The sequence below is a fragment of the Carassius auratus genome, unplaced genomic scaffold (genome assembly GCF_003368295.1).
Source record: "Carassius auratus strain Wakin unplaced genomic scaffold, ASM336829v1 scaf_tig00043813, whole genome shotgun sequence".
Lineage (NCBI taxonomy): Eukaryota > Metazoa > Chordata > Actinopteri > Cypriniformes > Cyprinidae > Carassius > Carassius auratus.
This window is the reverse complement of record NW_020526790.1, coordinates 1-70,952: the sequence shown is the minus strand read 5'-3', so window position 1 is coordinate 70,952 and position 70,952 is coordinate 1. Positions and strand designations below refer to the sequence as shown.

The 70,952-nt window shown below is 36.6% G+C and overlaps 1 protein-coding gene across 2 annotated transcripts; it reads left to right on the top strand.

Moving 5' to 3' along the window:
* Positions 1 to 27,928: 27,928 nt before the first annotated feature.
* LOC113086679 (FYVE, RhoGEF and PH domain-containing protein 5-like) lies at positions 27,929 to 64,828 on the top strand. Of its 2 annotated transcripts, none has more exons than XM_026255478.1 (21): positions 27,929 to 28,728; positions 30,301 to 32,999; positions 38,501 to 38,618; positions 40,000 to 40,058; positions 40,524 to 40,554; positions 45,217 to 45,365; positions 45,737 to 45,893; positions 52,614 to 52,704; positions 53,956 to 54,006; positions 54,109 to 54,167; positions 54,456 to 54,527; positions 54,699 to 54,767; positions 59,012 to 59,095; positions 59,238 to 59,317; positions 59,397 to 59,490; positions 59,647 to 59,784; positions 61,439 to 61,541; positions 61,779 to 61,915; positions 61,997 to 62,098; positions 62,895 to 63,049; positions 63,147 to 64,828. In XM_026255478.1, exons 2-21 carry the CDS (start codon positions 30,373 to 30,375, stop codon positions 63,181 to 63,183), a joined length of 4,413 nt encoding a protein of 1,470 aa, XP_026111263.1. In that variant the 5' UTR covers positions 27,929 to 28,728; positions 30,301 to 30,372; the 3' UTR covers positions 63,184 to 64,828. The 2 variants fall into 2 exon arrangements, with proteins under 2 accessions (XP_026111263.1, XP_026111262.1); XM_026255477.1 differs by having other exon boundaries at positions 61,997 to 62,125.
* The last annotated feature ends 6,124 nt before the right edge of the window (positions 64,829 to 70,952 follow it).

Sequence of the window (70,952 nt, the reverse complement as noted above, 5' to 3'; positions counted from 1 at the left end):
AACATACAACTGAACTTAATTCTTTTGTGATTTTTAATTTGTGTTCTAAAATTGACAACAACATGGTGCACTAAAGATTATTGTGCAATTTAGAGATATGTGAGGTGGTCATGAGTACAGACAAAACACGTATCAACAATGTTGCCACAACTGCATCTGACATCACAATTGGTAACTGAATAAGAGTAAATTAATTAACACTGAGTGTGTAAATTAATAATTGTCTAATGTAACAGTTAAGCAAATAGTGTTCTAACAGGATTCTGTCTAGTCTTTACATTACATCTTAGAAAAGGTTCATGAAAGAACCTTAAAATGCTAGGTTCTATATGAACCTTTTACCACAGCAAAGGTTCTTAAAATAACTGCCAAATAACCAGTGGATCATTATTAGAACCTGTAAGTTCAACTTTGACCCTTTTGGATTTAGCCTAAATTTAACAAATTATGATATTAATAATAATGTATAGGAAATTATTAATTGATAAGAAAAAGCTGCTTATCTCATTCTAAAACTGCCTAATTTATCTTTCTGAAGTGAAAAAGAAATTTCAAATGAATAAAATTTCAAAGTGAATATATATAGTTTCAAGTGAATATATATAGTATATATGATAATATATAGTAATGAATAAATTATTTTAATCGAGATAAAAAAACATAGGACACTTATAATATTTATTTAGTTTTTTAGTGTATGTATTTATTTTCAAAGGTCATACTAGATTTCATATACTTTACGCTGCAAATAATGAATGATAGACCCTTCTATGTCATTGCAATAGCTCATCAGTAGGTGGTGGTAGATGCTCAGAGAGAAAACCGTGGCAAAGAATGAAACCTATCCATTCCAGTGGGAAAATTAAGGTAATGCTGTATGTTTTCATAATTTTATGAAAATAGATGGATGCACCTGAATTATCAGTTTGAAAAAAATTAATCTTTAATGTCTGATGTAACAAAAATAAATGCAAGAATAAAATTCTGTTATTATTTAATAATGTTTTGACAATGTCACCCTATGTATTTTAATAAATAACTGTAAATCCTTGTTCACAGGACATTTTGGCCTGGTAGCACAAATATATGGTTTGTGATATCTATCAGTCCTGCCTTTTTAAGGACATTCAGAATGATACCCTCAAAGTCATTTCAGTTCAGGTCAGGTGTCTTTATCATTCATCACAGCCAGACTGTGAAAAGCGCAAGCAAAAGGCCCATAGAATCCAAAATAAAATGTTCTTTTTACTGAACCTCTCCATCATTCTGTTGAGCTGTAAGCTTTTTTGGTTTGTCTCACATAGAAACCTACACACACTAACTGTCTGATATTTTATCCGTGTGCATGTGATGTTAATTGTACTAGAAACCCAGCAAAATATATCAGACACAACTGAAGTGTGCTGTGACATGGAAATAGACAGTGACATCCATCACAACATTGTGTTCATCGTCATTTAAGGTTAATGTGGGTTATCCTGTGACCTTATACGGTGTTTGGGGGACAACAAACAGAATGGGCATTAGGTGATGCTTCCTACTTTCGTTCCATAGGAGTGTTTTGCACTATGTTTATGAAGTGACTGTGGGTTTTTTGTTATGGTTATGTGTCAAGTACGCATTGTTGTTGAGTATTGTAGCAGGCCCCTCATTAAACAAAGATGTCTGAATGGGCTTTTGGATAAAGGTTCCAGGCAGGAGTCTCACTACCCAGCACACCATGGCTTGACCCCTAAAGTTGCAGCTGAAAATAAGTTTTTGTATGAGTTCTGGGCTCCTTATGATTTTTCTTGCCTAGTCTTGCTCTTAGCACCCGTGTTGAGAATAAAGATGATATTCAGCTGCAGAAAAAAAAAGGGTGCAGGTTTTCTGGCCTGCCTTTGCAGGATCTCCCTTTGGCCATTTTCTCCCATGCAAACTAGTGAATCAAATTTAGATTCAGTTAGATTATTTTACTGAATGCAAAAATGTTTTGATTTCACTTCTGTTTGTGAGTTCAAAGTTAAATTGTTGATTTGTGACATCAGGCCCCTATTGAATAGGCACATGGAAGTATGTGCAATACAACAAATAATAATAATAATAATAATAGCACATTTGAATTGATCTGACACATTTATTACATGAACACTGCAGAGATGCTGCTTAGGACAGGGAGATGGGAGGGGGGGTGGGTTGCACTGAATGATTGATTATTCTCTTATACCGTTGTGGTTTGATTAAAGCGTCCATGATTTATCTGCACCACTCACAACATCATTACACCATGTACAGTATGTGTGTGTGACATTGTGAGTGTGTGTGTAATCTCAAGGTATATTGAATCGCATGCTAAAAATATCACAAACAATGGCCTGCCAAGGTGTTTGCATAAAAGTCTGTTGTCTCAAATATTTTCTCGTCTACTGACGCTTAATATTAAAATGGGAATCATCCTGCCATGCATCCTGCACATATTAGGTTATTTAATACTTGATGGATGTGTTTACTTTAAGCAGATGTTGCCTAGAGTCTAATCATTTAGCAACCATCAGTTGTGTGTTTGGTCCACTTGCTTAGGCTTTTCCTTCAGCTCAGTTTCATAATTTCTGTAGTCTGCATAAATTTGTGTTGTTTTGAATAACAGCGTTAACTAGATAAGGGGTTTCAAACTGGGGTCCACAGAAAATTAAATAAAAATGGGATCCATTATAAAATAATTGTATAATAATAATTATTATTATAGGCTCTAATATTATGTAAGCATGCTAGATATTTATACATGCTTTCTAAATGGTTGTACAATAAATCTGTCATTGTATGTTGTATGTATTATATTATATATATATATATATATATATAATATATATATATATATATATATATATATATAATATATATATATATATATATATATATTCCAAAATGTATAATAAATCAGCAATGATTTCTGAAGAAGACAGGAATAAATTACATTTTGAACATATTAAATAAAAAAAATAAATTATTTTTTATTGTAATAAAATAAATCCATAAATGCAGCCTTAATGAGCAAAAGAGATGTCTTTAAAACATATCAGCTTACTGATCCCAAACTTTTTAATAATAGTGTGTGTGTGTGTGTGGTGTGTGTGTGTGTGTCGTGATAAACCATCCAGATAATATTTGTATTAAACACAATTCATTTGTATTTTAATTATATAATATATATATATATATATATATATACTATGAGATAAATTAATTTACGGTAAAATTGTTTCAGTGTATATAATGTAATGCACCTTTGTTTTAGTATAATGACAGTATCAAATCAAATTAATTCATATTTTTTCTCTATAGAATAAATGGGTCTTTGTATGTCAAAGTTTATTTATACCTTTATATTTTAGCAGGTGGATCACTTTTGAAGGGAAGTCGTGGCCTAGTGGTTAGGGAGTTTGACTCCTAACCCTAGGTTTGTTCATTGTGAAAGTAAGAGATTCATGAAGACATAAAGCATGAAATAATCTTTTTATTTTCCAAAATTTGTATTCACTTCAAGCAATATTGGCCAAATAGGCCTATTCAGTATAAGATGTCTGGCTCATGTGAAGGTCTTATGCTAAAGGTCCTGTACTCGGTAATGCGAGCAAGGTTGAAATTTCTGTATACTCCCTGGTTGAGGGTGGGTTGTGGATGCTGGTTTGCACTTTGTGCTTCCTGTCTCTGATGGGCCAGGCCCTTCAGCACTTCTGCTTAGAGGGGTGGAGGGCGTACTGTGACCTTGCCTCATGTTTTTCCCGCTGGGTTGTCCCATTAAGCCATTCTAAGATGGGGACACTGCAGAACTCTGGCTAGTGGGGAAGGAACCATAAGTAATAGAGGAACAGAAGATGTTAACTGAGGTCTGATTGGGTTTTATGGTATGGACTGTGCTTTTATATATACATACTTACAGTATATAAGTTTTAGAGTTCCATGATTTGGGGGAAAATTGTGATTATATACCAATATGACTATAAAATAATAAATTATTACATATTTAAATGTAAAAAAAAATGCATTATTATGAATAATAATAATAATAATTCTTATTATTGCCCTATTCTTATTATTTATTTAAAATATTTAATAAATAAGAATATTATGGCCCCTATTTCAATGTAAGATAATAAAAAAATTCAGGTCTACTGTAAAATTACAGTGCTAATATTAATGGCTCAATGAGTCTTCATTTTTCAAATGTTAAACCATCAAGTTTTTTATTTGGCAGAAAAAGCAAAGCTTATTAAGCTTATTTTTTGTTGACAGACAGCAGTTTTATTTTGATGATTCGTGCAGGAATGCTACATAAAACCGCTCTCTGGATCTAGATTTAAGGATAGAGTTGTTGTCATTCTTGTAGTAGGCCTTGCACTGAAAGAGGGAAATTACCCCCTTCTCTATTTCTGCTCTCATTTATTCCTGCCCTCTGCTTCCTGTTTCCTTCTCCCTCAGTCTACTTCCTGTCCCGCCCCACCTGTGGTGCAAACCCAGAAGATGTTTAGGGTGAGCCACACATGAATAAGAAAGAAAAAAATGAATCAACATGTCTTCTAAGCATTATTATTTTCAGTTGTGCTGAATTAGTCTCTATAACTAACGTTTTTAAAGGAATAGTTAACTTAAAAATGTACTCACCCTTAGGCCATCCAAGATGTAGATGAGTTTGCGTCTTCATCCGAACAGATTTGGAGAAGTTCAAACATCAGATAATCATAATAATCCACAAATAATACGCACTCCAGTCCATCAATGAACTCAATCTTGTGAAGTGAAAAGTTGCGTGTTTGTAAAGCAACAATATCCATATATTTATTTAGAACTTTTTTGGTTCTTGATCTGTCATATTTCTCTCCTGATTCTGACGAGACTGATTTTTCACTGTAGAAAGCAATATTATGGATAAAGGAAGCAAAGATTTGAAGTTAAAGTATCATGATGAGTTAGTTTATTACAAACCCAGAGCTTTTCACTTCACAAGACATTAGCTGATGGACTGGAGTCGTGTGGATTACTTGTGGAGGTTTTAATCAGATGTTTGGACTCTTATTCTGACGGCACCCATTCACTACAGAGGATCCATTTCTCCAAATCTGTTCCAGTGAAGAAACAAACATATGGATGGGCCTGAGGGTGGGGACATTTTCAGCAATTTTTCATTTTGAGGTGAACTTTTTCTTTAATTTGGCTGTAGACTTAACTGCATCATTTTAAAGCAACTAAGAAGGTTTTTCATGAACCATTAATGAAAGCATAAATAATCATATTGATCGGACTTGACAAAGCACACAACACAATACCAGGAGATGTGTTCCAGCACACAGAGCTCACAAAGGAATGCGGTGTGCTTCCAGAGATCCAGCACACTGCCTGTTGTGAGGGATCCCACCCACAGGTTAATTCCTCTGGGAGTCTTTAAGCCAAAATGTAATTCTCTCCTCTTCTTTCCCCGTGTGCGATGCACATGCTAGGGTGTGGAGCTCAGGGAAGTAGGGTATATCCTTCCTCCCAGTTGAGGACATGTTGAATGGGGGAGGGTGGTTGTGGGTTCTCAAACACTGATTGGAATGGGGATATTGAGCACTTTCTATTTTACACACCAAAATGTTTTATTTAGATACAAGCATTATGGGTAGATTTAATATTCTGGGGTTTGTTCAAGGGTTTACATTTCATTATATCTATGCTTCTTTTGTAATGTGTTATCACTTGAAGTTCATGGAGATGTATAACAATATATTATTATAACAATATGTAAGTAGGATTACAATTATTTGTCATGACATTAATATAAATCTGTATGTATTTTTGTTTCTCAGGTTAAACACTGACGTGTGTGCTCTCCTTCACGTCCGCGTTCTGGATAATACATCCTTAAAAGTTTTGGAGTTATTGTTTATAATCACGCTGGTCTTTGAATGTCACTGAGAGATAAATATGTATCTGTGAAACAAGCTCTTTGTGAATGCTGTGTGATAAATTCTGTGTATATATATATATATATATATATAATTTTTTTTATCTTCTGATACGAGCCAAGCCAATGCATTTGACTTGCAATGGTTTGATGACATACGTTTATACACGGGGGAAACCTATTCTATCTATGATTAGTACAGTAAAGAGAGATCATTAGTTCGGCCCCTAGAGAGCTCAAAGCAGACAGCGTGCAGGATTTCCTCAGTGGTTTGCTACATATTTATTATAGCACAGTTGTGAGGACCTTTGATTAAAATCAATCCTATCCATGGCACACACTTCATTTGAACCATTTTTCCCAAGCATAGGTGTTTCTCAACACTAATCAATGAAGTGATGGATGGCAGCTGGTGTACTTAGGGAAAATAATGCATGCGCACACATGCACGCACGCACGCATGAGAGCGAGCGTTCTCATGACTGAACCATGTCGCCGTGTGTCACTGTCATGCTGCATTGCCCAAAGTGATTGCCGACTCTGACATGCGTATGCTTGCAGCAATAACAGCCCTAAATGCCCAGGAAATTAAATGCTCCACAGAGATAATAAGGAGAGTAAATCCAAGGGCTCTGCGCTACTGAGTGGGTGGGTTGAGAAAGTGATATTTCATATTACCTCAGACAAAAAAGAAAGCACTTATGCAGATGTGTATTATTGAGTCAGTGGTTTGTGCAGTATTTAACACTGTGATGTAGGCTGTTGTAATCTGAATTTGTGCACATGGATAATGTTTGTTCTAATAAACAAACATTAAAGTCATGGCCTAATGGTTAGAGAGTCGGACTCCCATTCGAAAGGTTGTGAGTTCGAGTCCCGGGCCAGCAGGAATTGTGGGTGGGGGAGTGCATGTACAGTTCTCTCTCCACCTTCAATACCATGACTTAGGTGCCCTTTAGGTGCCATAAATGGCTGCCCACTGCTCTGGGTGTGTGTGTGTGTTCACTGCTCTGTGTGTGTGCACTTTGGATGGGTTAAATGCAGAGCACAAATTCTGAGTATGGGTCACCATACTTGGCTGAATGTCACGTCACTTAATAAATTAAATTTGAATATGGGATTGACTTATAATTGGCATTTTCAGAAGTGATTGTTATTTTTTGAGTCAACATGAAATCAAATTGGATAAATTAATGCATGTTTGTGGTCCTGATCATTGGTTAATGGTTAAAAAAAAAAAGGTTTTGTAATTTGTAATCAAATTGCAATAACTGTTGAATAATGTTAACAAAAAGCTATTTAGACATTAAACTAATTTGTTCCAGTTATAATGCCAAAAGCCACTTGATAAGCCATTTAATCATTCAGTTCCCGATAAATCAATTTCTGGCATTTTTTTCTTTTTTGATAAATACATTTTCACTTGAATGTGTCACATTACAAAAGTAAAATGGGTTTAAACTGCGTTTAACTTTGACTTTAACAATTACCCGTACTATGAGAGACACATCTTTGATAGCGTTTCATGATTTTAGTGTCTTTAATGTTGTCAAAAGGAATATCACTCTTGGGTTATATGTTACTATATTTCGGACAACTTTAGACAATTTTAAACTGTTTTAAATTATTTTAGACTAAAAGCCAGAATGACTACTCAAATGTTGGGATGTCGTGGGATAGTGGTTTGAGAGCTTGACTCCTAACCTATTGTTGTGGGTTTGAATCCCTGCAATACACAACTGAGGTGTCCTTGAGCAAGGCACCGAACCCCCAACTGCTCCCCGGGCACCGCAGCATAAATGGCTGCCCACTGCTCTGTGTGTGTGTGTTCACTGCTCTGTGTGTGTGCACTTTGGATGGGTTGAATGCAGAGCATAAATTCTGAGTATGGGTCACCATACTTGGCTGAATGTCACGTCACTTTCCCTTTTTTTTTTATAACAAATGCACATCTGTTCCGACTCCATTCAGGTATATTTCTCTGTATTGTTCTGTGATCCAATCAATTCCTGAAGCTTAAAATCAAAGCCCGCTGTATATTTTTCTTGATAAATTTCTTGAGATTCCAGTTTCACTTGGAAATGTCCCATTACAGAAGTAAAATGCTTCTGCAATTACTGTTGACTTTAAATTCAATTGTTAGACAAATGTCTTTGTCAGCGTTTCATAAATATATGACTACTGTACTATACACTATGAAATGATGATTATCTTTAATGATGTCATTTAAGAAAAATCATTTTTGGGTCAGTCACAAATAATCAACACTAAATCCCAAATGCAAGCTTCAATATATATATATATATTTTTTTTTCATTTTTTTTTTTTTTTATAACATCTCTTTGGGTTTATTGTTAGTAAGGGTTTGCATGATTAAAACACACACACACACACAGGCCCTAGAAGAAACAGTGTGAAATTTGGTTAATGTTTCCAGTGTTTTGATGCATTTGACAGAAATGCTTTAGAAAGAGCATCACGTGTCTTATCGCAGAACAGTTTCCTGTCATGAAATGATGCTACCAAAAAGAAGCCTTCACACTCCATTTGCAGGGATCATAACTGAACACCACAGTTATCTTTTGTCTGTCTCTCCTCAGTTCAGTGTCATGACTGTTGACGTTCAACTCTGATGAAGACCAAAGGCCTTTGGCTTTCTCTGTGATCACCACGACCCACTAAATCATCACAGCCGTGGATGTGGAGGCTCATATGAGTCTGGGATAGTGTAGGTGTTGAGTGCCAAGTTGTGAATACTACATTTGTTGCTGTCAGTTTTATGATCACTGTATGAAACTATAAAAACCCCAATTGCTAGTGTTAGAAGCTATTGTAAAATAATGCTGTAAAGTAGAGTTGATCTCTGTAATATTTAGAAATATTACACTTTGGACTATAATCATAGATCACTGTCAGAGGTGGCAATTATTGTAAATCTATAACTGCTTGCTAGATTGGACCCTCATGAGGTTATGTTTTTTTCTTTCAGAAAATGCACAGGGAAAGGAAAGAAAACCTTGTTCATCCACCACTACATATTATATGTGCCAGTTTATTTTATTTTTATGCATACATTTTTTGAAAGGTTTGTATTTAACTAAATGCTTCTATTGTGTATTCATTTATTTATTCATTCATTTATTTTATTTTATTACTATTATTATTGTTTTTGCCATAGGGCACACGTCTGCACCCAGTTTAAACTCTGATCATTCTAATAATTTCCTTTTCTACAAAATTCTACCAATAAACAACAAAATTATCATCAAGTTAAAAAAATGCATTAAAAATATTTTTAATTAAGAATACAATCATTAATGTACATACAAATTAGATATATTAAAACTGTAAATAACAAATAATTCCATCTTTTATTATTAACAAATAATACTAAATATTTCTTGGTCACACATCCTTATGCTAGTTCGGCAAACTTGACCTGTGGGCCATTTTATTTGATTTAATTAACCTCTGCAGGAAAGAGCATCTTTTTAGTAAAGAAACATTATTTTCTCTGTTATAGTTATGTATGCTTTGACATTTAAACAGTTCAGACAGACACAAATCATGTATTTGCGGTAAGCTTTCCATTGATGTATGGAAGTATTTGAAAATCTGTAATCTGAGGGTGCAACATTTTATATATATATAAGAAAATCACCTTTAAAGTTGTCCAAATTAAGTTCTTAGTGATGCAGATTACTAATCAAAAAATAAGTTTTGATATATTTACAGTAGGAAATTTATGAAATATTTCAATGGAACATCATCTTTACTTAATATCATAATAATTTTTGTCATAAAAAAAAAATCTAAAATTTTGACCTATACAATGTATTTTTGGCTATTGCTACAAATATACGCCAGCAACTTAAGACTGGTTTTGTGCTCCAGGGACATATTTACCCTTCAGTAAACTGCTGGTGTCACAACGGATTGCCATTTCAAACACAAATTAATAAATTATGAAAACAGAGTTAAAGAGTCCAGATTATTTTGTGCAACAGAGGAAAATTTGCCATCTAGTTATGAGCAGATGCACACAGAAACTATCAAAATGCAGCATTTATGAGAATACTTAAAAAGTCATATTATGGTATATGGATTTTAATGTACACAGTGGCTGCAAGGGTAATGCAATATTCAGCAAAAACATCTTAAAGACACTTAAAATGGGTAATATCATAAGCTGGATGGCCAGATATGGTCATTAATCACTTTAATCATTATATCATTATTCCCACCAGACACCCTCTCAGTATTTAGCACGGAACTGAAAATGCTGAATTTTGAGCTTGCGTGTGGTGATGGCTTAAAACACAGTCAGGACATTTTAATCGTATTTTAGTTGTTTATTTTATTTTTTTTTTCACGTCGAGGTGAAATACAGGTCAGTGTTTGAATCAGAGCAAATCCTTCTGTGCAAATCCCAATTTTGTCTAATCATTTCTTCGAATATATAAATATATTTTTTAACTTTTCCTCAAATGTGTGTCACTGTGTGGAATAGCAGTCATGCAACCATAATCCTGTAATTCTCTGCTGAACAGTGCTTTTCAATAACGCACCAAGAACAACATCCACAGATCTGCTAAACATACAACTTTAAGGGTCTGGTGACAATGATATGTGTGTAAATCAGTGTAGCTGTAGTACACTACAGCTTTTAATACTAGATTGAGGGTCTATTTGACATATCAGTGGCAGTTATAGTGGGGAAATTTATCAAAACGTGTTGCTATTAAGAAAAGCTTTTAAGCAAGGTCTTCTGATCATTGCAGGTCCAGAAAGCATGTTTACGGTTATAAAAGAATCGAGTAAAGGTTCACAGTGTGCTTATATCAAGATAAAGTTTGTTTACAGCAGATCAAGCTGAAGGAGCCATATATTAACTCCAGCAAAGTTTTTAGTTTCTAGTGATATAATTATATATTTTACAAAACATAATTATGTTTATTATATTATAGATTTTTTTGTATTATATTTGTATTTTAGTATATTTAGTATTAGAAGTTTTTTTATTTTTAATGTAGAAAAACATGGTAAATGCCAAAGTGACTATTATGCACACATTATAATATATTATTATAAAATATATGCACATAAATATAATGCGTAATATATTATAATGATTTACATATTAGATTAAATAGTTTTTTTTTATTTTACAATTTTTTTAAAATAAAGTTAATGGTATTTTGTATATATTTTATTATTATTATTATCATTATTATTATTATTATTATTATTATTTTTATTATATATATATATATATATATATATATATATATATATATATATATATATATATATATATATATACATACATACATACATACATACATACATACATATATATATACACATTTTGGAAGATGGCAAGACAGCTATATTTGCTTTGGTATTTATATTATTTAATATTTTTCTAACTTCACTTTGGTGATTATATGGTCTCTGCAGCTTAATATATTTAAGTGTACCTCACAGCATCCTAACACACTTTGGCTCATAGTCGATTGATCTCAGCAGAGAGGGAAGCTGAGACAAACACTCTCCAGCCCACGGCAGTCGCTTCATTCAGCAGGTAATTAAAACCACGCTATCTGTCTGAGACATCTCCACGTACTGCCACACAGCAAGAAAGCCATTCATTTCCCTTTTGTGCACTCCATGGTGTTATGACATTGTTGATACATTAAAGGGAAAAAAAGCCTTTTCCCATATGTACTTGTGATGCTGGAGTGGGTGTTCTGAAGATCTGTCTTCATTTCCCCAGTCTTGACCCCAAACCCAACCCCAACATCATGAAGCGGCATAATGAAAGATGCATTTGGGTGCTAATGTACTGCCGTGGTATTCCTTTCCATCACCAAAGGGGAAGATGTTGCCAAATGTGAAAAAAAACAAACATTTGAAATACAATGTTTTATGTGGCAGCATAAACACAAGCTGCAAGTGAGAATGGAGGTTCAGTATCAGCTCAATGGACAGCATGCCCTGAGGATGGTTTGTGTGCTTTTATGGGTTCTTCTCCCCTTCAGCATTAGAAAGAAAACATTATGAGACTCATAAAATCATGCTGTTGTTATATATTGTTAGAACCCCTACAGTGTTTTAACCAGCCTGAACTGGCTTGCAAGCTGTTCTAAGAATTGGAAATAAAACATGATGAGTTCGTCAAGTAAAGGCCCTCATAATATAATAAGTGTGTATTTATTTTAGTTTGGCAAGTTGCATAGTTTTAAGATTGACTTTCTTTTGAACATAGAAGGTTGTTTATCTATGGTTGTTCTTTTTATTGCTATAGGTATTTAATGATAATTCATATTTTCTATATTTTGATCATTGCTTCAATTTTTGCCTGAATTGTATTATTTTATTTTGTCTTTTAATTGTCATTTGATTTGTACTACGTTGTAATTGTACTGGTTGCTCATTTTCAAACAGCTGTTTATTTCTGCGACTCAAGGTTTTATGAACTGAATCAACTTATCAACTTAGGTTAATACTTTAACAACACTCCACTCTGCTCGACTAGGGAAGTTGTGGCCTAATGGTTAGAGAGTCAGACTTGCAATCGGAGGGTTGTGAGTTCGAGTCTCGGGCCGGCAGGAATTGTAGGTGGGGGGAGTGAATGTACAGTGCTTTCTCCACCTTCAATACCATGACTTAGGTGTCCTTGAGCAAGGCACTGAACCCCCAACAGCTCCCTGGGTGCTGCAGCATAAAAAATGGCTGCCCACTGCTCTGGGTGTGTGTTCACAGTGTGTGTGTGTGTGTGCACCTTGGATGGGTTAAAAGCAGAGCATGAATTCTGAGTATGGGTCACCATACTTGGTCATATGTCACTTCACTTCACTTCTTTTTGGGGCTCAGTGAATACCAAGATTTTCTTTTTGCTATTGTTCACAGTTATGATATGACTAAAGATATTATGACATGTCATATGGACTGCTTTTATGGTGTTTTTGCACTTGAAAGTTTAATTCACCATTTACTTTAATCAGTATTATTTAATAATATTACTAGTAATATTATAGTTTATATACTATTACTAATATTTTAAATTAGCTTAAATTTTATATTTTTAGTTTTCTTTAATTTTCTTTAATTATTATTATGTATTTTTGTCATTACTATTATTATTATTAATTACTATTTAGGATTCATTCTTTTTTTTTCAGTCTAAGTTTAAATTCACTGTTGGTTTTCATTTATTTACAGTTAGTAATTTTATTATTTCATCTCAAACTTTTCTTAGGAATCAAAGTGATTGTGTGCAGATTGTCATGATCCTGCCCTTGTGTCCTTGATTTTTCCTAGTCTTGAGGCAGGATCATGACAGACCCATGTTTTGTGTACAAGCGCATGGCCTTGTCTTTGGGCCATGTGCTTGTGTTGTCTCGTTCCCTTGCCCCGCCCCCTTGTTATCCTAGTCGTGTCGTGATTGTCCTATCTGTAACACCTGTCGTGTCTTGATTAGTACCCCTATTTAGATCTCCTAGTGTGCTCTGTCTTGCGTCGGTTCATTGTCATTGAGATTTGTACCTGTGATTGTGATTGTTCCACTCTGTGATTGTTCCTTAAGAAGTGTTTGTATTACCGTGAGTGTTTGTTTATAGTTAGTATTTAGAGTCCTTGTTTATCTTGTTAGTCCAGTCCTGTTTTAGTTATTTAGTCTTTACCTTGCTCCGTGTTTTCCCCCTCGTGGGTTTTGTTTTCCCCTTTTTTGTAATAAACCCTTTGTTTGAGAATCCCTGTCTGCACCTGAGTTCCTCCCTTACCAATACCTGACAGAATGAACCGACCCGAATGGAACTCAGCGGACAGGAGGCAATGCTGGATGCCCGTGCCAGCAGCGTCGAGAGCTGGCGTGCCCGTGCCAGCAGCGTCGAGAGCTGGCGTGCCCGTGCCAGCAGCGTCGAGAGCTGGCGTGCCCGTGCCAGCAGCGTCGAGAGCTGGCGTGCCCGTGCCAGCAGCGTCGAGAGCTGGCGTGCCCGTGCCAGCAGCGTCGAGAGCTGGCGTGCCCGTGCCAGCAGCGTCGAGAGCTGGCGTGCCCGTGCCAGCAGCGTCGAGAGCTGGCGTGCCCGTGCCAGCAGCGTCGAGAGCTGGCGTGCCCGAGCCAGCAGCGGTGGGCGTGCCCGAGCCAGCAGCGGTGAGCGTGCCCGAGCCAGCAGCGGTGAGCGTGCCCGAGCCAGCAGCGGTGAGCGTGCCCGAGCCAGCAGCGGTGGGCGTGCCCGAGCCAGCAGCGGTGAGCCTGCCCGAGCCAGCAGCGGTGAGCCTGCCCGAGCCAGCAGCGGTGAGCCTGCCCGAGCCAGCAGCGGTGAGCCTGCCCGAGCCAGCAGCGGTGGGCGTGCCCGAGCCAGCAGCGGTGGGCGTGCCCGAGCCAGCAGCGGTGGGCGTGCCCGAGCCAGCAGCGGTGAGCGTGCCCGAGCCAGCAGCGGTGAGCGTGCCCGAGCCAGCAGCGAGGAGCGCTGGCGTGCCCGAGCCGGCAAAGAAGAGAGCCGTATTCAAGTCTGCAGTCGTGAGAGCGGAGGAGAGAGCCGCGGCCGACTCTGCAGCAAAGACTCTTGTACAGTCTGTCTCATCTCGTAAGGAGATGCCAATTGTCCTGGCTGCTAAAGCCTTTTCTGATTATTTGTCCCGTCTTGTCCAAATCCTAGAAGTCCCCGTCAGTCCTGTTTTGTCCCCTGACCCTGTCCCCAGAAGTCCTAAGTGTCCAGCCGTTGTCTCCCCGTGTCCTGTTGATGTGGCCCCGTGTCCTGTTGATGTGGCCCCGTGTCCTGTTGATGTGGCCCCGTGTCCTGTTGATGTAGTCATGTGTCCCGTAGATGTCGTCTCCCCGTGTCCCGTAGATGTCGTCTCCCCGTGTCCCGTGAGTGTTGCCCCGTGTCTTGCTGATGTAGTCATGTGTCCTGTTGATGTGGCCCCGTGTCCCGTAGATGTCGTCTCCCCGTGTCCCGTGAGTGTAGCCCCGTGTCCTGCTGAGGTAGTCATGTGTCCTGTGGATGTGGCCCCGTGTCCCGTTAATGTTGCCCCGTGTCCAGTAGATGTTGCCCCGCGTCCCTTGTCTGCTCCTGTCATGTCCCCTGTCAGTTGTCCCGAGACCCCTCCCCGCCCCTCACCACCCAGACCTGCCCGTACCCCCCGCCGTCAGCCTTCGTCCTGTCCTCCTAGGATTCCTACCCCACCCACCCGCCCTGGTCTGTCCCCCATGAACTTTGTGGTCCCGCCCCCTCCCCCAACCCTGCCGTTGTGTACTCATGTTTGCCTTTGTTGTTATTTGTCATGTCCTGTTGGTTTGTGTCTGTGTCCCAGTCTGTCATGTCAGTCGTGTCCCGTGTTTGATGTTCCCTTGAGGAGCGTCTGGAAGCCGCTCCTTAAGGGAGGGGTTCTGTCATGATCCTGCCCTTGTGTCCTTGATTTTTCCTAGTCTTGAGGCAGGATCATGACAGACCCATGTTTTGTGTACAAGCGCATGGCCTTGTCTTTGGGCCATGTGCTTGTGTTGTCTCGTTCCCTTGCCCCGCCCCCTTGTTATCCTAGTCGTGTCGTGATTGTCCTATCTGTAACACCTGTCGTGTCTTGATTAGTACCCCTATTTAGATCTCCTAGTGTGCTCTGTCTTGCGTCGGTTCATTGTCATTGAGATTTGATGAGATGCATAGCAGATTGTCATCACTCAATGGCTGGATGTCTAAGTGGTGCCCACAGAATAACATAGGTTATATAGACAATTGGACGAGCTTTTGGGGCAGACCTGACCTGTTTAAAAGAGATGGTCTTCATCCGTCCTGGGGTGGCGCCACTCTTCTGTCTAGAAATATGGCAAATAGTCTTAGTGTTTATACTTGACTAACTGGGGCCCAGGTCAGGAAGCAGACAGACTGGCTAAACCGACCGTCTGCTAGCTGCCTCCCGTCACAGAGGTCAGTTAATTCTCAGCACATAGAGACTCTTTCACCTAGATATCACACTATAGAGACTGTGTCTGTTCCACGAACTAGAAAATACAAAAAACGTCCAAACCAAGTTAAGGTTAACAATTTAATTGAGGTTCAACAAATAAAAAACAAATGCAATATGGATAAACAAATGATAAAGATTGGCTTATTGAATATCAGATCCATTTTTACGAAAACACTTTTTGTAAATAATATTATAACTGATCATAATATAGATGTGCTCTGCTTGACAGAAACCTGGCTAAAACCTGATGATTACATTATTTTAAATGAGTCCACCCCCGAAGATTATTGTTATAAACACGAGCCGCGTCTAAAAGGCAAAGGGGGAGGTGTTGCTTCAATTTATAATAACGTTTTCAGGATTTCTCAGAGGGCAGGCTTCAAGTATAACTCGTTTGAAGTAATGGTGCTTCATATAACATTATCCAGAGAAACCAATGTTAATGATAAATCCCCTGTTATGTTTGTACTGGCTACTGTATACAGGCCACCAGGGCACCATACAGACTTTATTAAAGAGTTTGGTGATTTTACATCCGAGTTAGTTCTGGCTGCAGATAAAGTCTTAATAGTTGGTGATTTTAATATCCATGTCGATAATGAAAAAGATGTATTGGGATCAGCATTTATAGACATTCTGAACTCTATTGGTGTTAGACAACACGTTTCAGGACCTACTCATTGTCGAAATCATACTCTAGATTTAATACTGTCACATGGAATTGATGTTGATAGTGTTGAAATTATTCAGCCAAGTGATGATATCTCAGATCATTATTTAGTTCTGTGTAAACTTCATATAGCCAAAATTGTAAATTCTACTTCTTGTTACAACTATCGAAGAACCATCACTTCTACCACAAAAGACAGCTTTTTAAGTTATCTTCCTGATGTATCCGAATTCCTTAGCATATCCAAAACCTCAGAACAACTTGATGATGTAACAGAAACTATGGACTCTCTCTTTTCTAGCACTTTAAATACAGTTGCTCCTTTACGCTTAAGAAAGGTTAAGGAAAACAGTTTGACACCATGGTATAATGAGCATACTCGCACCCTAAAGAGAGCAGCCCGAAAAATGGAGCGCAGCTGGAGGAAAACAAAACTAGAGGTATTTCGTATTGCTTGGCGGGAAAGTAGCATATCCTACCGAAAAGCATTAAAAACTGCTAGATCTGATTACTTTTCTTCTCTTTTAGAAGAAAACAAACATAACCCCAGGTATTTATTCAATACAGTGGCTAAATTAACGAAAAATAAAGCCTCAACAAGTGTTGACATTTCCCAACACCACAGCAGTAATGACTTTATGAACTACTTTACTTCTAAAATCGATACTATTAGAGATAAAATTGCAACCATTCAGCCGTCAGCTACAGTTTCGCATCAGACAGTGCACTATAGACCCCCTGAGGAACAGTTCCACTCATTCTCTACTATAGGAGAGGAAGAATTGTATAAACTTGTTAAATCATCTAAACTTACAACATGTATGTTAGACCCTATACCATCTAAGCTCTTAAAAGAGGTGCTTCCAGAAGTCATAGGTCCTCTTCTGACTATTATTAATTCCTCATTGTTATTAGGACATGTCCCCAAAACCTTCAAACTGGCTGTTATTAAGCCTCTCATAAAAAAGCCACAACTTGACCCCAGAGAACTAGTTAATTATAGACCAATCTCGAATCTCCCTTTTCTGTCCAAGATACTAGAAAAGGTGGTATCCTCACAATTATATTCCTTCTTAGAGAAAAATGGTATATGTGAGGATTTCCAGTCAGGATTTAGACCGTATCATAGTACTGAAACTGCTCTCCTTAGAGTTACAAATGATCTGCTCTTATCATCTGATCGTGGGTGTATCTCTCTATTAGTTTTATTGGATCTTAGTGCTGCGTTTGACACAATTGACCACAACATTCTTTTGCATAGACTTGAACACTTTGTTGGCATCAGTGGAAGTGCATTAGCATGGTTTAAATCGTACTTATATGACCGCCATCAGTTCGTAGCAGTGAATGAAGATGTATCATATCGATCACAAGTGCAGTATGGAGTACCTCAAGGCTCAGTTCTAGGGCCGCTACTCTTCACGCTTTATATGTTACCCTTGGGAGATATCATCAGGAAACATGGTGTTAGCTTTCACTGTTATGCTGATGATACGCAGCTCTATATTTCCTCGCAGCCCGGTGAAACACACCAATTTGAAAAACTAATGGAATGCATAGTCGATATAAAAAATTGGATGACGAGTAATTTCTTACTGCTAAATTCAGAAAAAACAGAGGTGTTAATCATAGGGCCTAAAAACTCTACTTGTAATAACCTAGAACACTGTCTAAGACTTGATGGTTGCTCTGTCAATTCTTCGTCATCAGTTAGGAACCTAGGTGTGCTACTTGATCGCAATCTTTCCTTAGAAAGCCACGTTTCTAGCATTTGTAAAACTGCATTTTTCCATCTCAAAAATATATCTAAATTACGGCCTATGCTCTCAATGTCAAATGCAGTTAATCCATGCATTTATGACTTCAAGGTTAGACTACTGTAATGCTTTATTGGGTGGTTGTTCTGCACGCTTGGTAAACAAACTACAGCTAGTCCAAAATGCAGCAGCAAGAGTTCTTACTAGAACCAGGAAGTATGACCATATTAGCCCGGTCCTGTCCACACTGCACTGGCTCCCTATCAAACATCGTATAGATTTTAAAATATTGCTTATTACTTATAAAGCCCTGAATGGTTTAGCACCTCAGTATTTGAATGAGCTCCTTTTACATTATACTCCTCTACGTCCGCTACGTTCTCAAAACTCAGGCAATTTGATAATACCTAGAATATCAAAATCAACTGCGGGCGGCAGATCCTTTTCCTATTTGGCGCCTAAACTCTGGAATAACCTACCTAACATTGTTCGGGAGGCAGACACACTCTTGCAGTTTAAATCTAGATTAAAGACCCATCTCTTTAACCTGGCATACACATAACATACTAATATGCTTTTAATATCCAAATCCGTTAAAGGATTTTTAGGCTGCATTAATTAGGTAAACTGGAACCGGAACACTTCACATAACACCGTACTTTCTACATCATTAGAAGAATGGCATCTACGCTAATATTTGTCTGTTTCTCTCTTGTTCCGAGGTCACCGTGGCCACCAGATCCAGTCTGTGTCCAGATCAGAGGGTCACTGCAGTCACCCGGATCCAGTACGTATCCAGACCAGATGGTGGATCAGCACCTAGAAAGGACCTCTACTGCCCTGAAAGACCGCGGAGACCAGGACAACTAGAGCCCCAGATACAGATCCCCTGTAAAGACCTTGTCTCAGAGGAGCACCAGGACAAGACCACAGGAAACAGATGATTCTTCTGCACAATCTGACTTTGCTGCAGCCTGGAATTGAACTACTGGTTTCGTCTGGTCAGAGGAGAACTGGCCCCCCAACTGAGCCTGGTTTCTCCCAAGGTTTTTTTCTCCATTCTGTCACCGATGGAGTTTCGGTTCCTTGCCGCTGTCGCCTCTGGCTTGCTTAGTTGGGGTCACTTCATCTACAGCGATATCGTTGACTTGATTGCAAATTAAAACAGACACTATTTCAACTGAACAGAGATGACATCAATGAATTCAATGATGAACTGCCTTTAACTATCATTTTGCATTATTGAGACACTGTTTTCCAAATGAATGTTGTTCAGTGCTTTGGCGCAATGTATTTTGTTTAAAGCACTATATAAATAAAGGTGATTGATTGATTGATTGATTTGTACCTGTGATTGTGATTGTTCCACTCTGTGATTGTTCCTTAAGAAGTGTTTGTATTACCGTGAGTGTTTGTTTATAGTTAGTATTTAGAGTCCTTGTTTATCTTGTTAGTCCAGTCCTGTTTTAGTTATTTAGTCTTTACCTTGCTCCGTGTTTTCCCCCTCGTGGGTTTTGTTTTCCCCTTTTTTGTAATAAACCCTTTGTTTGAGAATCCCTGTCTGCACCTGAGTTCCTCCCTTACCAATACCTGACACAGATAGCCTACACAATTAGCCATTTCCAAAATATGAACTGATAATATCATTGTGTAATAAAATGATTCCATATTTCCTAAACTGGATAAACTATATAATCTGTCTAGAACCGGTCCATAGCATAAGCACACACATAAACACATGCGCACACATACAAGCTCGTGAGATTAGTCCATGTGTGAGGTTACTGTGAGTGTAAGCTGTGTAAAAGCTGCCACATAAATCAAATCAGACATATCTTAGGTTGGAAAAAATGGGGTTCAGGATGTTTCAGTAACCCAGTATAACGTGGGAAATGAGCTCCTAGTGCTGGCTCAGCATTTCCCCCGTGGTTTGTGCAATAAACTGCAGGTAAATAATAGTCTTTCATGTACTATATTTATATAAATAGCTCTGAGAGACATTAGTGGTCATACGACGGTGCCTATGAAAATCTATAGTATGTGATTGCTCTCATGAGCATATATTAATGCTTGACTGTAATGTAATCAGTGAATAAAATGTATTATTACATTTTTGGAGTCGTGGCCTTGATATTACACAGATTTAAAGTTATTCATGATAAACAGAATCATTATTGAGGTATATATTTTTGTGTATGCTCATTAGCATCATCCAAACTTTATAACAGATGGATATTTACAGCTCATTACAGATATTATTATAGACATTATTATAGTTCACAGGCTATGGATGCTTGGCTGATAAAAGATTTCGATTTCCTGTCAGTGAACCGTTTATTGTTAAGCAAGCATATAAGACAAAATGAAGCAGAAATTAATTCAGTGTTACTATATTATATTGTTATTCTATTCAACGGGATTATATCTTTCTTTCTTTCTTACCTAATTAGTATATAATTATATATATATTGACCTGTGGTGGTAACACAGCACTTTGGATGGTTAAAAAAAAAGTATATTATTTACCATGTGTAAAAGTTAATATATGACTGTATTTATTATATTGTTTCTTTGAGGTCCTCTAGGTCAGTTCGGGTAAACGCAGCAAGAGTTGATGGCAGGTGGAAAAAGTCCACATAGAGCGACCCTCACAGAGACAGTCATGGTCAGATGGCTTTATGGAGGCAGTTCATGAGCCCATGGTCATTTGTTTAGACCATCCTCATCTAATCATCATCGCGTGATCAAATTTGTGAAGCTGCCTCTTGCAGAGTTCCCCTCACTTTTTGATAATGTCTAAATGTATTCACAGAGCACCCATGGGCCTAAATGTATTAGCAGTAGAGAGGTTATAAATGAAGTAATAAATGAAGAGAGTAAAGGGGAACACAGTCATCCGCTCCTGTAGTGATCCCAGCTGGCACTAGCATACAAACATCCAGTATAAAAGCTTGTGCGCCTGAGCACACACATAAACACAAACATACAAAATTAAAACAGCGCAGAATCTCTTTGGAGCTTGATGTGTGCACACAAACTCTGTATAAACTGTCATATAAACTCCCACAGCAACCACTGTTCCCACCAAAAGCTCACAGCACATATATGCTTTAATGGGCGGCAAAGGAGACATGGACTAGTTTTTAATCTTACCTTTATTGTATGGGGTCCTAGGTGTGGTGTATCTTTTGACAAGATGAACAACATAATAAAGGGGAGTTTTCTTTTTATGCCATCTTTATGCCTTTAGGTCTCTGTCAGTTTTTCTTTGTCTTTGTAGCTGATTGACCGATTGGTCCTAGTCTCAGCTTTGTAAACGAATAAACAGTCGCATCACAGAGGTGACGTGTAAAGGCCGAGTACAATACAGACTGATTTTTGACTTGTGTTGCCATCACAGCAGAGCATCAGTGCGACACATCCATCATGTGACTGAGTGCCGATCATATTGGTATGTAGGTTAAGAAGCTCATTATAAAATGAAGAAGAGGATGATGAAATCACACTTAAGCAGTTTGGATGGCAAGTCTTTTTTGTTGTTAAAGGGGAAGTTCACCAAAAATATAAAATAATTTACTTACTTTCAATTGGTCTGTTTTTGTTTTGGCCCCCCATGACACTTTTGTGTGTAAAGTTAAGGCATATTCAAATCTAGGATGGTAATTATAATGATATCTATAAAGTTTTAATAATCGCTCTGACTCTAAGAGAATAGTGGAGTCTGCACCGTAACTGTAAAAATAGCAAAACAGAGGAACAATATTGTTGTAAATCTTTTTTAGAAGTCATAAAAAAAATTAAAATAAAAAATAATTTAAAGTGGCAGACCAGCAGTTTTTTGGTGTAAACAGCTTTTTATACAAGTTTAGAATTACATGAGGGTGATTAAATGATGGCAGAGTTTTCATTTTTCGACAAACTTTTCCTTCTTACTATGTTTGCTCATAGAAAATGCTGTTATGTTTTCATCAGAGTGAATCTGTCTGAATTTGCACTACAATGCAGATAAGATAAACTAAGCTAATCATATCAGTACAACACTGGCATGTAATACAGTTATGTTCTTAGCAAATACCAGAGACGTTTTAATGCATAACCATTTAGTAATCAGTGTCTTGAAATTTAGTGGTTCTGGCTAATGCCCAGATGTATTCACCATAATACAGATTTACTCTACATGAAACATGAATACACCTTATTTGGTGCAATATTTGGTGACCGTTGACATCCCATAATATTGATGTGAAATATACTTTAACATGTTGTAAAAGTATTGTAAAAACTGTAACAGAGTGAAATCACAATCTGTACCAGTCCGGCATCACTACATTATTAAGGGCTCTGAAAAAGACATAGACATGAATAAGAATTCTGCGAAACTTGCTGATGTGGTGCAAGTTTTCACATAAAGGATGATCTGTCATTGCCTGTTCATCCTTGACTGTATGTCCAGGCTGGAAAATAATGTCTATGTGTGTTTTAATGTGTATAAAACAGGCAAAGATGACCTCAGCAAATCTCATTGAATAGACTCCTGAGGGAACCAAGCAGGGCACTGGTGAGGGTCACCTTACTTTACCTTAGACTTAATCAGGTTCCAATAATCTCATCTCAGACATATAATCTAGGTTTCAATATCATGGGCAAACTGAGGTTTGCAGAAAGGAATTGTACAGATTATTGCATTGATTTAGCAAAAGTACATAAAAAGTGGCAGGTGTGAAAGTGGTTGGATTGTGGCACTAATTGCAGCCCATTGTTGTGGAATCATTGATTATTGGCTCATCAATAAATCAGTTTGGTATTTATCTTCTGTCTCTTTAAAAGTCATATCTTCTTCTCAAAATGCATTGATGATAATGCCTTTCTGACACTGTTTGCTCTTGTCTTGTCCCAAAATAATTTGAATTCCAAAGGATTTACTGAGTCAAAAAAAAAAAAAAAATAATAATAATAATAAACCGAGCCTATGACAATCACCCATCTGTTTCTTAACAATCTGCAAACCATCATTATAGTGTATCAGAGCTTGTTTTTTTTACTTTTTATTTTATTTTATTTTAAAATTTTATTTTTTAATGGGAGCTGGGTAAAACATTCCTATCTGTCTAATCTGCGAAAGTCAAAACTTTGGGTTTTTTCTCATACTTTTTTTTTTTCATAAGTGGAATGCTATTGCTACTTTATTTTATTCCCATTTCACATTAAGTTCAATAAATTCACATCAAGAATTTATTGAGAAACATAATTTGCAAGCCATCATGAATGTGCTCTAATTTATCACCTTCCTTGTTTAAGATGTTTAGATACATGGGAGCGGCTGACAGCCAAGGCCAAAAGAGGTTAGAAAACACAGATATTTTTAAACTTAGTATCTGTATCCGTTCAGTCTCATTTGGCTGAAAGATGTGAAAACAGTCACAGGAAAAAGTAAATCCAGACTAGGGGACTTTTTCACAGTGGTATTGTTCCCCTTAGGACCTGCAGAACGAAAGATCAGCAACTTGGTCTCACTAATCAGCTTGGAAATTATTCTTTTGCACAGACCTGTGTTTGTTTTAGTAATGGCTGAGATAGGGCATCGAGCTCTTGGATCAGAAGAAATATCATTGCAACCTAATGAGAGTCTCTGTCACGCTGCACTGTGCGGAGCTGTAAGGCGAATGTGTTTGTGTTTGCATTAATATAGCAAAACAGAATGTGAGAAGAATGTGATGCAAAAGGGCAGCCAGGCACTCTGCATAATTTTTCAAAAGAAATCAAGCTTTCCAGGGTCCATAAATCTATTGTGCTAAAGGCTACAGGCTAGTGTTTGACTGGCCCATTGTGCAGCACTTTTAAAGGCCAAGCCACATGTCTTTTTATGAGGATTCTTGAGACTTTTATTCATGACCGGTAAATCGATGTTATTACAGTGCAGCTCTGAGGACTGTTTCTTTCTGAGAGGGGTATGGAGGCAAAACAAGATACTTGTTATCAAGACCTGCCCTCCTGCTTAGCATATCACACCTGTTTACCATCTCACTAATCAATCTATCTCTCCCTGAGCAGTTACTTAAGTTAATTTTCCTGCTCTCAGCATCTGAAAATAACCGTAAACCTCCTTGACAATAAGACCTGAAATGAGTAATAATGAGTAAAATAGTGAGTGCTCACTAGCAGTTACGTAATTGCATCACCTGCAGTCTTGATTTTTTGAAAACAAGCAAATGCAACTTATGAAAGGATATGTTTTATAATAAGTTCTTTCAATTTGCATTTATGTTGGTTTTATATGGTTTTAAAACTAATAATCAAATTTGTAAATTAAATTACTCTAAAAATGTCACATGGTGCAGCCAAGTAAAAAGTAGTACATCAATATATCTTCATTATTTTCAAAAAATATTTTTATATTTTAATGTTTCTTTTTTTCATATACATTCTTTAATTTCTTTTTCCTTTTTTTTGCAGCATGTTGGTTGCACCACAATTATTTTATTGATTGCACCACATGGCTTTGACTTTGAGGGGGACTTTTTATTTTTATTTTTTTATTTTTAATATTGTTATGTGTTAATAAATCGTATCAATATTAATCCTTAATATGGATAATATAAATACTTTCCGAGAAATAATAATGGAAAATTCCATTTGTACAGATATTTGTGCTTTATGCTTAAAAAAAAAAAAATAGAAAAAAAAGAATATGTCCAGACAACAAGTTATTGACTCTAATTATTCATATGAACACAAGGTTAAAAAATACTGCATAACAGACTGTTACAGACTGCTCTATAATCTTTAACTACATATATGCATTCTTCTGTAACCCTGCATGGCCAGCAGTGTGGTATTGATTTGGCTTGAGAGGTCCTGGACTCCACAGGGAGTGTAGTCTTTGTTTGCTATTTTTGATGAAGTGCTGACTCCTGGCTTCACCTGTTTTTCTCTGGAAGTGTGGCATTGGTCGAGGGACGGGGGGAAGGTGAGAGTGTTGTTTCTGTAGCTGTGCTTTCGAGTTGCCTAAGAGTGCTGATGACATTTTTCTTCCATGTTCTCTTCTAGGGGAATATGACTGTCTGTCACCTGGAGAGTCCAGATTGAAGTGGAGATTTAGCGCTAAAAAGTCATTTCTAAAAGGCTTTACGTCTCTTACGTTTCTTAATTATACTTGCTTAAGATAAACTTGGAATGTGGCAATAATTTTTGATGCATATAAGTGAGACTTCATTCTGTGAATACATCAATCAATATAGATTATTATTGTTTTTAAAAATCGCCGATTTCTGTAAATTGCAATTATGCATTGAGACTTTCTTCTGTGAAAACAGGTTTCACCGTCCGAATGTACCTTTTCAGTTCAATAATAATCCGCTTTTTTCCCCAGCTTGTCAAAATTTAGAAACATTCAGCGTGTTCTTTTAAAGGCAAGTGTTATGTAAAGGGTGATGAGAGACTCATATGAGCTCTGGGAAAAAGTCATTGACCCTCTTTCCCAATCAGTTTCCTGTTTGGGTCAGTTCTGTGAATACATATGTGTGTTTATGAGTAAAAAAAAAAGGTTTCTGACATGTTTTTCCTCTTATTCTAAGCATGTAGCATAATGCAGCCATCCAGGTGGAGGGGCGCAGATCAGCTCGGTCAGAAATATTTGTTCACAGAATCTAGAAAACATGTTTTTATCCTGTACATATAGACCACATCTGCAGGGTATTTATCTCAGAGCTATTCTTTCAGTCACCCCTTCAATTACAATGCCTGTAAACACTCTCTGCTTTGCACCCGTCCCCAAAGACGAAAACACATTTGTCTGATAAAACGCAAAAAAGGTCAAATTTGGTGCCATAGTATACTTTCCAGTAAGGGACACAATTAGCACAGCAAAATGCCAGCCATATGCTATCTTTGGCTTTGGTTTGCCATTAAAAGAACAAAAGAAGAGGCACAGTAGCTAGGAACGAACCACTAGTACTTTTCAGTCTAAAGCTTGAAAAAATGTATGCATGTTGAAGATTTATCAGGTTATTTATGAAACCTTTTGAGAACACTGTTTTTAAGAAAGCAGATTTCTGTTAAATGTTGTCATTTAAGCTGTCCGACAGTTTACAGGAATAACAATGTTTCCTGTGAGAGCTCATGTGATGCTGTAGCTGTTGTAAATATTGGTCTTGAGAGGGGTCAAGGCCACAAAAACAATTATTTTATGGTGTTTACTCTTGTCTAGCTCATAATGAAAGCGGTTTACGGCAGTTTGATGTCCATTTGTGAAGTCAACATGGTCTATAGAACAAATTGTTAATTAATAGTCACTGCTGGCAGTTATGAAGCATTCTGAACATATGTTTTATTCCCCTATGCTACACTCCTGCATCTCAGCACTGCTATCCTACCACTCATGGTGTTCATCTGACCTTCAGTTTGCAGACATATAGAGAGAGCGAAAGAGATGGAGATATGAAGAAATGACTCCTGTGGAATTATTAATATATATTATACTTCCTATGGAATTTGCCACCTAATGTTTGAGGGTTTGGCTTGTGATATAAGCTGTCAACATGAAGCCCCGGGTGGCTGACAGTTTTCTCTCCTGAGTTTCAGGACTGTTGTCTGCCCTTGAACATCACGGCAGCTACTCAGCTGGGGGTTATCTTGTCTTACAATTCTGTGTTCATTAGGCTTCAACAAAGGGTCTGTCAAACAATATCTGATTTGTTGGATAGCCTATATGCCAAAGATCTGTCTGCGTGGATGTCTTGGTGTAAAAGAGAAGGTATGAAAATAGAATTAACAGAATTATATTTACAATATATGTTTAGAATTATGATTAGACTACAGTTGACTTCCAGGTGTTTTACTTCTACAGAATGTAATCTGATTTCATTGTATTGTTTGCACTGATTTTGAGTCAGAAGTGTCAGGCCCACATCATTAATTTTGAATGCAACATCCATATACAAGTCCACACAGAATTGTTGATTTTTAATCATTAATTTGTATGATTATAAGGTAAAAAGGGTTTGTGCAAAAATTTGTGTAGTAAAATTAAGTAATTACTTTTTGCAGAAAGTTTGCTTTAATAACAATGTATGATGATCATTGGCTGTCAAGGTCAGTTGAAATTTGGTTGGTGTATTAAAATTATTATAAAAAACAGAATTATTATATGTTAAATAAGGATTTAATCCCAGTAACCTTGCATGCCAGATGAAAAGTCTAGAATATATATATATATAAATTTTTTTTTTTTTTTTTTTTTTTTTTTTTATTAATGTATTATCTTTGATGGGGCACCAACTGAGTCAGGACTATCACTTGTGGGACCTCAAATAGCCTATTTGGTGCTACCTCTGGGTGTTCCCTGTTTGGATTATTTATAAGAACTCTTTTTGTCTAAAAATACTCATTGAACTAGTGGTCTCCTATCAGTCTGTACAGTAGGTCCATTAGGAAAAATATAGTCTAATTCTTGAATGCAGTAATTCCCCAGTAGAGTTAACAGCAGCACCTTTGTTCATTTGTTGCTAAGGAAGCATTGCCTGTTGTGCAGGAAAGAGGGATAGCAGTTTCCTGTTATGAAAAGAGGGTTTTAAAGAGCTGCTTTCCTCCAATCAGGCAACAGATGAGCAAAAAAGGAAGCCTGGCCAAAAGCATTTAGAGTAAACTGTTTTAGAACCTGTTTTAAGGAACATTTGTTTGCCCAAATCTTTGATAGGCTACCAACAAAATTACTGCATTTTTATGTTTTTACGTAGTATTTTTATAGCTACAATAAAGCAGGGCACAGTTAACGTAATGTTAAATATTCTGATTCAAGCCACCTTTATATGCTGTAAATCTAAATCAAATGACAATGTGGTGATCCAAACCCACCTTGATTAGAAATTTCGAGTAATTTTTTTTATTATACTGTATTGTATTTTTTTCTGTGAGAGCAAGACATTGTTTAAAATAGCCTATCCTCTATTAGGGACACTGAAACATACCGTCTCGTGACAGCAAAAGAGCAGCTGTTTGTGAAAGTGCTGTACGCCACTGATGGTTATTGGCTTTAGATGTTTTTCTCTGAGGTTTCGGTCATCGATCCTTGTATTCCCGTGAGGGAGACTCGCTGTACCTCCTCAGGAAGCGCGCGGAAAACACCTTCAGTCTCCACGCTCAGACCGGAGCGCGAGCGCATCTCTCTCATTCCTTCAGGCGGGAAGCGCGCGGTCCAGAAAAGACCTGCTGCAACATTTGATATTTTTTGGAAGCACTCCGTCGAATAAGTGATGAAGTGTTCACTGTTTACCTCTCATGCTTTATGACAAATGCCACTGGAATAAGTTCACCTCTGGATATTACTGGTCATACTGTTGCTTTGGCGGAATATCAAGGAATAATGTGGAAATATTTCAGATGCCATGGTGGATGACATCCGACAATGAACGCCGGTATGAAAAAAAAATAGTCCTGTGTAAACTTTTCAGTATAGTTAAATTATGTGACTTTTTAGAATGTGAAACTTAAGGATAGTCAGCAGCAAGATCTGTCCACAGTTTTGCGGGGTATTTTATAAATGCATACATTATACGTTACTGTAAAAAAGTATATGGAATTAAGAAGTAACTGACATAAGAATATATATATATATATATATATATATATATATATATATATATATATATATATATATATATATATATATATATATATATTCAGATGCAAAGGCTCTAATGAGATTTTTTTTAGGCTCGTATGTTTAGGTTCAGTAATTTTACTCTAATGGCAATGTAGAGGTCATTTTCTATGCAATTAAAGTGAAATATCTGAACAAAAATATAGGAGTCTGATGAAAATGCTCATTTTAGAAGAAAAATTCAAACAGCACTTATAGGCTTTTGCATCTAAACTCTTTATATATGTGTGTGTATATATATATATATATATATATATATATATATATATATATATATATATATATATATATATATATATATATATATATATAGCTAGGCTCTTCATTTATGTTCATTTCATTTGTCCTGTTTGCTTTCAGCTGGTAGGACTAAATTAGCAAAGCACTTTACAGCCCGTATCTGAGATTATGTAGCTACTGATGGCTTTGCACAGTGAAGTTTGTTTCTGCCTTTATTCCTCCCATTGTGTTTAGCCACTTGTTTTAAGTGAATTCTTGTTGCATAATTCATATCCTGTTATTTTGCCAAGGGGACCTTAGTTGGGATGTTGATGTTTCTCTTTTTATTGTTCTTTAAACGCACTGAAACGACCTTTTCAGCAAAAGAAAAAAAAAATTAGCCTCCAGTCTGGGGGGTTTTGTCTGGGTGGGATTTATCACTGGAGAGTGAATCATAGGAAGTCTGAAGAGAAGGAAGTGTATTTGTGTTGTGCAAAACTGCGCTCTTGTAGAAAAAACGGGGAGGGGGTTCATGGAGAAGACATGGTGCACTGTTAATATCCTTCCCCTTTGCAATTCCTGTCCGCAGTCCTTCCAGGAGAGTCTGCTGGAATAGTTAATAAGTCATGTCAGCAAACATCTTAGCAGGGTGAGCACCAAGTGCATGGTGAGTTTAATAGGACGTGCGTCAAGGCAGGTAGCAAATAACAGGAAAAGACAAGGGGTAAATGAGTTTTGTTAAGAAAAAGGGTGTGTTTCACCAAAAACGACCTTCAGGTTAACCCTTTTTGAGAAGATGCACTTGGAAATCAATGGATGGGATCTAATTGGTTGTTATTATTTATTTTCATTGTTTATATATATATATAAATGTGGAAATCTGTTTGGTGTGAATGGAGTGGGCATATAATCACTTAATTATGTTATAAGTTCAGAGGTTGCAGTTCATCAGTTAAATGATCAATGTAGACCAATCAGTATGCTACTTTAAAGGATCAGCTGATTTTATAATGGCATACTGTTAGTCACTTATTTCACTTATTTCTATTGCAAGGTCAAGGATATCCAGTTCAATAACTGTACTTTTTGTCTCTCTTTCTGTTTGCAGATTTTTAGAAGCAATTCCAAACTTATCAATCAAAGACAAAACCATTTGACTATAACTGAGTGTTCCACCCTGATGTCAAAGCCTTGTCCCTCCACCCGAGGTCCTAAACCTCCTGTGGCACCCAAACCAAGGCAAGCCTCTGAGGTGAGCCAGAGCATTGTGGGCAATGGGTACTTGACATCCTCTGATAGACTGGAGCTGAACCAAGATAATGAATCAGAAGTCATACAGGATGAAGCAGATGCATCCAGAGAAAACTGTACGGATGATGACGTGGACTTATCTGACAAAGAGTTTACTGTAAATTATGATACTAACCATGACACAAGTTGCTATAAGGAAATAGAGGAAGGATTACAAATGGCAGAGGATAAAACAGTGGGAGAGGATGATGGTAAAGTTCATCAAGCCACTGAAATAATGCATTCAGCCTCTTCAGATCTATTGGAAGTGGTTGATGAAAGTCTTGATTCAGCAAATGAGGACCACAGCAAAAACACTCATGATACCAAACCAGCTGAGAATGGAGAAGAAGCTTATAATGTACTTGAAGACACCTGTGCATTTTCTGAGCATGAGACACTCATTAAAGATCAGCCTGCAGTAGAATCTCAAAGTCTGTATGAGGAGATTGATGACCCATCATCAGACGGTTTTTATTGTGCCAATGATCAACATGAAGAGGACAATAAAACAGGTGCAAAATGTGTTCATGAGGCACCACAACAAGATGAGACTGGACTTTCTTCAAAATCTACAAACTGCAGTCAACCCTCACTATGTGAGGAATACCCTTATGATGTCATTGGAACACTGGATGACAACAGTACTTGGCAGGCTGAACGTGCTACCAAAGACCCATCTGGACGTTTCAGGTTTGCAGAGACAGAGGATGCATTTGAGCCCTACTCTGTCATAGAGGTTGTGCCAAGTGATTTGACGTGTACCTCTGATCCAGAAGCAAGATGCACTGATGATGAGTCCAGCAATGAGAAACCAGTAGACTCTGAGATTGCAACAGAGGGAACGTCAAACCAAGAGCCTTACTATGTATCATCGGACGATGTGGCAGAGTTAGAGGAGGAACAGGAGAAATTAGAAAACTGTGATTCTCAACCTGCTTCTGAGGGTCAAGAGATGGAAAAAAATGAAGAAGTGGATGACTATGCTGACATCAAAGACAATGATGGTGACGATCAGCAGGTGGAGTGTGTGTCGTCTGAAGATTACGTCGAGATAGGGGATGAAGATGAGCCAGTAAACATGGAGAGAAAAACCAAGTGCAAAAGTATAAGAGAACGATCGGCCAGAAGGGCACAAGCTGATTTGAGTCAGAGGAACAGCTGCCAGCCACGTCTCAGACTTTGCAACATTACTGTTCCTGCTGACTTGGATGTAGGCAGAACTCCAGAACTTACAAACCGTGTGGTTTTTGCCCACACCACAGAAGCATTTGAAGAGGACATCGAAGAGCTGGACTGTCATATTGTGCCTTTCTATGAGGACTCGGACACAGAAAGTGATGAACACATTTACGAGGAGGCTGGCTTCGACTCGGAGGGCGAGAATTTTATCTCACTGGACAGGAAGAGCGTTGTGACGAGATCTCGCTCGCTCTCTGGGAAAGTACCTGGATATGTTCCTGAGACTGTGCCTGAGGAGACGGGCACTGAGTACCAGTCTCACGACTACTACACTGTGGCCTTGGACCAGAATGGAGTTCCACATCCCAAGCTTTCAGATGAAACAGAGGCAAACTGTGTAATTCCCTCATTGAAGCCAAGGCGCTTTCTTCTTTCTCCTCGTTCGCTTTCTGTTGAGGGCAGAGATTTGCCGTTTTCAGGGCACTTTGAGGGTGAGAAATCTCCAAGAGAGGAATGCAGATTGCAAAAAAAAGATGACACACTTTCTTTGCCCTGTGTGATTACTTCCTCTGGAAGCTTCTCTCAAAGAAGTCACCAGTCCTCCAGTGGTGTGTCAACACCTACATCTCTAGTTGATATCCCACCACCCTTTGAGTTAGCTTACATAACTAAGAGGCCTGTAACCAAAAGCTCCCCATCACTTCTAATCCAACACGAATCTCCTGACAACCCCCAAAAGAAGAAGTCTTCATTTAAACGTTTCTTGGCTTTAAAATTTAAGAAAAAATCAGAAAGCAAAGCACGTGGAGATGGCAGTGTCCGCTCCTCCAGGTCATCATCTGAATCTAGCCACCATGGGCCGATTCGAGTGCTCGAGCTTGATCGAAGGAGTACAAGTGGCTCCCCGCAGCTTCAGTCTCATGTGGGAAAGCCACAACGTAATTCAGAAATACCTACCACTTTTCTGCTTTACAAAGAGAGGCAAAGAAGGCAAGGTGCACCCAAGAGTTATAGCAACAGGGGTATAGCCAGAGTGGAGTCTTTTGAGGACCGCTCTCGGCCCCCCTTCATGCCCCTTCCCCTCACTAAACCACGCTCCATCTCCTTCCCAAGTGCAGATACTTCTGATTATGAAAATATTCCTGCAATGAACTCAGACTATGAGAATATACAGATTCCACATGGACGACCCACTCGGGCAGTCACTATTACAGAGTTCTTCGATGACCACAATCGGACATCAGCACCTGCCAATGAGAACGATGGCTATGTGGACATGAATAGCTTTGCAGGAATAGAAAACAAGCCCACCACTCAAGAGCAAGACCCTGAAAGGTATTTTATACAACTATGTACTTAAAATGAACTTTTTTCACATTGGTAATCGTAAAAAGGATAAAAAAGGGATCTGAAACAAACTTTATTAGGAAGACGTATTTCTGCGTAAGTCGTTGAACTCTAGCATAAGATTGTCTAGAGAGTTATATTTTGAATGCTGAAAATCCTTCCTCTCAACACAATGGCAATACCATCACACAAGTCTGGAGGAAGTGCTGGCCAAAACAATGTTAACAGGAAGTTAGGCAAGTGTTTGGTCACTCTGATAGCTCAGCTTGTGACTCTCTCTATCTCAGAATACTTTCTGTAATCTTCCTGGCTGAGTAAACAAGACTTCAAGTATTTCAGATATTCTAGAATATATCATGAAATATTGGAGAGCTATAGATACAGTATACAGGCTACAACAAGATTTTGTCCACCATGATTGTGAAAGTGATGTTGCTTAATAACAACAACAATAATAATAATAATAAACAACTTAACATTTTAGACACATTATGGCCCAGTTGTTTTTCCAATCAAAAATTGTAGCAAACAAAGCTAATGCAAGATCAACATGGCTGGAAAGCTACTAGCTGTTGTCTGAAGTAGTGTATAATTATGCAAGCTGACTTAACACTTCGGTGCCTTGTTGCACATGTAGTAGTGGAGCAGCCTGTGGCGTCGAGATTTATGGGTTGGAAAGATGGACTATGCTTGCAGGGTAGCTTATCTGATATTCTCATTTGCAGGATTTGATGGTACATTTGTTGGAGTACCCTATCTGTGTGAGAAAGGATACGATGCAATTGTTCAATGATACAAATAGTATGGTAAGAAAGTGGATTAAATGTTAGGGCTATTTTTCTCCTTTATTGCAATGCTCTCACAGCCTGATGCAGGTGAGTGGAGGGGAATAGATGAGAAAACCAGGGAAAGCTTTCTGTCCTCTGGGTGAGCATTTTGGTAGCATGTAGTGTTATTAAACCAAATTCCCCATGTGTGTTTCTTTTATTGGGCTTTTGGGAGATTTACAGAGGTTTAAAGACAGATGACTTTCTGACCTTCTTTTGACTGTATGACCCTCTCTACTCTCAATTTGCCACCCTATAGTAACCATTAGAAACCTCTGCTCGATTACCTCCAGTGTAGTCAAAGACCCTGACTTTTTCAAGTGGCCTCTGGGTAGCTTTTAATCCGATTTTCAGACAAACACAAGGGAAATTTCCACAGTTTATTGCTCATTATGCATAAAAAGCTATTTTTCAAAATTTTGTTCCGAATGGGAAAAAAAACGATTTTTTTATTGACACTGTAAAAAAAACAAAAATCCAAATACATGTAACTTGACATTAAATATTCACTTTCTTTAGATTTAAATTGTATAGATTATGCATATATTAAGCATTATAAATGTAAATTCGTAAAGCTCATCTGATAGTACAGATATCATGCTTTAATGCTAAGTTAATGTTTAGTTTAATGTTAAGTTAAATAAAGTAATAGCTTGATATAGGTTCATGTGATTTTTTCCCCATGGAAACATTTGGAAGTTACCCTGGGCCATAGTCTTTAAACTTTAAAACTTTAAACATTCTCCATTATTCAGAGGATGATACTGGAGCCAGAGACCTTTTTCTGGTGACATTATTGACTCATTGTGTTGCTGTGCAATCTAACAGCATTGCATGTTTGCAAATGGGTCTATGTGTCTGCACCATTAGCCGCTCTGTGTCCCAAGAGAATCCTCCGTCACTGCTTGATGTTCTGTCTGTTTTTGTCATATTTTGAATGCTTGCAGAGAAAAATTGACATTGCCTCTTTGGTGGATGGAGACACAATGACAGTAAACTCTTGGTGATTGATTGCAGATGCATAAAAAATAATATTTTTTCATGCCTAAGCCAATCAGAAGAATGTCTTCTACTCATTGTTGATCCTAAAAGACATTGGGTAGTGTGAGAGAATGATTGAGGAAAGATGTAAAAGTCCTTCAGCACAATAGTGTTGTAGTTATAAATATCACTAGTGTGTTTAATATTGACTATGAAACCCCCTTTATTATGAAATATTTGTCTATTTAGATTCTGAATAATCATTATTTTAAAAATCATTTATGGGTCAAAGACAAAAAGTACAATAAGTGTAATGAAGCTTTTTTATATTATATTATTTTATATTATTACTTTGGCTCTTCGTTTTCATGGCACTTATAATATTAATATTATGCAATAGTTATAGAAAAGGAAAATTACATCAAACATACAACAGATATAGCAGCAGCCACTGAATTGTTGTTCAATAAATTAAAACTGTCCTGTTTAAGTAAATAGTTTTTCTGCACAAAATTATATGTTTTTACAACGATTTACAATGTAAATGTAATTAAGTGTCTTGTCAGGCATATGTTCCACAACAATCAGTTTATATTATATTAAAAAACTAATTAGTTTAACCCAAATACTACTAACTACTTAACCTATTACTCAAACTTTGCTACTATACCATTTTGGCCATTTGGCAGCAAGATTTTAAATTTTGTATGGTAAATTATTTTATTTATATTTCAATATTCACAGGTCTGAATAAATATGTTGTTTACATTTTTACATAAATGACAGTGGAACATTATTTCACTCACAGTTGAATTTTTTTCTATTTTTATTCTAAATTATTTTTATTAATTTGAAACTTGCATTTAATGTGCTTTCTATGTATGTAAAATAACTTTTGTAAAATTTCTGTACATGCGGATTAAAATGTCTTTGGCCCTCATATAGAATTAAATAATCAGAATTTTCTATTCTATTCTATTCTATTCTAATATAATATAATATAATATAATATAATATTATATTATATTATATTATATATTACTTTGGCTCTTCATTTTCATGGCACTTATAATATTATTATTATGCAATATTTATAGAATAGGAAAATTACAGCAAACATAGAATCAAACATAAAAAAGAGGAAAAGAGGAAAAGAGTTTGAGATATACTTCCAGATAACTTTGAAAATAAGAATATATTTTCATATACATTCATAGTGCCTTCTGCATTTTGATGCTCACAAAGCAGGGTGTGGATCTGGCCTGGTCTGGTCTGGTCCCAATTGGGCCTGGTGCCCAGGGCTTTCAGGTCATTGCCAGGTTATCCCAAGAGGGGACGCACCCAGCCAATGAGCCTCCATGCCGCTGTTTACAGGAAATGCAGGACAAGGGCGAGGGGACAGGGTCAGTGGGATGGGGTGGAGACAGGCAATACCGATCTCCCAGACTCCCCTGCGACCCAAACAACAAGGCGAGGTGTGGCAGTCAGGAAAGCAAGGCTACCACAAAGATGTTGTTGTCATCGTTCCCAGCTTTCTCCATCTCTTTTCTAATATTACAGTAAAAGCAGGGGCCAGTGTTTGACTAAAATAATATTTACAATGTAATTTACAATGTAAATATGTACACATTTGTCAGAAGGCTGATCGTCTGAACTAAATATAACCATTTTTAAAGCAATATCTGGCATTAAAGATAACTTAAATGATTCTGAAATAATAACTAGATAAACAAAAAACCCATTTAGAAATGAAATTAGACCCTTTTTGATCTGTTCGGAATCTTAGCCCCAGCAAACTAAAACCAAATAAGAATATGCATCTCTCGGTTCACACATGCTCTTCTTCACTCTCTCCTCATCTGCATTCAAATACGTTTTGTTAAATGAAGTCTGGTAATGGAGTCATCTCAGCGATGCTTATCTTCTATAATAGCACTATTACACAGATTCAGACAGAGAAAGGCTGGGGTTTCTAATGTATATTTTATTATCAAGAGTTTAAATCAATTGAATTACATATAACAAGCCTCGGGGAAGCTTCAGGCAGTAGGACATATAGGTCTGTTATAGGAAATCATTGCACTCTCTCAGTAATTTTCTGTAGTAAATTTAGCTCATGGGTACCTTAAAGCAAACAGCTTAGAGAAGTACTTTGCTCCATAATTGCTTCTCATAAATGGTAATGTTGAAGTGTCAGGAGCATTGTGTAAATTGTCACTTTTGGCAGATGGAGAGATTATGTACAGTAGGATTGATTTTCTGAAATTTCCTTTTTTGTTTGTTAAATTAGTATTTTATTACATACTCATGTATATATTCATATTGATTCATTTGTTTTACTGGACTATTTTTATTTATTAGATTATTTTGTTGTATTATTTTATTGTTGTGTTGTGACACTCCAGATGTGTTCATAAAAAATAGCACATCTTTGTTTGATCCTGGGGAGTTACATATGGGTAGTTTCAGTTTGAATTTATTTGAAAGTTGTTTCAGATGAAAGAAGAAACTTGTTTCGTCTTATGCTAACCATCATTCCAATTTCACTGAAAATGGAGTCCTCAGCTGGTGAAATCGCTGAAGATTGTAGTGACGTCCTGCCAGAAGGCTCCTACATGCTTCACCTGGGGCCTCTAAACGAACTGTCACCTTTGCTCGCCCAGTTCAGCTGGCTATGAGCAATGATGAGCAATTTCCACTTCCAGCTGCAGACATTGTGTATGTGCAGCGTACATTGTCCTTGAGTAGTATGACACCCAGCTGGGCACCTCTAAACCTTTTGTACATTGACAATATGCAAACACACTAACTTTAATCATTTTGAAGTTTTATTCTGTTTAACAATTTTTTGACACCACTAATGCAAAAGACAGAAGAGTTGCTAATGCCTGTAGATAAGTGTAAGCACAAACACACTCCCTTAAATGTGCAGTTGAATGTATCCTCCACAGTATATAAGCAGCTTCATGTGCACATTTGCATATCCTCAGGGCTATCTTTTTTTTTTTAAGTGCTCACCACAGGATAACCAAGCCAGCCCTTCATGCCCAACCGTAAATGTCCTCGCAATCTGGCCCCAGCCATCCGTGTTACTACTGTAAGGAGGAGCAGGAAAAAAAAAAATGAATTGTTCTCACCAGGTCTTGTTTAAATGAAGAGGGGGAATTTGTTTCTCCTTGGCAAAGGGTAATTTCTGCTCGGCTAGACACCAAAGTGCCCTCTACTATAAAACATTGTGCTTTGAGAGGGTTTGTTCCGTTGTTTTTGATATGGAGAGTCTGGCTGATTTGTGATGTTTGCCACATGCAGTGTTCTGATAACTGTTTAGTTTCTCTACTGGGGTCTGTTAGTCACAGCTATGGTGGTGGACATTGTATCAGTAGGGATTAAAAATAAATCTACACATTATATTTAGGATTTTTAGCCTAGGATAAAGGCTGAAAACTATACATAGCTCATCAAAGTTTCTGTGAATGAATGATGTGCATGATCTCTAAAGAAGAGACTTATTAACCAACATATAAAAATGGTCCAAACATGGTCCCTTTCAAATTAAAAGTGTAAAATTTCCATAATGCAAAATGCTAAATCCTAGGTTAAGTGTTGTGTGAAAGCTTACAGTACCTTACCCATAGTGATCATAGTACATTTAACTCTCTTTCATGTTTCATCTATTCACAGTGCCTACACTGAGCCATTCCCTGTTTGTTCTGTGTCTGCCACTGTGTCCAATGAAGAAGACCATGGACACACATCTGAGGAAGAGGACGGTTCTGGAGACCACTGTCATGACCGACAGGTCAGCTCTTGCAAATATTCTGATGTCAGAGCTTGCTAGTCTATAGTGTTACATACACAAAAATCAAGGTTCAAAGGTTTGGGGTCAATAAAATAATTATTGAAAAAAAATAAGCATTGCATAAATAATGTTATAAAAGATGTTATTTTAAATAAATGCTGTTATTTTAAAATTTCTATTATTCAAATAATCGTGAAAAAGATTAAGCAGATTAACTGTTTAAGAATACAATTTTTGAGAATAAAATCAGCATATTACAATGATTCCTGAATGATTATGTGACGACTAGAGCCATGGCTGCTGAAAATTCAGCTTTGCATCACAGGAATAAATAATATTTTAAAATATATTAAAATATAATTATTTGTTTTCAAATTTGTAATATAAATGCAGCCTTGGTAAGCACAAAATTTTTTGTGGGTCCCTGATATCAAAAACGCAATATTATAAACCACTCTGTTATAACACAGTAATAATGTCTTTATAATCTTACAATTTATGACTATGTATACACTTTTACTGTAGTACCTTTTCTAACCTTTACCTCTACTGTTACCCAAGTAATCACATTTTTGCATGCTAAAGTAGATAAAAACAAGGACCCTCCCTGTTAAACTGAAATTCCCTGTGTGTGCAATTTTTGTGAGATCCAGGTTCATACGTCTCCTGGCAGTCAGTTTAGCGCTGTCGTGAGAGGCAGACCCCACCCCTTCCCTCTGCCACTGTAATATCAGCCAGGCCCGGCCTTGTGACGCCTACTTCCTTGTTTTCTTCGTCTTTAAAAAGAAAAGAATATCTGGGAGTAACCTATCCCAGCCTGATTCCAGCATAACAACAAGCTGGAAACAAGCCAGCTTTATTATGGATTTTTATATGTGCATAAAAGTGACCCTAGCACAGATATGAAAGACTTTATTAAAATCTAAACATGGATACGTAATACATCAGTGCTAGCAGTGAAGTCCCAGTCATGCAGTCATGTTCTCCTAAATATGTCCATTCAGTAGTAACACTCGTGTTCAGACAGCTGTGATTAGCTTGCAAATCAATGGTGGATTTGTGCTTGCCATGAACACAGCGTCTCATCCATAATGCATCTGTGCTCAAAGCGGCACGTTCCAGGAAAGCTTTCTCATTTATGTTGTGCTTTAATGAAATAATCAGTCTTCTTTTGACAGGATTGTATGAGAAATTAGATCAGAACATCCATTCCTCTCTCACTCTGTCTCCATATGTGTCTAGGAATATATATATATATATTTCTTTTTACCATGCTCTGTGAATGAACTGTGTATACTTGAACTCTTTAAACACTAGGTTTCTTCATTTATCTCTCATGACTTCTCTTATCTCTCATCTCTTTATTTTCTGTCACATTCAGATTGATGGCCGATCCAGAGCCTACTATGTTGCCAAAGACCTGGTGGACTCAGAAAGAGAGTGAGTCTTTGTCTCTGTCTGGATTTAAGCACATTCCAAATACAGTCCAGTTGTTTTTCATGTGATGTCCTTCAGGGATCTTCTTTATCCAGACCCTGTCCACATCTTTATCACTGTCTAGTCTTATTCAATCGACAGCTCCTCTGATATTCAAACTGACAGCCTATTACTGGACTGTCTGCTTAAAGATACCGCATTTCAGCAGCGGCTCAATGAGTTATTAAGTGTGAAGATTTATTAAATGTGATCCACTATCCAATCAAGCCTGCTTTTTCCCCATAAGCCCTTCAAATGTATTTGTTATGTATCAACTGGCTTCATTAATCAACTGTATATATGTTGGCATCACTTAGATGATCAGGAATATATCTGCTTGACAGAACTGAACAGCTGTTTTTGTTCTAAGTCTATTTGTTTTTATTTTTCTACTAACAGTAAATGTCATCTTTTTTTAATAATCCACAGACACGTGAAGGCTTTGAAGATTCTTCAGGAGGTATGAAAATCTTTTTTTTTTAATACATAATGTTTATAGGTGACATTTTTGCATGTATTATCATTTGAGATTTTTCTTATTCATATTGATTGATAGTAATATTTTCATTTAGTATGGATGCATTAAATTGATCAAAAGTGGCTCTTAGAGAAAATAATTTTAAATGGAGTAAAGAAAAATATTAAAGGTGGGGTAAGTGATTTCTGGTAGCCAATGTTGATATTTCAAATCTCGGTGTCCAATCGCAGGCCTCCCCGCTACTTGAGTTCCCTCCAGTATTTGAATGCTTATCGTAAGCCTTTTTTTGTTCCGCTGACGTTTTCCTCTTTTGTATTTTTATCCGCCATATCTTTCTGCCATCGTTCGGCTCGGCCAATGTCCATCCTAAGCATTCTCTCATTCACATCATGAGTAGACACACCTCTTACTGACGATTGGCTACAAGTTCGTTTTCTAAAGCGTTTTTAAAATAATACATACCCCACCTTTAAGTAAGACAACCATTTTAATCATTGATAATATTAAGAAATGTTTATTGAGTACAAAATCAGCATATTTGAATGATTTCTTATGAATCATGTGGCACAGAAGACTGGAGTCAATTATGATAATATTTCACAATATTACAATTTTAGTTTTTTTGTGATCAAATAATTGCAGCCTCTGTGAGAAAACATTTAAACATCTTACCGACTCCAAACAGTAGTATAAATTAAGCATTTTTGTAGGTTTGCACAAATCTATGCAATATGATGGCTAGTCAATTTTCCCACACTGACAATCACTCTGGCTTTATTACAGAAGTTTATGTTTAGCAATGTGTAGACGTGCTTGTATTGTATTGGTATCCAAGACCTCTGTGGCTTAATGCTTCTGTGAGGTAGTTACTAGCAGATTAAAGCCACTGAATCCATAAGCTCATCTCACTCAATTCTACCAATGTATACATCTCAGACAGGCATTAAAACAGTCCTCAGCCAATCAGTATGTGGCTCATCTGTTTTGCCCTTGATTATACTGACTTACACTGCGACCAGTGAAATTATGTTTATTAGTTTTAGTTTTGATTGTTAAGGCAAGCTCCATTATTACCATTGCTCAAACTTGGAGTGCTCTAGACATGAATGGTCCCTCAAGTCATGCATGTTGTTAAGAAGAGGTATGCTGTTACTTATTTAAGCAAGCGGACAAGAACACTTTAGCGACAAAGCAATACTCTAGCAACCATCTAAAATACATAAGCAACCAGATAGCAACACCATGAAACCCTACCCTATCAGAATTCCAGTGAATTTTGCATGGGTAACACTCATGAATGAATGAATGCATTTTAAATGACATAACTTGTGTAAAACAGCTAGATTTGATTTCATGAGAAATGCAAAGGTCCTGTAAAAAGGCTCCTAAATTAGTCTTTTACTGCTGCTGTCACTACCTGTGTCTTCTGTCTTTGCAGCCAATTGCAAATGTACAAATATTCACTGCACCTTTATACACGTAATTTTACACATACCTTGAGAGACACACTTAGGTGGGGGTTTACAAACCTTTATCAGTGTTGTTTCAGTAACTGAGACTTCCTGGCCTTGACAACCTTGTCTTGAAAAAGTCTGCCTGTGAGTGACGCAATACCTACGCACCAGGCTTTTGTTTGGGAATCTTCTCATGAGTCTCATCACTGGTAGACATAAAAACATGCCTGAACAACTTGTCAAGGTGTGTGAAGTGACTCTAATTCCCTCTGTTTTTGAGAGAGAGTCTATCAGTTTAAGACAAGACATATTACAAGTTAAGTCCTCAAAGTGATTTGTGTGAAAGTGTGAAGTGTGAAAGTGACATACAGCCAAGTATGGTGACCCATACTCATAATTCGTGTTCTGCATTTAACCCATCCAAAGTGCACACACCTGTATGTGTGTGTATATATATGTTTTATACATTTAGACATTAGTTGCACTCACTCATTATATCTCAGTGTAGTGAAGACTTCAATGAATGCCTGGTAGAAGGAGAGTTTCACTGTGTATCTGAATGCATTGGCTTTTTACACTGTACTTAATATTGCTTTGTCATGTAGTGTGTCCAGTTTAAGTTATCATTTGTTTTCATTAGCTCTTCTACTCTGACAGCCAAAGTGTCTTCGTACCTGGTTCCCCAGGGCTGCGCGTGTGTGTGTGTGTGTTATGTGTATGTGTGTGCATGGCTTGCAAGGTCCATGTGAGTGATGAGATTAGCCAGAAAAAAAACTATAACCTATTGTTTTAAACATCGTCCTCTAGACTGTAACCTCATAACTAAATTTAGCACTTTTGTTTTCATGATTAATACAATATGCATCCCAGTTATCAAGTTGAGGCGGGGCTGAAGGAGCAATTTAACACAATCCAGTGGGAACTTTAGTTCTTCATATGGTGCACCTCATGTAAATTACTATACTTCATATTCACCGTTTTAATTGCCTCATTTGAATAAAATAAGCCATAGTCAATAGAATCGCTGTCCTATTACCGACTAAAGAATGCTAATCATATACATGCCTGTGTGTCTTGTATGCATATGCTCTCTTGTATTATAGTAGAACTGTAATTATAGTTCCCCTTATTCATACATAATGCTGTAAATTTGCATTGAGCAGCATAACAGGAGGGGTCATGAATGGAGCCAAATGAATAGGCACATCACAGCGAGTATGCAGTAGTATTTCATGAAAAGCTTTCGTTTGAGAGAAGGTTTAGTTTGATATTGATGTGCTATAAATATTTATACTGCATTTAACAATTAGTGGGTATGTGGAAAAGATAAAGATATCATTAATCACTGTGCTGTGCTGTGCTGAATGATAATGAGCTGGAGGATCTGAGTCACCTTGATTTTCTGTCCACTATGACATCATTAAAATCAGTGTTCAGCTGCTGTCAACAGTGACTTTGAGGGTGTTTCCTTCCCTACTGTTGCTTGGGGATTTGCAGTTTTTATGTTTAGCATAAGCATTTCTTAAAGGCACTTGGTACTTGACAGTACTGTTTGGTCCTAGAGATGAAGAGGTTGAAGAAACAAAGCAAAATAGCGCAAATATTGTCACTGCATTTTGTTTTTTGAATAAAAATTTACTCTCAGTGAAATTAAATTCAGATCAAATGGAAACTTTTCCTAAAAAGTTCAAAAGAACAGCATTTACAGTATTGGAAATCATTAAGATAAAGTTTAGGAAAAATCTGAATAAAAATATTTTCCTGGGTTGCTTGGCTTGACATTCTTTCTCTCCATTTTTTATTTATCTTTTTGTCTCTTTCTTTCTCTCAGTCGCTCTCTCTGTTTTGTGTATTCTGAGAGGAACAGAGTGCTCCATCAGAATGCTACAGGACAGAACATATGCCCATTGTTCCATTGTTTGTTATTGAATAACACAAAAATAAAAAGAATTTCCAGAACCTGTCCCTAATGTGAAGTTATGATTTTAATTGTAGTGCAGATTGCTAGGCATGTGATTTTTGGGAATTTGCAGCTTTTTATTTTATTTTTTTGGTTTTGAGCGACAAATGAAAGCATGCAGTTGCATAAACTGATAAAAGAATATAAGTATCTCCCACCAGCCGATTCATTCCTGTGTCGTGGTTTATGCAACTTAACTGTAAGAAAGCAATAAAAGTGTAAAGAGACTTAAGAAGTCAAGTGTAAAAAAACATTTGGAAATTTGTCAGGGAGTTTCAGCTATCGAGGTGCTATCAGAGGAAACAGGTTTCATATTACCTTGGAGGACTGTATAACGGCTCTGAGTTATTTATGAGAGAATTGACAAATGCTGACATGGCTGTGATCGATACACATTGATTAATGTGTGAAGCTCAGAAAGGAATTCCAGCATAACACCTCCCAGCACGACCGCTTAGAGGTCTATGTGTGCATATATGTCTGACTTTGTTTTATGTCATCACATTTCTTACAGCAGTAACACAATCCCTGACGGCTTTGCCTGTGAAGACATTTCAGAGCAGATTTTATCCCGATTCATAAGGGACATGACGTGTATATATAGTAGGTCAAGTAAATCCTCTCTGGATCTGATCCATCAGGCTAGTGGTCCCCGAACAGGCCAGCTCATGGCCACTCAATTCAACTGTCTGTTACAGCCAAAACAAATATATTCAGCAGAAACTAATAACATGTTCCCCTGACAGGTGGTATTGTGGGCTAAGATTGTGTCAAAGCTTGAGGCTCGTGCATAGGCTGCTTTTAGTTCAATCCAGTAGCTTAAGTCTGCATGGAAGCTCATCCAGAGGGATGAATGTGGTCAGAGTTTAATACACAGGCAGGAGAGGACAAGTACAGATAATCTGATGTATTCGCACAGAAGCCCGAGGAAGCTGGTATAGTTATTATTATGATTATTTGGGATGGTTTTTATCAGCTATTTGAACTCTCATTTTGACGGCACCTATTCATTTCAGAGGATCCATTGGTGTGCAAGTCATGTAATGTTAATTTCTTTTCATCTCTTCTGATGAAGAAACAAACCATTTTAAACCATTTTGAGTGGCCTGAGGAAAAGTAAATTGTTAGCAAATTTACATTTTTGGGGGAACTCTTCCTTTAATTCCCCTTTGAATTTTGTTTAGGAATAATTAATTGAATGATTCCTCATGCCAGTCCACTTTCTTACAGGATTTCAGGACAGCAGTGGAGGCAGCAGGAGATGATGAGGAACCACTGTTAGAAAACGGGAAGCTGGACGAAATCTTGAGCACTCTTCCTCAGGCCTACCACCTGCACAATGAGATCCTCAGTGAGCTGGAGACCCGCATTAAACAGTGGTGAGAACACACATACTGAAGCACATTACACTAATGCACATCAATATACAAAATGTACACATGCTTATGCACACATTTAACAGCATGTCATTCCATAAAAAATCCTTATTTATGTTATATATAACATGCGCATCCTTTACAAGGTGCTAATGCATGCACTCCTCATCTACTGTACTGAATGCATCTCCCCAACTGAGCCACATATTACTATAAACAAGCTGATGTGTCATTGTCCACAATACATTACATTACACACTCTTATCTGTTTCATAGCAGTACATATGATGTTACAGCACAATCCATTATAATGCTAGCATGAGTGTCCTTGGATGCCCTCTGAAAAGTTCCCGTTGTTTCTCATTCATCTTCAGGGAGGACAGTCCAAGTGTGGTTGATGTCATATTAACGCGCCAGGCTGAGTTGTCATCCTTCGCAACCTACATCTCAGACTATGACCGAAGCATGTCACTGTTGGAGGAGAGCTGTAGACAGAGTAAAGCTTTCGAAGATGTGGTGAAACAGTTTGAGGTGAGGTCTGTCACGCAAATGTGTGGTTTGTTTGGGAATTGATCAAAATTTGATGATATGAAAAAAAAATCTGAATTGATAGATACAATATTGACTTTTTAAATACCTTTTTATTTTTTATTCTGTGCCAGAAACTAAAAGAATATGAAAACACATCGGAATATTTAAACCTACTTTTGCGCAGCCGCTGATCCAGAGAGAGTAGTGCTCATCATGTAAAACTTTATGTCTGAAACAGCTTCACAAACAGTCTACACAGCAGGCTACATTTCTGTGTTCCAAATATTAAATAATAATGTAAGTATTAAGACAACAGTTTATAGTCCTGACATAGACTCTGATGTTGTGGGAGCCGCGATCAAAATGGCTCTTTGAAAGTAATGAATAAAAAAACTCATACAGCTCTATTTTGCAGACAAACAGCTCTTAAATAGTCCATTTTATGTAGTCTGTTGAATTTTTGTTAATGGTTTTCAACTGCGACTAAATGGTTTGCAAAAAGAGACAAGATTAATTTTTGTTATCATTTTTGAATCCCACTGGAATCGAAACTGGGAATCAAAAATACTTGGAACCGATGAGCAGATTTGGAATCGGAATCAGAATTGATCAAATTCAAACGATACCCAACCCTATTCCCTATCCATTTAATTGGAGGATGGTTGGTGGAGACCACACATTTCAGTGGTGATCGGATCACCAACGACAAGAAGCCAGCTGTCCTCGCTCATTAATATGCATGAGCATCTGTATTCAGAGAAGTCTCGGTGGGTGGTAGACTCAAAATTAGACCCTCAATGTATAGCAGGGAGAGATCAGGAAAGAGCGAAAGAAAGGCTGATTTAGCCAAATGTCCTTTAAATGTGGCATTGTCGTCAGCTGCTCAAACTGAAAAGTATAACTGTGGGTAGATTTCCTCTTATATGCATGAATTATGCTTGGTAAAATGATCAGTGGTTTGTGAAATAAGTTAAGGAATGCTTTTTTAATATTTTTTAGATCAAGGACTGCATCTTTAATAATGTGTGACAGCCTGCCATGGCTTCAATAGCAGAGGCTCAAGATCCAAATAACTCCAGAGTAATGAAACAAGATTAAGATGTAATTTCTGCTTATAACAGCACATATTATTCTTCACAAAGCATTTCGACACAATGTAATTCATTTGTGGGTGTGAAATGTGCTCACTCAGTGCTCTCAGTGAGTCCAGGTCAATCGGCTGCAGTAACGCTTATAGGCTTTGACTGGGTGATGTATGTACTGAGCATCACTGGTTGCCTCTGGTCACTCCGCACTAATGAAACCAATAGAGCTGACTCTCAATGGTGTACCACCACGTAAACACACACACAAGTCAACAACGAGGCAGGCTTTTCCTTACATTTCTCTCATCCTGCCAGCTATTTGTCTACTCATCGCTGACTTGTTTTATTCACCCAATCTGTGCTGTGATGCTTCTCTCAGCTCGTTAAATGGGAGGAGATGCAGTTGTTTTATTGATCGGGGCCTGAAGGTGGACAAGTCAGGAGTTTAAACAACCTCTTGATTTTATCAGTATATGCCACCATTGTAGCTCTGTAGAAATATTAAATATCGAATGGATCACTTCATCAAGAATATGTCTGGGTCATATTTCACTTCAAACTAATTATTAAAAAAAAAAATATGCCTGGTTTAAGGACCATACAATTTTATTGAATTATAACATTTAAGCATGTTTTCATATTCTGTAATGTAAGATTAATTTTTACATTTTAAAGAATTTATGTGTTATGGAAGTATTCTGTTGCACCAACTTAAAAAATTATGCAGTTTTACAGTAGTCTAATGAGAATCATCGAGAATAAATTTAATTAATAAAAAAAAAAAAACTGATGCATTATAGTAAGAAGAACTTGGGGGAATATGTTTAATTGACAGTAAAGTAATTTGAATTAGAAAGAAAAAATTTGTCAAAAAAAAAGAAAGATGCAAAATACCAAGGATAGGAATTTCTAAAAATATTAAAAGTAATAAAAAAATATTTTATTATTATTATTATTTTAAAACATTTTAACAATGTAGCATTTATTGACATTTATTTTCACATGTATTAATTACTAGGGCTGGTAAGTGATTACAATTTTGTATCTAATTAACTACATGAATTGGGAATTAATTAATCAAATTACTCCCAAAAGATAATTTAAATTTATTTAAAGCTTCAAACAGATTTTACAAAAAGTAGCTTCAGCAAGAAATATTTTGTTTGATAACATTTATTACACATACTCTTTTGGGCCATGAGGGTGGGTAAATTATGACAGAATTTTAATTTTTGGGTGGGTGAAGTACAAATAGTAATTTATTTTATTTTAATTTTTTTTATTACTGTGGAAATATGAAATAATTTCTTCAATCTAAATAATGAACTAAAACTGACAGTAGGTGGTGGTAAATGTCTTTATGATTAAGTGATTGAGTCATTTATTTATTCATTAAATTTTTTTTCAAATGGCTGATTGATTCAGGAGTGAGGTTTATGGTTCTTTATGAATTGTCCATTGAATCATTAGACTTGTTCTACTTGAGGTGGATCATCACCATCAGACCGATCGGTGTGTGACATGAAAGAGAGCAGATCCTTACGTCTCATTATGCTTTTGAATCGCTCTAGAGGTACTTTGATGTCATACACCGATCACTCTGTGCAGCGCTGCTTCAAATCCAACGAGCCTGGTTCACCCAATTCGATCAAAATGTGGATTAGGAAATTAAATGCTGTATGTTACTCAGAGACAATCAGTTCTACTTTGTCTTTATATTTTCCTTTGCAAAATTGAACAAAACACACAAACATTGTGTCTAAAATAACACAATATTAACTTCTTAATGAACTGTTGTATAAGATCAGCATCACATTTGCATTTGTGTGATATTGCACTTGGCCTATTGCTTGTGTGATTAAATTATATAAAAATGAGACAAAAACTCAAACAAGGGCATTTTTGCCCCATATCTTGAATTTTAGGCACATTCTGACTAGGGCTGTGCAATTAAGCACATTCAATTGTCATGATGTTGATTTAATACTAATCACGGGACCGGCTATACCGGAGATGTGCAGGACAATCGAATGCGATTAATTGCACAGCCCTAATTCTGACAACGTTCTCTAGGCTCCATCATGCAGTGAGTTGTTTCCTTGCCTCATATTTGTCATCGGTCAACTGTAAGAAATGTCAGATGACCCTCGTAGGTTTGGGGCAGGGCAAGTGTGTTAATTATTTTTCACCTTAATAAATTAATGTAATTAACACAGTCAATTACCAGCCCTATTAATTACATTTATTAATGACATTCTGTTTTATTATTTATTACTTTTTTTTTTTACTTGCAGGTTGAAGTGTGACCTGTCCATGCTTTTGTTATATTTACCTTCTACTTTAAACATGTAAATGAATTTGGATTTTACCACATGGGTTTCAGTGATGTGGCATTTTGTATTGGCAATACACCAGCAGCATTTGAGCTTTTTGAGGAAGGATAGTAGATGCATTGAGGATCGAGGATGCATTAGGAATTCTCTTCTCTTGAGCCGAGCTTGTGTAATCTCATTTTGTGCGTGCGTGTGCGTGCTGGGTTGATGACAGAGATGAAGTATCTACAGTAGCTGATCTGATCACCACTGTGGTCCGATAGGATTAAACCCTGTTCAGCTACACTGTTTACGAGGGCTTTCACCACGAACATGTGCGTGTGTATTTATAAGTATCTGGCTGTTTGTGTGCAGAATGTGTAAGGAAGAAGGAGACAATGGTATGCTGCTCTGAAAGAGAGTGAGGGAGATGAAGAACACACTCACACACACATACACACACACACACACACACACACGCACACACACGCACACACACACACACACACACACACACACACACACACACACACACACACATATATATATATATATATTAGTTAACATTTAAATTGAGCTGAAGCCTAAGACTAAAAGGGCATGATATATAGTATATGTCTATATAAATATTAACATTCATTAATATTTATTTATTTATTCTTGCATTCAGAATCTCAAAGGTTATGTATGCACTATGAACAGGCCTGGTGTGTCTTTAGATGTTAGTAAACAGTGTTGCTCTTAAATTTTACAGGTGGAAAGGACAAGATAAAGACAGAACAAGACACTGACACACATACACACAGATCTGGGATTTGGGCAATGAGGCGGAAAAAAGCTAATTAGCCAAGCAGTCTTCTTAAACAACCCTCAATTAAATCAGCTGTCCACGCAGACGCTGCTTCAGCCGGGCCAGTGCCTGATTTGTGTAGCCTGTCTGTTCTCTGGCATGAGCCGCCATTCGTTCTCCTGGCTGTGTCCCAAGTCTACTAAATGTCTGCTCTTACACACATACACAAAGACTGGCCGCTTTTTCATTGGACTGCAGTTTGATGCAAGTGTTTAGTACGAGGCTGTTCATTAGTTCTGCTGCCTTTAACAATGAGACAATGTTATGCTTAAACACTGGAATCTGACAGGCTTTATGGTCAGGATGAGGCTCACTGCAGTGAAGGAATGATACAGAGAGGAAGTAATTAGATAATGGAGGACAGGTGCAAGATATTAAGAGCTGAAGAAGGAGAAAGGTTATGTTCACACCTAAAAGTGCCTATTAAAGACATTCTAATTTACACTCGTCTAATTAATATTTAGATTAATTTTATGCTTTAAAATGTCGTCTGATGCTCCTTAACATAACATCATAAACACATTTCCTAATATTATTTGATTGCATATTTTGATATTGCATGAAATAATGTGCATTAACATTGACCTTTTAACTTATATCGTTACTGTATAATACATCAGTATAGCTAGTAATATAGATTTCTTTTAGAATATAGAAGTGCTTCAATATATATTTGTAATACTTAATAGTGAATTTAACGGAATAATTAAAATATTTTATACATTATGAAATGGTGCAGTGTTTTAATATTTAATTTAATATTAACTTTTACTTCAATTTACTATTTTATAATATATTATTTGAAATAAAAAATATCTGTAATTTTGCACTTTGTTTAATGATTTTGATATTGAAAAGTATACATATACATATATATATATATATATATATATATATATATATATATATATATATGTATATGTATATTATGATTAATTTATATGATTGCATATTTTTATATGAAATTAGGAATCTAATATGCATAAACATTAACTATTTAATTTGTATTGCTTCTATGTATCTAATACATCAATGTACTGAATGTTTTAAATATTACATATTAATTGAATTTTAATTAATTGAATAATTAATTAAATATGTTCTTAACTTTTTTATATTTTCAGTTTTAATATACACATAGGGAATGTAAACGAAAATGTCTACATCAACACACTCACATTCAAATAAATATTTTATAAAACATTAAATTGAATTTCAATTTCAGGTTACACTTTATTTTAAGGAGTCCTTGTTACATTGTAATTATACATTTAAGTACTGAGTAATATTAATTAACTACATGTACTTACTACATGGTTAGGGTTACGATTACGGTGTGGCTTGGGGACACCTTAAATAAAGTGTTAACGGTAGCAAAGTATAGAAAATGAGTCAGTAGCCTATATGTTATATTTTTTACTTGAATTGTCAGTGTGTGTTTATGTGAGTGTGTGTGTAATTTATGTTCACATTATCATCTAAATAACAGATTTGATTATGTCATGGATAAACTGCAATGTAAAATAAAGAAAATAAAGAGAGATAAGAAATGTGATGGATAAAACCTGTGAATTATGATGATGATGATGACAGTAAGGTTATGATACAGTTAGAGAGCTGGTGTGAAAAAAAGATAATGAAACCCAGAGAGTGTCTTTCAGAGGTGTTGTGGGAATGATGTTAACTGGACAAACTGAATACTGGCTTGTGTTCTTTTATCTTGAAACCACAACTCCCTTCGTTCACGCTCCTCACAAGGTCATTAACGGCATCCCTTTTTCCCTCTTCTTGTTGAAGATCTCAAGCATTGTCCCATGTCTCTGGATGTCCATAACTTTGAAGTTATTTGCCCTTATCTGCCCTTTACTGACCTCTCACGTCCCCCCTGGCTCCTCAGAGCTCGCATGAACAATGACGTGTCAAAGTCAATTAGGCCTTGATTGATTTCTTCTCACAGCTTGTTTGACTGATTCACTTGTTCACATTTTCTCCCAGTGAATGATATAATTGGGATGGAATTGGCTGGAATGAGGCGTACTCAGGGTTTTTTGTAACTGGAAAAATGGAAGGTCAGTGAATAACCTTGAAATGGGCTTCTCTAAGTAGTGCCATTGTGATCTATGATACTGTATCTTGTGAGTCAAGAGAGAGCACAGGTGGGATTTAACTCTGTGTATGGTTGTCCGATCAGCTTTATGTGTGAGTTTTAAGGGAAAAACTGTTTTGTGTTTATAGAGATTTGTTTGTGTCTATACATTTATGTGCAGCATGTGCAGATGCTATAAAATAATAATTGTAAATACCATAATTATGTTTTTTTGGCTAGTAAAAAGTTTTATCATGAGGAGTAACAAGTTCTGTTTGACATACATTTTTTGTGTGTGTGTGTCCAAGTTCTGTATGTCTGTGTTTATTGTTCATTGTATATTGTTTAATGTGCCATTTCTCATATGCATGTGTGTTTGTATTCCAGACACAGAATGCAGAAGGAGTTCATGTTCCTCTGAAACACCAGCTGCTGCGGGTCATTGTGCGTGTTCTTCAGTACCGCATGATCCTCACAGGTGAACACTGCATGATCCAAATATTTAGTCCAGATGATATTTTCCAATATTAATACTTTATCGTATTCAGTTCATTTTTAACTTAATCATTTGTGCAGTTTGGTTATTGTTAACTAAAACTAACATTTTGAAATTTGAAAGTTGTTGGAAGATTTTATAAAAAATAAAACAGAAATTTACAGTTTTAACCTTGTTTAAACTTGATGTTTTGAAAACTAACTAACGAAAACTAACTAACTGTTAATTGACTAATTATGATTAATCACATCCTAATTAAATGTTTTTGTTTACTTAATATATGTGTGTGTACTGTGTATATTTATTATGAATATATAAATACACACAACATACAGTATATATTTTGAAAATATTTACATGCATAAATTTATATCCATACAAATTATATTATATATAACTGTATTTCATATATAAACAAAAAATTTCTTAAATATATGCATGCATGTTTATATATTTATATGTTCATAATAAGTATACACAGTACACACGTATATGTTATGTAAACAAAACTTTTATTTTGGATGTGATTAATCGCAATTAATGGTTTGACAGCGCTAAAATAATATAAATGTAAAATGAAATAAATGAAAGATAAATAGAAATATTTAATACATTTATTTAAAAATGACAAAAAAATTACAAATCACATAGAAAAACAACTAAAACTTAAAATAAAATTTAAATAAAAACTGAAAATATAAAAATAAAACCTTATTTAAAATGTTAATAAATATTATATTACACAAATAATGCAAAAATAACACAATGATTGAGTTCTACAAGTGTAAATGTTGGAAGTACAGGTATATGCATAAATACTGCATACAGATATACTGCACAAAGGTTCATTTACGCATCAACAGTCTATATTTATCAAACTGCATCAAAATTCACAGAAGATACAGTAATTAAATAATAAAACTACTTGCTCAACACTTTATTGACATAATCTTACAGTAGGTATACAATTGTAGTTTTTTGTTGCTGACTTGCAGTCCTGGAATTCACATTTTGATAAATCATATTTTGTCACTTAATTACATTTCACTACAAAAAGGCTGCCAATTACTTTGAGGATTGGGGTAAAAATGAACTGTAAATAATGTACAGAATGTTGAATCATGTACATAAAACATAAGACTGTTTGAGTGTATTTAAAAGAGTATGAGATGATGAAATAAAAGCTATTTTGTCTCTTAATCCGTCATTTGGTTTTCATCTCATTTTTTCCAGACTACTTAAACAACCTCTCTCCGGATTCAAAAGAGTATGAAAACACACAAGGTATTGTTGTCTCGGTCTCTCTCTCACACAATGATGACCACTGACCATGTTTGAACTGTGAAAACATTAATTGTGCTTATGACTGCAACTTTTTATCAACAGCTGCGCTAGTAATCGTGTCAGAGGTCGCAGACCAGGTTAATGACAATCTAAAACACGGGGTGAGTTGTTTCTGTGTGTGAGCGAGCGAGTGTTGTATTGTTAATACATGATGAAAAGTAGAGAGGGGATATGATGTCATCATATTGTACCAGGTGTCGGGAAACAAAGAGAGTAATGTGAAATCAGCCAGACACAGAGGCATCTCCAAACACATACACGCAGTCACAGACACAGAAACCTTCTGTTTCTACCCTAAATCATTTCTGAACAGCTCTTCCTTTTTCTCATTCACAAATCAGTTCTGTTTCTCATTTTCACTTTTTGATGTCTTTCTACTGCAATCACAGGAGAACCTGCTTCGTTTGGTCCACATTGACTACAGCGTGAGAGGAAAAAGAGACCTTCTTCAACCAGGAAGGGTACATTCAGCTTCATACGCTGTATTTATGCTTTCATGTTTATAGTTTATTACTGTTTTTACTGGCAGTAAAACGTGAAAGATCAGTAACAGTTATTAGACATCAAAGGTTTAAGTGAATAACACCCTTACCCATAAGTCACCTGGTCTCGTGCACCTGCGTGTTTTGCAGGTTTTTGTCAAGGAGGGCACTCTGATGAAGGTCTCTCGGAAAAGCAGGCAGCCCAGACACCTCTTCCTGGTATTTTGTCATCCTTCTCTCAACTTGCAGTGTGCTTAATTGCATTAAATGTGCACTTGAAGTGTAATTCAATCCTTCAGGTATATATATATATAAAAAAAAAAAACATATTGCAGATAATAGAGTATTATTTAAACATAAATGAAAAAGGCCACTTAAGTGCACTTAAAGCAAGTAAACGTTCATGATTTTTTTTTTACATACTTAAGTACACTTTTAAAAAGTGCACTTTGCAATAATGTCAGAATTATAGTTTTATGTTAAAGTACGTTTGAAATCATTACATTTTAATAATCATTTGTCATAAGAAAATACTTCATTATAATTTGTAACTTTAATGTGTTATTTGATATTACATTTAAAGTTAATATATTTTAAACCCACTAAATTGCTACTTCATCATTACAAATGTGCAATTACAAATAGAATGAAATACAAGTTTCAATAGAAATGGCATTAAATATTTTAGTTTACCATAAATGCTTGTCATTACATTCATCAGTGCACTTTGACCATATCTCATATACAGTGAACTTTGAACTTACTTTTAAAGATGTACTTAAGTGGGGAGAAAAGCACTCTTGCATGGTATTTCTGCATTTTCCTTAGAACAAGTGACTTCACAGCCGTTCATGTGTCTGAAAATGATTTTTCAAACCAATTGGCCGTGTGGGATTGTTAAGAGATTGTCTTTCAGTTAGATGTGTATCGCTTCTTGTGTCTGAGTGTAAGTAGGTGTTGCATTCTTAAAGCTATAACTGTATAAAAAACATTTTATTATACAGTTGGTTTTCTCTAAATCCAAAAACTGTCATTGCATGGAAAAGTCTTGAGTGGAATCTTGCTTGTAAAGATAATTAAATTTAGTTAACTGTCAGCTAGTTGCCTGACACATTTAATTTTAATATGAAGTTGCCTATATTGCCCTCTTAGGTACTGAGCAGTTATAGACAGGTATGTGTATTGTTGAAATTTGGTCATTCAAAAGTCAGCCAGTTTCCTAGAGAGTAAGTGAGCTGGTTTCAGCAGACACTGGAGGCTAAATTAGCTGTAGCACAAGGCTACCCCCACCTCTCTTTATAGCTCTCTTGTTTTCAAGGGTCGTACTTCCTCTCAGGATGTCTGCTGTAGGTCATTGGATGCCAACTTCCTGTGCTGGGACTTTACTGACAGCACACTGAAGACTAGGCCCAGAGAACAACAGATCAACAGCAGACTGAAAAACAACACTAAAAACATGAGACTGCATGAGTGGTCAGTTCAGTTGTTTACCTGAAGTACATTTATTCTGTTACTTCGGGTGGTTTTCTGAATGTCTTAATGACAAGATTTTAAGAAGAATGGGCTCTGCGGGCTCTGCTGAGATTTAGAAAAAATGTCAACTTGCACAAAAATGTTTAGGTCAGTATGATTGTTTTACGATGGTTAGAAAAATGTAACTTTTCACAACATTACTGTTGATACTGTATTTTTGGTCAAATAAATGTAGCTTTGGTGAGTATGAGACTTTTCCCTTAACTTTTGAAGAGTAGCCTAGTGTATACAGACCTTTGGGTGGGGAAACAAATCATTTTCTTTATTACTATCCATCTTTTTTCCCTCCTTTTTTCTGAGTACTAAATAAGTAACTTTTTCACATTGGCACATTTTCGCTTTATCGCATTTGATTTGATGATGGTCAGACTCGTGCTCGTACAGTTCACTTTAAACAGTGTAATATGCTGTAGTTCTTCATTATGTTACTGGAAAAGCTGGTACAAATGGTAAATTTGGACAATGTATACATACAGGAAGCTATTTTCTGATATTGAGACACTCTTGGCTCTGAAGATCCCAGATACTGGAGTTTTTCTTCATCTTCTGTCATCCTCTCCTTTCTGCTCTCTTCCATCCCTTAATCGATCAATATCTGCTTGGTGTTTTTTTTATGAGAACTTGTGACTGATGTCATAGAGTCCAGCACTGACTGGTTGTGACATGATGTCATAGTGTCCCCTAAAGATGATTCTTCAAGATACGGATTTAATTTATGGATTAATAAGTGAATCACTCAAAAAATCCCGTAAACCAACTATCACTCATACACTGATGCCCAAAGGCCATTTCCTCTGTCAAAACGACCCTTCATTGCCTGTACAAATCTACCACTTCACAGTTATCTTTGAAGGACTATCTCTGATCACTGAGACAGGGTTCCATGATCATGGAAAACATGCCATGAAATTTAAATTCTGTGATTTACACCATGTTGTTATTGTTCACTAAAACTAAAATGTTTAAAATAATTTATGTTAATTTAAGTCAGTCTGAAATAAACTAAAATAAAAATAATAAAAAATTATTATGAATATTAGGAATGTTACATTGAACTAATAGAAATAAAATAGGTTAAAAAAGTAAAGCTTAATAGAAATAGTAATACATAATGAAATAAAAAGAATAAAAAATGAGCACATTGCAAAATTACAGAAAACATTAATAAATGCTATAAAAGTATACATATAATACCACAAGAAAAAAATTAACAAAAAAATAAAAAAAGAAAGAAAGAAAGTCTGTCCCAGAAATTCCTATAAATATCACTATCCAATAATCATTGTGGTTAAGTTTATTCACCTGAGCTGAACAGGATAGGAAATGGTCACAAATATCATTCAAAACTAGTTAAGTAGAGTTGTAATGACACATAATCAGGGCCTTGTTTTTTATGACTACTGTAATGGTAACAGATCCAGGGGCGTCGGACTGGGTGTAAAACCAGTACTGATTAACAGGGCCCCAAAGGAAGTGAGGGCCCTTGAAAAGTCTGGGATATATTTTATTTACCTGGATATTTTCATGAGCGGGGCCGTGGGGGCCCATCAGGACTGCCTATGCATAGGGCCCGGGATCTTGTGCAACGCCCCTGAACAGATCCCTATGGAGGTCTTACGTAGGATTTTTACTGTAGTTATTTGTTGTTTTCTCTTGTATTTTTCTTCACCAACGTCACACACACTAGTTACATGAGAACTGATTTATTCTCAGCTTTTTGAGGCTTGTTGTGGCTGTTGTTGTTGATGTTTTTGTTGTCTCTGTCCTGCTGCCTCCACCCAAAATGGCTTTCTCAGGAGCGTCCAGGCTGAATTCCTGGACCCGGCCTGTGAACTGCGGATGTTTGGGGCACGCACACTGCATGTCTCATGATATCACCACTTTTGTTTGGAGCTATATATGTCGAGCAAACACAATGGTTTGAAGTGCAGGGCTAGCCTGTTTGTGTGTGTGAGTCTGTGTTCTTAGCACAACTCCTTCATTGTCAGGAATGAAGCAAAGCAGAAAATATCCCATAAACTGCTTTTCTTAAGCACAACCTATTGTATTGAACGTGTGAATTGCTTTCTTGGGTACTGAACTGAACGTGCTACACTTGTGGAAGAATGAGCATTGAGCAGAGAGGAAGAAGTTAGATCATGTCAAAACTATTTAAAGCAGGGGTCCAGGGCCAACTAAGGGGCCACTGCAAAGTTATAGGGGGCCTCAAATTAGCTTAAAAAATACTGAGTAAAATAATTAACATCATGTACTTCAGGTTTAGCTTCTTGTAATTGTGCCGAATATACTATTATAAATTCTAACATACACTGTAAAATAAAGTGTTACCATTATTTTCATCTATGGACACTCCTAATATATATATACATATATATATATATATACTAATACATATATAAAAATGTGTGATGGGGGTCTTGAAATCAGATAGGCTGATAACCACTGATTTAAAGCTTATGCTGCCTCCTTGTGGTAGATATAAACATAACAGAAAGCAACCATCACTATTACTCTCCTCATACTTAAATTTAGGGGTTAAAAATAATGTAAATATTATTATTTTGATAGCCTTTTCAATAGAAAAATATACTGCAATAATAACTAAACTAATAATTCTTATTAAATAATGTAAATCTAATCTAAATGTTTAACTTGGAAAGGGATAGAGCAGACGTGTGCAGACTTAAAAGCTTTTACTGCCTCCTTGTGGTGGAAATAAAGACACAAGAAGGCAAGCGTCATTATTACTTTTGCTAACATTAAAACACCTTGTAAGAATGGTATTACAATAAAATTCTTTTTTATTGGAAAAAAAAGCAGAACATTTAAAGTGCTGGGTAGGGTTAGGTTATAGAACTTATAATTAGTTGTCTATAAAACAATTTCTAGTCCCCATTTATATAGTAATCATGTTTGTGCATGTGTTGCAGATGAATGACGTGATGCTGTACACCTACCCTCAGCAGGATGGTAAATACAGGCTGAAAAACACACTGACTCTAAGTAGAATGAAGGTAAGACACAGAGTCTCTCAGCAGATTCATTTAGTTTTTTGATTACCGCTAAACTACTAGGAAACAAAACAGATTAGACTAAGTGTGATATGAATTGTATTATCAAGAACTGAGCAGTATTTGTTTTTTCATGTGTCTGTAGGTCAGTAAACCTGTCATAGACAATGTGCTCCACACGCTCAGGATAGAAGTCAGCGATGTTACAATCACTCTCTCCGCGAGGTAATGGTTTGCATGTGTCTGTACTGACATCTTCTGTCATGCCATCACTTCAAGCATGGCTTCTTTCTGTCTCTGACAGTTCTTTAGGTGAAAGAGAGGACTGGTTCCACACGCTGAGCCGGGCTATAGCGGATCACGCCGCAGGCCTCAATACCTTCAGCTGCTCTAGTGAGGTATGAGGAAAGATTTCACACAGCCTCTGTACAAAAATATCTATGGCTATTTATCAAACAAGCAACAAAACAAAGATAATTGTTAAGTTTTTGTTTAAAGCATTACTATTCAGTATCAAGGAAACTAAATGATGAAATTACTGTCCATGTTTCCAGGCGAGAGAGAAATTATGGATGTCTCTGGGAGAGGCTGCTCCTGTTCTAGTTCCTGTTTCACATGTGATGATGTGCATGAACTGCACATCAGACTTCAGGCTAACACTGCGACGGCATCACTGCAATGCATGTGGAAAGGTAAAACATATGTACCTCATGTAGGGAAATGTATGATAGTCTTAAAGGGATAGTTCACCCACAAATGAAAATTCTGTCATTAATTACTCACTCTCATGTTGTTTCAAACCTGTAAACAGAACACATTTTTCTTCGGAACACAAATTAAGATTTTTTTTAATGAAATCTGAGAGCTTTCTGACTCATTCTGAAATATTTTATGGCCCAGAAAAGTAGTAAGGACATCATTAAAATAGTCCATGTGACATCAGTGGTTTAACTGTAATCTCATGAAGCTACGTTAATACATTTCTGAAAATTCTGGTTCAAATATGTAAGACTTTTCATCCTCTCAGTGCTTCTGGGTGTATGTCAGGTCCTACAGCATCACACGCTGTTGTTGTACTCTCGTGAGCGTGCGTCGCAGACTGACACGGAAGAGAAGAAAATGTTAAATAAAGTTAATTTATTTTCTTTGTGCACAAAAAGTATTCTTGTTGCTTTATAACATTACGACTGAACCTCTGATGTCATGGACACATGGACTATTTTAATGTTGCCTTTAGTACCTTTCTGCATTGCTCTCGGATTTCATCAAAATACCTTAATTTGTGTTCTGAAGATGAACAAAGAATCCTACGGTTTTGGAAAGACATGAGGATGAGTAAATAATGTGGGGGTGGTGGAATTTTACTATGCTTTTAAATTCAAGACATATATTCTTTGATACGTTACAGTTAACAATAAAACACTCATAGGTGGTCTTACAGTGACCCTAATAAGCATTTAGACTCAAAAATGTATGTACAGCATTGCATTAAATAATAATAAATTGAAGCAGGATTACATTAGCGGATATTTCACAGAATTATATGTATTTACATTCATGCACAGACACTTTAAAACGCATTCAGGCAATAATCTTTTTTTTACCTGTATGTGTGTTCCCTGGGAATAGAACCCACTACCTTTTGTACAGCTAATACAATCCTCTACCACTGAGCCACATGAGCTTGTATTAGTGTTTATATTACAAATATATGTTTTGTTTCCAACCAAAAAAGTTTTTTTATTATTATTATTATTATTATTTATTGCCATTAAATAAACACATTTGTTCTGTGATATTATGAATAAATTTGTTATTAGCGATTGACTAAACGCTAGTCAGTCAGCACTTAACAGAAGTGCCAGCTCCCCCTTGTGGCAGGAAAGGGTTCTGTTCATTGTCATTCAGGGTAATATGGTGACTTTATAGTGTTTTGCAATATTTTAAGTGAATTTTGTGCAGACAATGTGCAAAGTAGATTACAGGGATTTTATGTTAATTCAATATGTTTTCTGCTTAAATATATATTTAAAATGTAATGTATTTCTGTGATGCAAAGCTAAAATGTCAGCAACTATTACTCCAGTTTTCTGCATCACATCATCTTTCAAATCATTCTAATGCTCATTTGGTGCTCAAGAAAAAAGTTGAGCTGAATAAAAGTATTAATTTCTTTAAATACATAATTAAATAATAAATCTTACTGACCCAAAATGTGTTAAGCGGTAGTATATATATACTGAATATCAGCATTAAATTGTGACCCTGGTTTCTCTTATTTTTATTATCGTCTCTCATTGCGTCTCATTTTTACCATTCATCTGAACTGTCTCGCCCTGTTGTTAGGTTGTGTGTCGCTCCTGCTCGAGAAACAGGTATCCTCTAAAATACCTGAAGGACAGGATGGCTAAAGTCTGTGACCACTGCTACGCTGAGCTAAGAAAGAGAGGTAACAGCCTCCAAAAAGAATCAGACTTTAAAAAGCTATGCAATTTCGAACCATTTCATACTCACCATCACAGTTAAAATGGTTTTTTACAGTATTATCAAGAATATAATATACGTTTGTTGTTTTTCAGTATTCATCTGCAGTTGACTGTTTAAACAAAATAGACTGTTTCCATTCTGAACATTGAAATGATCCCAATAGCTGTATAGTTAATGTCAGTGTATGATGTGTATGTAGGTGGTAGTATTCCAGGGTCATGTGGGAGCACCAGTCCCCGCACAAACAGAGCCAGCAGGCCTCTCTCTGCTGTGTTCCAGAGCCTACAGCCACCCAGCCTGTGGAGGAACAGAAAGAGCACCTCACCTCTCACACAGGTACACACACAACACTCACGTACACATCTGAATGAAGAAGGTATTTTATACTCAGAGTTCAGAAAGTATTGGTGTGTGCAGGTATCTGTGGGTGCAGAGGGCTCCACTATGAGCGGCAGTCTGCAAAGACGCAAAAAGAGCAAAAGGAAGTGGAAGAGGCTGTGGTTTCTGCTCAAAGACAAGGTGCTCTACACCTTTAAAGCACGAGAGGTGAGGGGACCCAGAGTCTCCCACACCAACACAGACACTACAAACAGACACTCATTCATACAAACGCACATTATAACTTGCACAAACTACATTTAATGTGTTGGATCAATACAAAATGTTGATTTTGATACAATATCAGCCTCTGGTTCCTAACATCAATACTAAATCAATAGCTTAGGTAACAAAGAAACCACTTTGGGTGATTGATGAAATATAATTAGGACTGTCAATGTTAATAATTTGTAAACGTGGCAATAAATATTTTTTTTTTATGCCACTACTTAAATGTTTGGGGTCTGTAAGGTTTTTAAAGATTTTGAAAGAAGTCTCACCAAGGCTGCATTTGTATGTTTAAACATGCAGTAATTAATTTCAGCATCATTTCTTCAGTCTTCAGTGTCACATGATCTTCCAGAACTCATTGCAATATACTGATTTGTGTTATGATTATTGTTAATGTTGAAAACTGTGCTGCTTAATAGTAAATATTAATACAATAATTATTTTTAAAAAAAATAGATCCCCCAAACTACTGAATGACGGATAAATTACATAATGAAATAATTATAATGTCACATTTAATTAATCTCATTAAAGGACGTTTACATCACATTGTCTGAAATGCTAAACTGTGCTGTCTTTTTTGGTCAGGTGCTGAAATACGTAAAATGATAACACTGAAATAATGAAAATAGTATACAGAATAAAGCACAAACCCTGCACACATTTAACCTCTCTGTGTCTCTCTCTTTGTTTCCTGTGTCTGCAGGATAAAGTGGCATCTGAAAGTCTTCCTCTGCAGGGCTTTACTGTGAAGCTGTCTGATCGATCAGAAGGGGAAGACAAAGACAACGTTTTCCAGCTGTACCATAAAAAAACACTGTACTACACCTTCAGGGCAGATGACCAGCATACTGCACGCAGGTACGACACACAAGAGTCATCCTGTTCACCTCTGCATTGTTCATTCCCCTTTGAAATCTTCAGAATTATGATAAAGAAATCAACTGTTATTTTGCAGGTGGGTAAATGCAATGGAAGAGGCCACAGTGTTATAGTATCCAGCTATCTGCCCAGATGACAACAGGACTCTAGGAAGAGTCCACGAGACAGCTAAACCCATCATGGGCTTAAACCTTTGACATCAGAGTCACCTGTGCCTGAGAAACCAGCGGAATCACACCATTAATACCTTCATTTTTAGCTCTATCTTCTTCTTGGCTGCTGAATTTATGGACAGATTTACACAAGGCATGTCACGCTCAGTGTTTGTGCTGTCCCAGGACGAGTCCCATGCCTCACCTGCTTCACAGACTCATGAAAAAAGTGCCATGTGTAAACAGTGCAGTTCAGTGAAGCTCAGGTGTCGTGCATGATTGCTCTGAAACTACTCACCTGTGTCGAAATAAAGGAGAATGATTTTTTTTTTATTGTGACTTTCTATATGCAGTGCTGTCATTTTATACATTAATGTAAAATTTTAAATAAATTAAGGCATTTGTTATAGTTTGAAATAATACAATAAGCCCAAACAGGCTTGTTATAGACAATATATTGTTCATTTAATTTAACACCTAAATGTTTAGCATGGCATATCCTACCACCTCAGACATAAAAAGTCCATGTTTTATATACAAATTACATCATGTGATATATATATTTACATTTGGATTTGATACAGAATTGTATAGCCTAAATGAAGATATCTGTACATTTTACAATTCAGTGTAATATATTTAATGTGCAGCTGTATTAAGATATTGCTATCATCTGCTGTGATTCATTTTTCTCTGCACATTTGGTAGTAATTTTACTGTGGTCCCCAAGTGACATTGTTTCTGCTAGAATACCGGTACAGTTATTGTTACTACAGTGAAGCTGTGCTAATTTGATATCAGTCTCCACCACTAACTTCAAAAACATTACAAAAAATATAAAAAAAATTATAACCCTATATGCATTTGGTATAATTACATTGATATTAATAGCTATGGTATATGGTCAGAAACAATGGTTACTAGGGTAATTTTATGTAAGGATGGTTGTATGCACAACGGCGCATACCTATGAAGGGCACATTTGGTAAAACCTCAATGTAAATCAGTATGCAAACATTGTGAACATCTGTGTCGGTTGAAACTTTCATTAAAAATAGTGAAGTGTCATAAGCTTTATGTATCTACAGTATTAGCCTTAAGCAGTTTTTTTTTTTTTTTTTGTTATTTAGGCCATCATCTAACCATGTTATTCCCAAAAATATGTTTACTTTTTTTTTTTTTTTTACTGCATTTTCAAAGGTTTAGGTGAATTGTGTTGTATATATTAATCTAGAGAGAACAGTTTGTGTGAACTGGGCCTTTTTCTGTTCAGTATTTTCAAAATGCCTCATGTAGGATTCATTTTCTTTTTATATCATGTTTGTTTTTAATTTGTCTTTTAATGTTACATTTTAAAAATGTGTTCTGAAACTAGAAAAAGTCCCAGTATTCATTCTCTGCTTTTTGTATCTGATATTTCCTAGCACATTCCCCTATTCCCAGGGAGATCATCCCTCTTCCTTAATGCGTTAATCAATTTAAACAAAGCCCCTGCATAATAGAATAAAAAGTCATGTAAACCTGGATTTTCAAGATAGGAACAATGCATTTTGGTTTCATTTCACAGTTAAAGTTGTTCCCATTAAAGCAGCAGTTTCATGAGAAATCACTGATTATACCATTGTTTGGCTTCACATGGTTAGATATTTGCTATTATAATAGACAGAGTGTTTCTGTTTAGAAAGAGATAAATATGCTTATATTAATTGTACAATATGCTACATATATTAGAGTATAAAAATAATTTCCAGTATTCTGCCCCTGAAATGCTATTTTTACCGTGGAACCCCACTTGAATCGCCATTGGGCTAGTTTTGGGTTAGTATTGAGTAGCAATTGGACGGGTTTTGTTGTGAAAACCTGGCAACCCTGAAATACAGTCTCTAGGGGGCGACACACACACTTAAGAAGGGGCAGCAAGTCACGCTTCTTGTCAGTGATTAGTTAAATATTTGCTAGAATAGAAATAATTGATCAAATTTCGATGCTGTGTTACTTTTCCCCATGAGCCTACTGCATTTAGCATATTTGTTTAATAATTAAGCGTATTTCATTACAATATTTTATTATCTTTATTGAAAACGGGCCTTCAAACCTAGCAACAAACGGCTAACTGTGATGACACGGTGATTATTTGAGTCAAATATGTATCCCTCTCTCCATTATGTCAATATAATCTGCCCGCGTGTGAGCTCTATTATCAAACTGCAGCCTAGTAATGCGATATAACTAGGTTAAGATAATTAGCTTTATCAAAGTGGTCTGTGGCACTTCGGCCAACAGCCAAAGAGAGGTTGATTAAGCAGCAGAATTCCTAAATAATTGATATGATAGAAAAAAAGAGGCAGCACAAAACATTTCGCCCTATTTCTTTTCATCCTTTGAAATATTAATGATGCTGAGGTCCACTGTGCTATTGTAGGTCCCCAGAAAACTGTTATTTTGACACTGATCTGGGATCAGTTTTCCAAACTTGAATACAAAGCCTATTCACGTCAGGAAAAATGGCACAATGCTGATGTCAGATCAGCATACATTTCATTAAGAGCTTCTAGTCTGCTGTCGAGACTAAAGTAGACTTCATTAGACCGAGCTAGGTCATCGAGGACAGGATATAAAGGATAAAAAAGAAAGTAGAAAGCAAAGGACAGGAACGTAGAGTGAAAAAGAGGATCCAGGGAATATAACAATAGTGTGGCAATATGGCAAGAAAGAGAAAAAGGATGTTAAAGAAGGAAAGGGAGATAGAAATGGGACTGTTCTAGTTGCCACACTCCCTTGAGTTCCCCTGACCCACTAATGAAAGAGTAATTGATAAATTTGAAGCATTTAATTGCTTAAAATGTAATTTCATTAGATTGGGGACTGTATTTTTGTTAGCGTTTCAGTTTTGGTGAAGTAGGTGTACAAGTGAATGAAGAATGAGCTCATAACCAAGTTCAGACATATAGACATTAAACATGGAGAACAAGAAGGATTTATGACTTCACTTCCTCTCTTCAAGTGTCTGTACTAAGACCATTAAACTAGAACATTCAATGCCTATGCTTCATTTAAAGGGACAGTTCAATGAATATTTGCTGACAATTTACTCCCCCTCAGGCCATCCTGAGATGTATGAGTTTGTTTCTTCATTGGAACAAATTTTGAGAAATGTAGATCACTTTTTTCCACTAATGGCTCCTCTGCGGTGAATGGATGCTGTCAGGTTCAGAGTTCAAACAGCTGATAAAAATTGAAGCTAAAAATGTCAGTAATGCTTGTTTGACTTCACCAGCAAAAATATACAAATAACTGAAAATATTGTCTAAAAATGTAAGTTCCACAATATTATTGTCTTGTTGATTACATTTTTGTTTAAAAGCTAGCAGTCAGTGTAAGCAATCATGGTCATGTTGATATGTGAACAAACAGCATGATTATGATTTTTATATATGTATATTTAAATGTTTTTAAAGAGTATACTATCTACAGTATTGTTCAAAATAATAGCAGTACAATGTGACTAACCAGAATAATCAAGGTTTTTCGTATATTTTTTAATTGCTACGTGGCAAACAAGTTACCAGTAGGTTCAGTAGATTCTCAGAAAACAAATGAGACCCAGCATTCATGATATGCACGCTCTTAAGGCTGTGCAATTGGGCAATTAGTTGAATTAGTTGAAAGGGGTGTGTTCAAAAAAATAGCAGTGTGGCATTCAATCACTGAGGTCATCAATTTTGTGAAGAAACAGGTGTGAATCAGGTGGCCCCTATTTAAGGATGAAGCCAACACTTGTTGAACATGCATTTGAAAGCTGAGGAAAATGGGTCGTTCAAGACATTGTTCAGAAGAACAGCGTACTTTGATTAAAAAGTTGATTAGAGAGGGGAAAACCTATAAAGAGGTGCAAAAAAATGATAGGCTGTTCAGCTAAAATGATCTCCAATGCCTTAAAATGGAGAGCAAAACCAGAGAGACGTGGAAGAAAACGGAAGACAACCATCAAAATGGATAGAAGAATAACCAGAATGGCAAAGGCTCAGCCAATGATCACCTCCAGGATGATCAAAGACAGTCTGGAGTTACCTGTAAGTACTGTGACAGTTAGAAGACGTCTGTGTGAAGCTAATCTATTTTCAAGAATCCCCCGCAAAGTCCCTCTGTTAAAAAAAAGGCATGTGCAGAAGAGGTTACAATTTGCCAAAGAACACATCAACTGGCCTAAAGAGAAATGGAGGAACATTTTGTGGACTGATGAGAGTAAAATTGTTCTTTTTGGGTCCAAGGGCCACAGGCAGTTTGTGAGACGACCCCCAAACTCTGAATTCAAGCCACAGTACACAGTGAAGACAGTGAAGCATGGAGGTGCAAGCATCATGATATGGGCATGTTTCTCCTACTATGGTGTTGGGGCCTATTTATCGCATACCAGGGATCATGGATCAGTTGCATATGTTAAAATACTTGAAGAGGTCAATGTTGCCCTATGCTGAAGAGGACATGCCCTTGAAAATGGTTGTTTCAACAAGACAATGACCCAAAACACACTAGTAAACGGGCAAAGTCTTGGTTCCAAACCAACAAAATTAATGTTATGGAGTGTCCAGCCCAATCTCCAGACCTTAATCCAATTGAGAACTTGTGGGTGATATCAAAAATGCTGTTTCTGAAGCAAAACCAAGAAATGTGAATGAATTGTGGAATGTTGTTAAAGAATCATGGAGTGGAATAAACAGCTGAGAGGTGCCACAAGTTGGTTGACTCCATGCCACACAGATGTCAAGCAGTTTTAAAAAACTGTGGTCATACAACTAAATATTAGTTTAGTGATTCACAGGATTGCTAAATCCCAGACAAAAAAAATGTTTGTACAAAATATTTTTGAGTTTGTACAGTCAAAGGTAGAAACTGCTATTTTTTTGAAACACACCCCTTTCAACTAATTGCCCAATTGCACAGCCTTAAGAGCGTGCATATCATGAATGCTGGGTCTTGTTTGTTTCTGACAATCTACTGAACCTACTGGTAACTTGTTTGCCACGTAGCAATAAAAACATATACGAAAAACCTTGATTATTCTGGTTAGTCACATTGTACTAACAATAACAATACTGATATATATCAGTTTGTAGATCAGTAGCTATACATTTCATTGAGCTGGGATATAAAGTGGTCATATTTTAGTCATGATAAATGTTACTTATAACTGATTCAAGAAAGGTGAACCTCAAACTGAAACAAAGGTTGACCACACACAGGTGTTCCTCTGTTCCTCAAGACCTAAAGCACAATGAGCATAAGAACACACACAAGATCCATTAGAGTTTGGGAAACATGAGCTTGTGCTCAGCAGTACCTGGCTTTTGTGGTTTCATGAATGAGCTTCACTTCCATTACTGGCAAAAACTTAGAGAACTTCAGAGTTTGGAGTCCTTTTTCCATTTGCCTTTGAAATGCATGTATTTGAATGGTAAATGAGCATCTTTTCTATCCAAACAAACAGATGTAGTCTTCTGTTAGCACTGCTCTCATCAACCAGGTTAATGTATTCCAGGATATTACCACCTTTGCTCTTTATTTCCAGATTTTTCCATCACCCTCACCCATGATGCATATGAGCTCTTTATCTCCAGTGGGAGGGCAGAGTTCCAGAGAGCTATCGCTGTATTCATTAGGTCACAACCATTATTAAGCTTTCTTTTGGAGAACACAGCCTGGACATTAACATTCCTCTCTTTAAAAAGAGAACAACAGTATAACAACATACAACAGGGCATGGAATACACAAACCAGTTTATATTCTATGTACCAGTTATTAAAATGCAGTGGTGGTCTGAATGCTTCTGAATCACTTCTGGCATGGATTCCCACAGCTTCATTTTTATGTTTCTACCTTTTAGTCATGTTTGTTACAACATACATACTGTTTCTTCATTGTCAGTTTTATACCAGAAAGATATCAGAAGGGACAGAAACAGAGTGAGACAGATTGAGGAATAGATAGCAGTCGTTAAGCAGCCGAATTGTTCTTTTTGGGGGGTTCCTCTTTCTTTCCTCCCTACTGGTTCCTGTCGTTACTCACAGACTGCTTGCTCTGTGTAGAAACTGGCACAGACTCGGCCCTCGTTCAATCACTACTCTGCCCAGTGATCAGCCTCACTGACACAGTGAGAGTGAGTTCACCAAGAGCCTATTTAGTTTAGGCAGAAAAGTCAGGGAAGTCATAGCTATTAGCATCTTTCCTGTTAACGTCTGTTACGATGGAGACAGTGAAGAATCGTTTTAAATCTTTGGGTCAAGAAGACACATGCTAAAGTTGAATGGCTCACCCAAAAAACACATAAATGAGTTTGTTTCTTAACCTGAACAGATTTGGATAAATTAATTACTTGCTCGCCACCGGATCCTCTGTAGTGAATGGGTGACATCAGAACGAGAGTTCAAACAGCAGACGGTTCAAATATCATGATAGTCCACAAATAATACACACTACTTCAGGCCATCAATTATTGTCCTGTGAAGTGAAAAGCTGCATGTTTGTAAGAAAAAAATCCATTTTGAACATTCTAACTTAAATACTATTCCTCTATCCATTATATTGCTTTCTCCAGTGTAAAAGATTTTCAGACCAAGGACCATTTACAAGCAAAAACAGTCTAAACAAATATGCTGTGAGATGACAACAGAGGATCCATGAGTGAGCAAATTTCTCCAAATCTTTTCTGTTGAAGAAAGATACACATCACATCTTGGAATTGTAATTTTTGGGTGAATTATTCCTTTTAAGGGCATTTTTGTACAGTAAATAAATGTTGTTATTTTGTTGGGTTGCTACTTCATATTCAAACCCAATCCTTCTGAGAGATTGGGTGAAGATGTGATCAGATGAAGATGAAGATTCAGATCAGTGAGGTAGAAACACCACTTTGCTAAACCTCAAACATATTTAAAACTCATTGCAGACTTTAAAGATAGAGGGAAAGAAGAGGGAAGTAATAGTAAAGAGAACTTAGGCAAGACTGATAAATTGTATTAAAATGGATCGGATAAGACAGAAAGGAAGAGGAGAGAAAAATAAGGAGGAAAGAGAGTCAGTAAAGGAGAAGAAAAAAAAACTGGTAAGAAGCAGTTCTATAAAACAGAAGAGAAGTGAAACCACACACCATAAACCAATGCAATGAGTCCTCACTATTCCTCAGAACTTTCTATGATAATGGTATCCATTGGATTGCAGTTTACACACCTTAATTTGTTACACATTAAATGTTATAGTGGCTTAAACAGAAATTATACTTAATATAGAAACACTGAAACTCACAGCTTTATACACCACTGAAAGACCTATTGAATGGGTGGGGCAGTCTCAGAGTCAGCATCATGTGACTGCTGCCTCTTTGTGTGTGTGTGTGTGTGTGTGGTGTGTGGTGTGTGTGTGTGTGAATGCGATATATGTTTTGTCTGTGCCCATTCCTTGTGTTGGTGTGAGGCGGGACTATGGAGTTCCCCAAAGCTAAGGGTTTCTTTCGGGAATCTCCTGCCTTCAGGAAATGAAAGCACCAGGTCTACCAACAATGGTATTTCTAAACCAGTAAACCAGGGGGGTAGCGGAATGTACAGTTAAATGAGAAACATATGTGTGCGTATGTGTTTTTCAATAGAAAATGATGACCTCGATTGTGTGCACACCTGTTAAATCTCTATGACATCATAGAGTTTCATATATCTCTCACAGACATTTTGAACAC

Bases quoted from the DNA above. Each gene is read 5' to 3' on its own strand.
- LOC113086679 (XM_026255477.1), top strand. From the start codon at position 30,373: ATGTCAAAGCCTTGTCCCTCCACCCGAGGTCCTAAACCTCCTGTGGCA. The intron at 54,168-54,455 runs GTGAGTTGTTTC...CTGCAATCACAG, and splicing joins ATGACAATCTAAAACACGGG to GAGAACCTGCTTCGTTTGGT. The intron at 59,096-59,237 runs GTAAGACACAGA...ATGTGTCTGTAG, and splicing joins TGACTCTAAGTAGAATGAAG to GTCAGTAAACCTGTCATAGA.